The sequence below is a fragment of the Colossoma macropomum genome, unplaced genomic scaffold (assembly GCF_904425465.1).
Source record: "Colossoma macropomum unplaced genomic scaffold, Colossoma_macropomum, whole genome shotgun sequence".
NCBI classification, from domain to species: domain Eukaryota; kingdom Metazoa; phylum Chordata; class Actinopteri; order Characiformes; family Serrasalmidae; genus Colossoma; species Colossoma macropomum.
In genome coordinates this window covers 30146947-30214999 of record NW_023494799.1, presented here as the reverse complement: position 1 = coordinate 30214999, position 68053 = coordinate 30146947, and the positions used below count along the sequence as shown (strand labels likewise).

General features: G+C 39.0%; 1 protein-coding gene across 1 annotated transcript; it reads right to left on the bottom strand.

Moving 5' to 3' along the window:
* Window positions 1-9637: 9637 nt before the first annotated feature.
* lingo3a (leucine rich repeat and Ig domain containing 3a) lies at window positions 9638-43060 on the bottom strand. Its single transcript, XM_036586098.1, has 2 exons — window positions 42944-43060; window positions 9638-11815 (listed from the first exon to the last, which is right to left on the bottom strand). Exon 2 carries the CDS (start codon window positions 11769-11771, stop codon window positions 9954-9956), a length of 1818 nt encoding a protein of 605 aa, XP_036441991.1. The 5' UTR covers window positions 11772-11815; window positions 42944-43060; the 3' UTR covers window positions 9638-9953.
* Between the last annotated feature and the right edge of the window lie 24993 nt (window positions 43061-68053).

Here is a 68053-nt window from a genome sequence, read left to right as displayed (position 1 = left end):
GATATACACTGACATTTAAAGACCATTTTAAACCTGAACGGCATTCATTGGAATCAGATTACACTGTCTTGAATAGGGTTGTGTATTATTTCATGATTAATTTGAACACTTGCTTTAAAAGAAATCTGCAGGGATATTTTTCCACACCTCCAAAGTTCAGTCTTAGAAGTTGGTTGCATTTTCTGCTTCTGACAATCCAAGTAATCCCACTTACAAATTTAGACTCAACAGTCAGAGCGACAGTCTCAAAGATGGATGCTTTAAGTACCGTTTATCTGATTATGACAGTTCTGGTGGTCTACCAGGTCTTGCGTGGGTGCCAGGAGACTCATTTTCTCTGTTAATAATAATTGAATAATTTTTTAACACTAGTTTTGGAAACTCCTATATTTGCACTTATTTTCCTTTCTTTATGAAAGTGATTTATCAAAATCACCTATACATGATGAATAGCCTATACATAATTGCATTAAGACTGGAAATTAAATAAATGAAGAGTGGTCTCTGACTTTTGCACACACACACACACACACACACCACATGTATACAAATAAATAGAAATTGTACATTGAAATATGTCAGTAAAATTAATTACTCTTTCTCTTTGCAGACAATCATTAGACACCTATTATAACTGTTCACTCTGCCTCAGTTTTTGGTATGAAAGTGAAACTCCCAGAGAACTTCTCTTTTTCATAAGTATTCATAGACCACAAATGACATTAGTAGTAGCCTGATCTTTTCCCTGAACAACAATACACTCATGCATTCAGAACCCCAGCAGTTTGTCACAGTTCAAAACTTTAAAACTGAGTCTTTACCATGAGCAAAGTGTGTACCATAACATTAAACTGGAATTATTCTTCATTTGAATTCTCTGCTTCTAACAGTGAGAAACCTTTTGTGGCTCGTGGCAGAAAACATTCTACGACAAACAGCTCAGTTGGTTCTGCTTCAGTCCTCCTTTTTTCTCTTAATTTTCATGGTTCTTTCTTTGTTAACAAGGGTGATTTAAAGCTCAGGCTTAAGTAAGGGTCTCTTATTATTTTGTTTGTTTGTTTGCTTGCATGCATGCATCAATGTGTGTGTGTGTATGTATATATATATATATATATATATATATATATATATATATATATATATATATATATATATAAAATAAATCTCCAGATAGATGTTTGTGTGCGTTCTCATTCTCAGCACTGCAGTGACACTGACACAGTGGTGCCATGTTAGTGTGTGTTTTACTGGTATGAGTGGATCAGACACAGCAGTGCTGCTGGAGTTTTTGAGTTTTGAAACACCTCAGTGTCACTGCTGGACTGAGAATAGTCCACCAACCAAAAATATCCAGCCAAACAGCATCCTGTAGGCAGCGTCCTGTGACCACTGACAAAGGACTAGACCAACACAAACTGTGCTGAAACAGATGAGCTACAGGTAAAACAACAAGGTAAGGGTGTCTAATAGAGCGGACAGTGAGTGGACACAGTGTTTAAAATATCACTGCAGTGATGAGAATGATCCACCACCCAAAAAATACCTGCTCTGTGGAGGTCCTTTGGGGGTCCTGACTATGAAAGAAATCTCCCAATTTTGTTTGACAGCCCTGTTTAGACCTGCTGCTGTCTTCCTCAGCAACGTAGGTAGGTTGAGAGTGACTTTATGTCTTTCAACCAAGAAAAAGAGAAGAAAGAGGAAATGGTAAGTTACTTTTATATATCGTTCCACTGGAACACTTATGAAGTGTTTTAATCTGAAAAAAGAATAATTTTCTCCAATGTATTATGAGGTATTATGAGATGATCAAATAGATTATAGCTTGTTGTAGACCTGGGTAGTTTCAGTGTTAACTGTCTTAAAGAATAAACTCTACCGCAGACCAGTGGAGAAGAGTCGTCACAGAGCAGATTGGACAAACCGCAGATACTACACATAGGTAGCAACACAGGCTCAAGTTCAGGATATGTTTGCATTTTATATTCCAACTTGCTCAACTCACATAGTTCAACCGCCCTTAGAATTCATAAGTCATTCTGTTTTCAGCATAGTTATTTATGCCCATATTTGGAATTCTATTTAAGCTGCTTTTTACCAATGGAAAAAATGTATGTCATTTTCCAATTGCTGCTGTCATGCAAATGTTCCAACTACGGTATGTTTTGTCCTACGTACATTATCTCCACTGAGTACCACCATGTCAGCCAGTGTAGCCCAATTACAACTACAAAGAGAGTGATCTAATAGCTGGATTGCGGTGCATTGCTCATTACAAAAGCCAATGCATATCTGAGAGCTGTGAGAGTGGATCAAAAAATCTTATGCATTAGTCTACAGAGATGTGGAAAAAGTGTTATTGTCATATGAGTCATCCTTTACCAAATTCTCCGTAAGTGGGCGAGAGTTTGTGCGCACTATTGGTAATGGCATCAATGCTGACCCCTACAGTGATTGGGTATTGTGGCTCTGTTGTGGGGGCATTTTGCTGGTATGGTCTGGATCCACCTTTCCCCTTAGAGGGAAGGATCACTGCAAATAAGTACAATGTTATTCAGACTGATTACCTTTATCCTGTTATGATGGAAGTGGTCTCTTCCAGGATAACAATGCCCCCATCCACAGGGCACTAGGGGTCACTAAATGGTTTGATGAGTAAGAATATGACGTAAATCATCTGCTATGGCCACCAGATCGCAACCCAACTCAACACCTATGAGAGATTTTGGACCAACATGTTAGACAGCCACCATCCTCCACCACCATCATCAAAACACTATCTGAGGGAAAATCTTTTAGAAGAATGGTGTTCCATCCTTCCAGTACAAACACATTACTAAGACACTTTATCTTGCATTGATTGCAGTTTCAGTTTTCTTCATAATATCACTTTTACACTTCTTACAGCCTTTTATATGCTCTTGCCTATCATTCTACATTTGCTATGCATTGACTCAGTTGACACTTTATTAGATACACCTACCTTGTACTGGTAACTTTACAGGTGCTCCTAATGCATAGCTGCACTTTGAAGGTACAGTTACTGAATAGCCCATATGTGTACAATTTGTCAGCCACTCTCTACCTCCATCTACCACCATATGTCCAGATATCATTTGGGTGCACAACACACCTCTTTTGGTGTTTTTTTTTCTAAAAGTTCCTTCTTGGGAAAAAAGCTAGTGCTAGTGGAACTGCAGCTGAGCGACAGACAAATGACAACTAGGCCAGGCAGGCAGCTATTTCCTCTCATACCAGACCAGGCTCGTAACCTTTTGAATGGGGATACCTATAAAACCGAAACTAAAAGCCACATAAACAATTCAAAGCAAATTTGACAAACATAACCAAAACAGCATAAATCTTTCGTAGTGTTTGACTCAAATAACACACAAAAACGACTTGTTCTGGCTGCGCATGCGCATATCCATAACGTCGCGGCGCTTTTCCCGCTCGAAGCGTAAACTGCAAGTTGATTGGCTCTTTTTATTGAAGGGCGGGACTTTCCTCGTAAACAGACGCCATGTTGAAGGTCACAAGCTTTCACGTTCATATTTCAACCAGTGCCCTGCCTCGTCTCTTACACCGCCTCTGACTGGGTTCAGATAGGATACCCTACTAGCTAACATCTCTGAAGAGCATTAAATCTTGAGCTATGTCCGAAACCGTGCTCTATTTACTATATAGGGGTTCTGTTATTGTGTAGTGGTGTCCGAAAACAGTGCAGAAGATCCAATACATTCAAATAAGCTACCAATAAGTACTGCGCTGATATAGTTTAGTGGGTAGGGGATACCCATAATGCACTGCATTGTTTGGTTTGAAGATTTACCCGCAATTTTTCTGAGGAGGACTAACAAACCCAGCTATAATGGCAGCTTCTTCACAGACCTCTCTTCAGACCTGTTACAGATGTAAGCTCTTCTCATGTGTGCACACAATTCAGGGGTCATATTGGGCTGGTGGCAGGACGTTTATGGTGTTTGTGTGACAAAATCTGAGGTCATATAGTCTTGAGCAAACTTGTATGATGTCCCAAATTATTTACTACCATCACCAGTTATATTCCTTATGGTAGGGTTCTATATAGTTTTTCAAACTAGTTTCATTTTTATTTTTTGCAGTATTTTTGGAGTGTGAAAAATATTTACAACACCAGCTGACTGGGTGATGAATGTGCTAGGAAAACCATGTTTAGTGGGTGTGATGTATTTAGTTAAAGGGATGTTTTAGTGAAAAATTAAATTTATACAAATTTCTACTTATGCCAGATGTGGTTGTTCAGCCAAGACATGTTTGCTTCTTTAGTGCTGCAGCTATGAGGTCAACATTGCTGATAAACACTAGAAGTCAATAGTCACCCAAATCTTTTCCATAAACACATCCTCAAAACCGCATCCAGGTCTTCATTAACGTTGCACAGACTTGTCAAAGTGGTTTAGAGCACAGTATGTGAAACAAACTTCATTGTGTAGTTTAACACTGGGGACAGCCTCTTTAGACAACACATGTTGTACCAACAAAAATATGTTGGATTGGATGAAATGGACTGTTGGAAATCTGTTCAACTGTTGAATTTCTATGGCAACAGAAATCATGAACATGATCTATCATCCATATATCTGCATGATGTCTGTGCACGTTAAGGAGAGTCGGGGGGAGTCAGGATTCAGCACAACAGCTGTTGTCTAAAATGCATCATTTGATTGGGCATTTTGATGGGAAATCTTTTTAGACAAATTCAGTGAAGAATCAATTGGGCAAGATAAGGTTAAGACTAGTAAGGGTCATGAACTTGATGAAAACCTAATTCCACTTATACCACAGACAGCTTGGACACTGTAAGATACATTGCTCCAAACTATTTTTTCACAGTTGAAAATCACAAGTTGCAACATTCAGACATGCAACAGATAAAATTAGTAAACCTTGGCTTGGTTAATCCCTCATTGATCACTGGGATTGAAAATTCTTCACATTTCTATAGATAATAAACAAAAGACAGCAGAGACATTTTAGGATACATGCTTTTATAAACAGTCATTATTTGTACAAGATAAGAATAACACTTCTGACAGTGAAAGAATAAAACCATCTACAGTGTTCATTCCCTTTCATTCAATCTATGACATGAAAGTGATTACTCTTTAAAAATATATAGAAAACATGTTTTGTATTTTTTATCTAGTTATGGCAGTTTTCAAATATCGTGTACTGTCTGTAAATATATTCATAGTTGTTTTGAAGGTCCGAATAGAATGTGCGGTTTTGAAGGCCACCATCTGTACAGGAAAAAACATTTGGCTCCCTAAATGGTTTCTAGGGGCTCTTTACAAAGCCTTGTCTAGAGATCTAGTTACGACAATAACATGTCAGGAATTGCAGAACTTGTGCTCTGATGTACAAATAAAGTGCCTCATATTTATACCTATAAAATGAGCTCATGATCCACTGAAAATGGTTTCAATACAAGGACCAGCTAAATAGCCCTATGGACCGTATGGACTGGGGGCTATAAATATATCTGAAATCGAACATTTAATGACCAACAGCAACAGAATGCACTCACTCTCACTCACTGTGAAATACAATGGGAGTCAAAGGTTATATGTGGACAGACATTCTACTAAATTTGGATGAAAAAAATATTAGAAGGGCTCATTTAAGTTTATGTTGTGCTAGTAAATACTTTGTGCCAGCTGAGGGCAGCAGAGTAGCTTAGTTTAATAATCTCAGAGAGCAGAGGTGGACATATGTGCTACATTTTGAGACCATTCTGTCTGCCATGTGACATAATGAACAAACCAGTCATAAACACAATATGGTGTGTATTACTGAATGTCGCAAGCAAAAAAAAAAGTGTTTGTAAATGTTGGTTACATCCGGCATTATCTGTTTAGAACGCTTCATGTAGAATAAATGTTTTGTACTAAAAGCAGGCATTTAAAAGTTATCAAAACATGACAACAAAACTGGGCACAGAAAGTACTACACACAAAACAGCCATATATACAGTAAAGATACAAATATCCAAACATCTTTACACAATAAAAATACCACACTGCTGTTAATGACACATATCTAACAAAGGCTTTCTCTGAAATATGAAAAAAGGTTCGTGTGTGCTTTGTGCGGATCGTCGGTCTCACTGCTTGTGTTCAGGATGCCAAATTGACCACAATTAGAACGAAGTGAGATGAGAAGGCGGTCGTAGGTCCACATTAAAAGGCAAAAATAGTTTCTTCTGCCATTGGGTGAGAATGATGTGTGATGTTTTATTTTCCCCCCAACAGCTGTCTGTGTCACCATTTTATCGAGGGTTGGCAGTTGCAAACTGAACATACTGTTGCTATTTACTTAAAAGTCTGCAAAGGAGCTTTGCAATCAGGACGAAATACAAAATCCACATCTTTTTATATTATCCAAATCTCTGAGTATCACTGTATAAAGTTTTGGCATTTCCTTGGCAATCAGAAAACATCCTTTCAAAAAGCATCCAGAGCATTATCGGAATATGCACAAACATGGGCTCCAACTTGGTTTAAACAACAAGGGGTAGGGAAAAAATATATTTTTGAACTAGGCCAACAAAAGGCATTTCACTGTAGAAGTGATGTGGACATATGAGAAGGAATCGTGGGCAAATATTAAAATTATTACAAATTTATTTTGTTTACGTTACCGTGCACTTCATATAATTACACTGAGTTATATGGACCATTCTGTCCAATTAGGTCAAACTGCAGTAAAAAAAAACAATTAAGTATCCAGACTTATTTATAAGGGTTATATTATGATCTATTTGAACCCAATGCATTAATTGAAATATATTTTAAACTAAATATATACAAAATCATCATTTATAGTGTATTTTTTACTGGAAGGTGGCTGAATTTTAACTTAAAATATTAGATTTTTTAAAGATCTTTTTGGTTTCTTTTAAAAAATTTGGATTTAGTCTTCATTTTTAGTCTGTAGACTTTTTTGTGTTTTAATGAAAAATATTATGATTATGTGTGTACAACTGTTCAAAGCTGTGTATGTTAGTCATGAACTGGCTAGCGTTTTTGAGTTGTGCTATAATTGTCACTGGGGAAACAGTCACTACAGAAACATTTGGTAAGGTTTCGGTGCTGTTGTGATTTTTTTGTTTGTGATAAAGTACAATATTCTACCATTTGTATTAATGAAATAAACATAATTAAGGTATAATGTTATTCAAAACAAAAGGAGTCAGTTAAAAGTCTGAAATGGGTTTTAAACTCTTTGAACCAGTTCGGTGGAACGATCCATATAGTTGCGGTGCCTCTCGGCCCCCCATTGGATAAGAGGCCACACATTAAACTTGCCGCATGTCAGTTCGAGTACAGCTTTGGCAGGTAGCCTGATTTCTCCGATCTGTTTGCTATGCACCTTTACTTTAATAAATAGCATAATTTTAGTTCGGCTGCAGTTTCGTTCTCTTATTATTCTCCATAATGGCTACCAAGATGACTTTAATTTTCAACAGCACTTAGTGAAGGCTACAGCGACCAGAAAAAACAGTAACTCTACTATAAGGCAGTCAGTGCTGGGTCTACCTAATAAGCGACATAAGCACCTTCTTATGGCCCAGGTTGCTGCCAGGGGCCTCCTAACAACTTCTGGGCTTTTATTGTGCCATTATGTACAAGCATAGATGCTCAAGTGAGGGAAAAAATGCACCTGGTTAATCATGTCTCAAAAAAGAACATATGCACCTGGTAGAAACATCTTAAAGAAAAAGGTATGTTTAGGGTATTTTTGCTGTTCACATTATGCCCATTATTTTGTCTTGTAGGTGGACACAAGAAGTAGTTGATCAGAGGTCTGTTTAACAAAGCAAGGTTTCTGACTTTTCGTGAGTTTCAGCTTCACAAAACCTTACAAACACAGCTGTGGTTAACTCGGTTTATAGTAGCAGTTAACAATCTTTGTTAATCCAGGTTTAGATACTCAGGCTGTGATTAATCCTTGTGCATGTGCACATGAAAGCGTCACATTTAACATGAGGAGGAGTTGTGAATGCAGGAAAATGAAGTCATACTTCCTAAATATGCAGAAAGTAAAACATTTATAGTGGTAAAAAGGCAATGATGTAGCCACTGTTGCCAATATTAAATCCAACCCTAAAGAAGCATCCTATCAATTAGCAACATTATTAATCATAATGTATAAATGTATGTCATGTGAACAGCTTGTGGTGGTCACTGTTATATTTAGGTTCTAATTTGACAGTACATCAGCTAGCAGGATGGGGCCCCCCAAAAAATCCTGTATGGCCCCCAAAAGGCTAGAGGCAGCCCTGAGGGCAATATTTATAAGGATGCATGATATGCTTAAGCCCGTCAAGACAAATTATATAGATCTATATAAACATTTATAAAGGCTTATTCCAATAGGCACCATTTGTCATAGTGGTTGCATTTACCAAATTTGATGTCAAATTTGATATAGCACCTATGTCATGTAATATACATTTTTTATTACATTTAGTTGTGTCATTACACTTTTTGGGTAAAATTACTTAGCACTTTAAAACAACTGACTGTGGCATAATGTATATCAGAGTGATTCAATACTGATGATGTGAAATAGCTTAAATGTAATAAATGGTAAAATGAAAATGAGCTTTTCCAAAAAAAATGCCACAGGAAAATGCTTGGTTTCATTAAACTAACCTGGTGTGGCAAACTGTCATTTTTTCAGCATTATGTCATGGAGACATTTATTGATCCACGTCATTTCACCTCGGAAAGTGACACAACACAACCCAATGCCTGAAAAAAAGGTAACCCGATATAAATGTTATGTCATCTTGACATAAAAGTTGGCAAATACAGCCTTCATGACAAATGATGACTATTGGAATAAGTGTTTATAATGTCAGTTGCCGTGGAGGGCTTATGTCATATAATCTCATCAACACCACCCTACAAAATTCCTTATCGCAGCAGGAATCAAAACTCCACCAGCATGAGTGATTCAAAGTAAACTTCAGTCAACTTTGATTACTTTCTGTAATTTACTAATAGAGTGCTTATAAATTACCAGAAAAACTAAGAGATAACAAAATGAATAATGTGACTGCTTTGCACTACTGTAATATGAGCAGATCGTAAAGGGGAAAGGCCAGATTAAATTAGGCATTAGGGGAAGGCCAGATTAAATTAGGCATGTTTCTTTGACACATATGCTTTGATAATTAATTTGCAATGTAAAATGAAAAAAAAAACACAAAATTAAGTCACCTCATCCTGTACTGGTGCTTTCACATTCCAAAAGACAAAACATGTCCAGCTATGGCTGAACAAAGGAAAGAACTACTGTGTGTGGAAAACAGCAGTTTTTCTGGTTGCTGTAGCAGCCCTTTATGCTTAAAATCAATACTGTTTTTTTCCAAATGTTAAATGCAATTTCACAATCGCTTTTCACACTGTTCTTTGCGGTTTTACACCCATGGCTCAAGCTTTGTGCCAGGACTGGGGGGGGCATTTCCTGTCCAACTTCAGTTTTGGGGGGCACAATGGCCCTCCGCAGTTGGTGCCTGTGAGCGCGAATGATCTACAGACTACAGAACAGACAATTTGCTCTCTTTGTATGTGTAATAATACTTTTAATTATTACATAATAACACCCTATGTTGTTATACAATTATTAATTAAACTTAATAATGTTTTTGTGTCACACTGTAATACAAAGAGTAATTCCAGTGTGCAAGTTGCTGAAGCAAAGTATCAGTAAACCATTGCAGTACTGATGGTTTAATCATGGCTTATTTCTCTATTTCTTGAAAAAATATGATATTGTGACACGCGATGACATGTAAAAATCTGTCCAGTAAAAGAAAGGGGACATACATACACCAGGTTCTTTTGTGCAGTACTTATTTACCCTGTCATCACATTTAAGGTACACAGGTCCTCTATTTATGCCCCTTATATCATTTTCATATTAAATTTTCTAGCCCCTCCTTGGCCCCCGCTGGTTGTGGGGCCATCCACCTTTCGGAAGGAGTACTCTACTGAGAAGTTGTTTTTGTGTTGCCCACGTCCACGACTCCACACGAATAAAAGCAAGAAGCAGAAAAGAACTACACCCAAAAATGTGATACAGCCCATGGCTGTGGAGACCAGAATGGTCTTAAGGTCTAATGTGAACTTCAGGAAGACACGTGTGTCATTCAGATTAGTGTCATTGAGGTCACCCACATAGTAGGTGCGATTTGCTGCAACAGCTGCATCTAGTGGCAGCCCACTAACCGTTAGTGTTGCAAAATAAGTGTCATTGCCACCAGCATTGCTGGCAATGCAGATGTAGGTCCCACTGTCTGTTATCTGGGCATAGCGGATTTCTAGCGTGCCTTCTGGTAGCACAATGATACGGCCGGTGCTCTTAGTGGTGATGCGACGGCGTTGAGGTGAAATCCAAAATATGACCGGAGTCGGCTCTCCTTCTGCACGACAGAAAAAGGACACCACCTGACCCTCGCGTGCGGTCAGCTGTTGCAGTTTTCTGTTGCGGATCTTTGGCCGTTGGCAGGTGAAGTGGTCGAAAAGCGCAGAGTCGGAGAAGGAGTTGAGAGCCTTGTCCTGCACCTCAACAGGCGCAGCACAAACTGGTGACTTGCCATCAAAGTTGAGGGTCTTCCGTCGCTGCAGGATCCAAAGCAGGCGGCAGTCACAAGAAAGTGGGTTACCATCAACGCGTAGTGTTTCCAACGTGTTTACTGAGTGGAAAGAGCCCTCCTCTAGCGTCACCAACCTGTTGTTGGACAGATTGAGCAGACGGAGCTGCTGCAGGCCTCCAAAACCGTAAGTTTGCACTGATACCATGTTGGTGCCAACAAGGTGCAGCTCCTTTAAACGGACCAGGTCCCGCAAGGCCCAAGATTCCAGCACAGAGATGGGGTTGTAAGAAAGGTTCAGGCTGGCTAAATGGATCAGGCTCCGAAGGGCACCAGTAGGAACCGTGGTAATGTTGGTGTTGGTTATTGACAGCCAGGACAAATTGAGTCCCTGAAAACTGTGTGGGGAAATGTACTGTAGGAATGGCCAGTGGTCAATCTCTAGACCCCGCAATCCACCCAGCTTACGGAAGTTCTGCTCCTCTAATGAGGCAATGCTGAGGTAGCGTAGTCGCAGCGTGACCAAACCACGGAGGTAGGAAAGAGACTGGCCTGAGATAGATGTCAAGTTGCACCTCTCGATTGTGAGCTCACGTAGTCCAACCAAGCCCAGGAATGCCTTGTTTGAGATGTACACCAAGTCGTTATCTCCCACCTCCAAGTTTCTTAGGCTACGCAGATCCTGGAAAGTGAAGTCTAACAAGATAACCAGTTTATTCCCACTCAAGTCCAAAGTAGTGAGATTGGCAAGATGCGAGAAGGCACCCATTGGCACCAGCTTCAACTGGTTGGCGCGCAGGCGTAACACACGTAGATTCAATAAGCTGGAAAACGCATTAGGCTCTAGCACACTGATGAGATTCTCACTAAGATCTAATTCTTCCAAATGTACAAAGGCTGCCAGATCGCCATGTTCCACCCAACGCAAACTGTTGCCACTGAGGTCTAGCAGCCGTGTGTCAATTGGAATTCCATTTGGAACAGAACTGAGACGTTTGTTCTGGCAATTCACAGCCTTACTCTGGGGCACACAGTCACAGCGCTGTGGACAGCCTTGGCCTTGGGATGTGGGTGCTGTGATCAGTAGCAGAAGAAGGCCCAGCAAGCTCAGGACTGGACAGACCGCCATGCCCCTACTCTGTCTTACTGGGGCTGGATCAGTGCACCAGACACCTAGACACACAGAAGACAAAACAGACAGTGTTAATTCATTTCATCTTAATTTTCTATAATAAATTGATCTAGTAATCACAGTACTGTGTAAAAGTCAGAGACTGCTCTTTCATTTGTTTAGTTATAGTTATTCACTTTTCAGTGTGAGAAAAAAAGCAGGAAACACATATTTAACAGAAAACTAGTATAATATCAAATCTATCAGTTTTTAATGTCAACTCTTTACTTTTACAAACTCACTTTAAATCTCCTTTTCTTCCCATCTTAAAAGCACTGACTTTCAGCTGTGTCCTCCCAACAAAAGCTGCTCCCAAAAGAATTTCTGACATTATGTTCCCCTTCAAAGAGACACACATTCACACAAGCAACTGCTCAACACACCTTAGCTACCTCGCACATTTCTTTCTCATGTTCATCTAAATTGGCTAAAAGAGATATTTCTGAGGAGATTAGATGTAAGATAATACACTTGCAAAAGAAAGGGGAAAGTCAAAGGAAAATGAGTGAAAAAAAAGTTCAAAAGAGTTCAAAAATGAGGTATTGGGAAAGATATAGAGAAAATGGGACCCCTAAAAAGCTGGTAGACTATCATATATACAGTGCTTAAATCTTAAAACTATGGGTCTGAACAGGTCTGAATGGATGTGTAGTTGTCAAGAAGCAGTGTATATATATATATATATATATATATATATATACTAGTATAAGTATGTATGTGTGTGTGCGCATATATATATATATATATATATATATATATATATATATATATATATATATACACACACACACACACACACATACATACTTACACCAATCAGGCATAACATTATGACCAGACCACCTCCTTGTTTCTACACTCATTGTCCATTTTATCAGCTCCACTTACTATACTTTGTAGTTCTACAATTACAGACTGTAGTCCGTCTGTTTCTCTGCATACTTTGTTAGCCCCCTTTTACCCTGTTCTTCAGTGGTCAGAAATGTTTGATGACATTTCAGTTGATACATCAGTTGATACATAAAATGTATTTTATAAGTTAACCCTTGTGAAACCAAAGTGACCCCCTTTTCACTAAATTATTATTAATTTTATCTCTTTCATGGACACTTTTAAAACAAAAGTCTAACCTAATGAACTTTTTTTTTTAAAAAAATAAGCATTTAATCTAGTTTGGCAACCTAGTGAATCATAACTAATTTCAACGCTTAAGTTATGGTATGATATGCTGAGTTCTGATTACTGTCCATAATAGTTTGTTAGAATAATCAGTTAAAGTATTATCTTTCTAGTATATAAGGAGAGATTATGCTATTATGGACTATTTCTTAGGCATATTCCACAAAGAGGACTCTAGATTTGTTGTAACCTAAGCTCAGAGACATGATGAGGCTTTATGTCTCACTTCTGGTTCATAGGTTCAACAGTGTATTTCTCAAATACCAAGCTGTTATTGAAAAGTGGCCTTTTAAGGACCTCAAGAGACCCCCTCTTTAAACCCTACCCCATCATCTCTGGTTACCCAAACACATGACCAGCCTCTCGTTCATCCCTGTATCAGATGGCGCTCAGAAGTCCTCCAGTCAGCACTGACCTCCATAACAAATGACAGGTGGAGTACAGGAATTGTTACAGGACATTAGTTACACAAATGGGCAAGACTCAAAATAGGAGCTCTATGCATCATTCTTAGGCACTGCTGAGAACATTACTGCCAAAAGCAGTAATTTATACTCTGCCACCTTTCTTTAACCTCCACATTAACAGAATATACAGTTGTATGCAAAGGTTTGGGCATCGCTGACCAAATTAGATATTGTGTTGAAAAGAAAAGAAGTAAACACAACCTCTGCAGCAAACTATTTGAAAATAAACCAGAAAAAATTGTGCTGTCTTGCATACACAACCATGTTTAAGATCTACCCACAAATTTTTAATGATGTTCAAGATTTTGAGGTATGTTTTGGCTCATTGTCCTGTCCTGTAGAAGCCAGCCTCTTTTCAGTTTCTCTTCTGTGTTAAATTTGCTTTCAGAATTTTCTGATATTTAGTGGCCATCCTTTTATCTACCTATGCAGTATTCCCGGTACCACTGGCTGTGGCACAAACCCAAAGCACAATAGATCCACCTTCATGCTTAACAGTTAACACAAAACGCAAAATGTTCCTCCACATGTTGCATTACACATTTCCACCAGAGAGGTCTCCAAATCTCACATAGTGTAGCTTTAAACAGGGATGTTTTTAACAATATCACGGGGTTTCCAAACATACTTGACCAGAACTCAAGTTTAGCTCATTGCAACAGCCAAAAATAAATGTTAAAAATAAATTAATTTCTTATTTTATTGAAATTCTGATGAATTACGTCAAAATAATATCGTATGTTCTCAAAATAATTGCTTACTCATTATATACTTTCATTTTTTTTTCCATTTAGTCCTACATTTGGTCTAAGTCAAAATTTAGAGAAAATAAGTAATTTTTCTCTACGTACTGAGTGAATTTACATGCACATCATAATCCAACAACTACAGAAAATCAGATTTTGTCAGTATGAGTCAGGTAATAATCATATTTTTGCTTTGTAACCCACCAATAAACTCACAGAATAAGACGTGACGTAAACATAATGTAACCTCAAACATTATGTTGCAGCCTTTTTTTAAAACATCATCACTTTAGCAGAACATATGAATGTACATGAATATACTTAATTTTGTCAAGCGTGTAGATGGATTTAGCATCGCAACAAAGTGTATTGTTGCTATCTCACAGGTGCTGTGTTAAAAACTGCTTGCTGTTTCTGTTACAGCAGCCTGTTTCCGCACATGCGCAAGCTGAGAGAAATGAAAGAGCAAGGGTGTACATGCACTGAAAATCCCGATTACTGAGCTAAAATCCGGCTCTGTTTATCAGACTTCTTGATCAGATTTCTAGGCCTTAATCCAATGTAAGAAATCGGAGTATGTTGTTTACATGAATAATCCATTTTAATAAACAGATAACTCTTGAAATCTGAGTATGATTGGATTATTAAGTGCATGTAAATGCACACAATGACTCACAGGTTTAACTGAAACAGAAAGAGAAAAAACTTTTTTCTACTACATTGCCTAAATGGACTTTCATAAAAATAAAAAAAGCACAGGAGCCAAAGACGTGGTTATAATTCGCTGGTCATATATTAGTTAGGAAGTGTGTTCATTTGCATGGAAATTGGCCAACCCCACAGGTAGACTGTCAATATTTAGCACCTCTGTTAGTTATCTTAAGAATTAACGTAACACATAATGAGGAAACAGTGATGAATAACAGCCCGTCCACACTGCCCCCTAACCTACATTTGGCACTAAGGCTTCATTTTTTTTATTTTATCTTTCAATCTATAACCAACACCTGATATGAATTTCAGTTTCTGCTTCACAGTTGGAGACTGTAAGACTGGCCTCTGAGCTGAGGTTAATATGGGAGAAATTAATAATGTATGAAATCATTGTATTCACAGGGGGCACAGGGCCAGAAGCCATCCCATCTCCCAGTCCCTAACAGGAGCTGAAGCACACTATCCAAGGGCACGAACACACAACTAGAGGACTTGATCCATGCCATAGTAGTCTCATCAGCCCAGGCATAGGTGGGTATCAAATTTCATGGCAAACTGCTGTAACAAGAGAAAGATTAGATACGAAGTACAGCAGAGGCCGTGCTAGGCTCGGGGGGTGGAGGTGAGGGTGGGGTGAGACATGGCATCTCAAAGTATTGCGTTCTTCCTTGGCCAGGTGGTCCGTGCCCACGTGAGGTTTGCATAACAGCTGTTAGTGAAAGCAAAGCACAAATTAAGCAAATGTGTGGATTTGAGTTTAGAGATTAGGGGAAGTGTTTATGACACGGTGCTGTACAAACAGCTGCCGAGGACTGTCAAGTGTGAAACATCCGCATGTTAGACTATCAGAGATATTAAAAGCGGATCAGGGAAAGGGCACCACTGAAGTGTTTCCTAATCGAGCCAGCTACTTGCAGTGTTTCAGCTGGTTTGCCTGGAGATGAATGAATTTTATGTAATCATGGAGACAAGGGCCTCTGTAAGGCCTGCAAAATTATGAGAGGCCAGGCTTCAAAAAAGCAGCTATTACTTCTGAAAAGGTCCTGCAGTCAAGACCTTTGGGCTCCCCGTAGGCTCTGCATGCTGTGTGATAAGTGCTTCTGCAACAGCTCACAAGGAGTATGAAAAAAAGCAACAATACATGCCTTAAGGCAAAAGTAGTAGATCAGCCAAGACATATTTGGTGGCTGAAATGTGTCTTTAGTTTTGTACTAGTACTATGAGGCTAATGTAGTTAACATGTGGTGGCCAGATCAACCAGCACTGTACGAACCGCACGCTTTTACATTTACGCTTATCTAAAGTGGCTTACAATTTTATCATGTAGCATTAAGAGTCTTGCTCAAGTACCCTTATTGGTGGGGTGCTGTGTGCTTGCCCAGGTGGGGAATCACACCCCAGCCTGCCAAGTAGAGGGCAGCAGTATTACCCACTTCTCCAGTGGTTCTCATAATATGCAGCACATTGTTAAAGGAATAATAAATAATATATTTACTGTACTAAGACATAAAATTATGTCATCAGAGATTAAGGAAGCATGCTCAGTTGACATACTGCCAGTATGCCCTCCTTTAAAATTTTTGTTCTGGAGTGAAAGGCTGTTTGTGTTTTGGCCTGTGATCCCACCCACTGCCCTTTTCCTGTGGTCCATGTGCAGCTGTGTTATCAAGGCAGACAAGGCTGATGTTAACTTCATATTCGCAAAATTTTGTTCAGATTTTTCCAGTCCACCTTATATGTTGCAGCAGTTGCATACTGGCAACTCAAGTAACTACTGCAACATTTAAAGTAGAACAGAAAAATTTGATCAAGAAGCTGGCGAATAGGCTGAGGCAACAAAATGTAACTGCTGCACCTTTTAAGATGAAACGGTCAAATTCAAATAAGAAGCTGGTGAATAACAAGTTGACTTCAGCTTCTATAAGGCAGTGAGTATTTTCACAGCAGTGGGCTTTTGTTTTCGGGATAACAGGCTTAGCTTTGGTTTTTTATTTTAAAAATGTACCAAATATTATTAAATATTCATTGCAGCTCTAGATAAATTGAGATTGCTTCAATTCCCAAGTTAAGTTTGTATGAAAAAAAAAAACAAGAAATACAATAAACCATGGCTTTAAAAGCCTTTATTAGACCTATTTTAGAACTGTCTGGGCGTGGCTAAATATTTTAATGAGCACGTGTGATTAGCAGCCCTCAGTCCACCACTCCTAGCGTGCTATGCCACTGAAGCAGAACTTAACAACAGCATGAGAGAAGGAGAAATGGGTAAACAGGCTTTACATGTTGTGAACATATGGACTACTAAGATTACTATTTGCTAGCTTGTTAGCATTTGCTCCAGCTTGAACACAGAAGCCGTGAGGGAACACAGTTTTGTTAAAGCTGTGTGGGTGGGACGACCCATATCAGCCATGTGATTGGTGAAGATACAGCGTACACAGACCACCCAGTTTACATGAAAGAGAATTTGGGTGATATACATCGGCCATTTAGTGGATGCTGGAAAGTTATATAAAGGACATACATTGCACATGTATATTGTGTGAATACAAGAACGAGATTAACCTGCTTAGAAAGAAAACACAGATTTAGGTTTTCTCAGGCTTTAACTCGACACAGCTTGAAGCAACTGTGCGATGATTTAAGTGGGCAGTTTTGACAATGCTAATTAATGTGCATAAGCGTCCATTAGTTGTTTGCTACTTTAGGCTTGCAGCTCAAGTGCAAAACTAAAGAAACTTCCAAGATCAAACATGTCTTTGGGATTTAACTGTGTAAATTAGATTGTCTGCTGAACCATGGCTTTAAGTTGAACCGCAGCAATCTACAAAGTATATACTAGGCATATACACCGATCTGTGTCCACTCACTGTCCACTCTATTAGACACTCCTATCTTGTCAGTCCACTTTGTAAATGTAAAATCAGAGACGATAGCTCATCTGCTGCTGCACAGTTTGTGTTGGTCATCCTCTAGTCCTTCATCAGTGGTCACAGGACGCTGCCCACAGGACGCTGTTGGCTGGATATTTTTGTTTGGTGGACTATTCCCAAATAGTACCTGCTCTGTGAGGGTCCATGGGGGTCCTGACCACTGAAGAACAGGGTAAAAGGGGGCTAACAAAGTATGCAGAGAAACAGATGGACTACACTCTGTAATTGTAGAACTACAAAGTGCACCTATGTAGTAAGTGGAGCTGATAAAATGGACAGTGAACATAGAAACAAGAAGGACGTCATGATGTTATGCCTGATCGGTGTACATACGTACTGCATACTGGTAAAGGTCTGCTAAACACGCACATGCTGTAAATGCTATGTACATTTCTGAGAAAAGCTGACTGACAGAAGAAACAGATGGAAATCGGGGGACACAGTGAGAATGTAAATTGAGTAAGAATAGCACACAAACGGCTCGCTCCAGGGCAGGATCAGGCATCGCTGAAGCACACGGGGGCCGTCAGCATGGCTGCAGGGTAGTGTGAGGTGTGTGGGGGTGTCAGCGCTGTACTCCAAACCACCCATCACCACTTGAGCTGCACCGTTTTAGAGCAGCTGATGGCCCTCTTCAGCTCGCATCGATTTCAGTTCCTCACTGCCCACACAACACTTCACATATCCATACATAAGCTTTCTGCTCAGACGCACATCGTCTCAGGTGGCCCATCCATCACAGGCAGCAGGAGGGAAGCGCAGTGGCCCTGCAGGGCAGCGAGAAGACAAGCTAAGAGGACGATGGATACTGTGCGTGAGCGCCTGTTCCCTGGAGGTCCAATCTCAAAGTCTTGTGGTACAGGACGACAGCAGGGCCTGCCCCGGCCAAACAAAGCGGACAAGGACGGCAGCCGCTGCTGAAACACAGCAGGCCGCTAGGGTCTGTTCTCAGACTCAGCGGACTACGAGGTCAGGAGAATGACAAACGAAGAGCGAATTCTCTAAATAGCTCATATTATGTGCCTCAATAACATTGCAGTCACTGTGTATGAGGGATGATGTTCTCATGTACTGCTTACAAACAGAGACAGTTTTGGGCTGCTAAGCTTTAACTACCTTCACCTGTCAATAAAGTCACCACAGTCACAGAGGGCCAAAAGATGTTAAAGCCCATTTCTGCCAGGTAGAGGAGAAACAATTGCCTACATTTTTTTCCTACATTGCTTACAGTGTCTGAAAATTCTGATTTAGTATATAAAAATAATACATATTTTCTCAAAATATTGACTTACTGTGTTAAAAAAAATGACTTAGTATCTCATAACAATGGCATTATTGCTAAATAATTGCTAAAGTTCTTTTTCTAAATGTAGTAACTCATTATATGATACAGTATCTCAAAATCTCTAGAAAATAAGCAATACTAAAACTACCAAGATCCTAAAATTAGTTATTTTGAGATATTAAGTCAATATTTTGAGAAAATAAGTTGTTTTGAGATATTGTCAAATCTGAGAAAACAAATCATTCCTTCAAGATATTAAGTCAAATTTTTTTAGAAAGTAATTATTTTGAGATATTCAATTAACATTGAGAAAGCAAGTCATTGTGTCAAGATATTAAGTCCAATTTTTAAAAAAGTAAGTCGTTGTTCAAAATATTAGGTCCAAATTCTGAGAAAATGTCATTATTTTGAGATATTAAATCAAAACTTTAAGAAAATAAGTCACTGTCTTAACATATTACATCAATATGATGTACATCAGTATGAGAAAGTAAGTTAGATACTAAGTCAATATTTTAATATTTTAAGAAAATGTGTCATTATTTTGAAATATTAGGTCAATATCTTGACATAGTTCTCCCAGAAAGAGAAAAGCAGATAAAAACACAGGCAATTTTATCTTCTCTACTTTGCAGGAATGAGCTTTCATTAGAAGACTCTTCTCTTCTAAAAGATTCTTTTTTTTTTTTGTCCCAAAGATAAGCTTGTGCGTGCCAGGAAGCTAAAACTAACAGGCTATGGTGGTGGCACAACAACTCTGAACAACTCAGAAAAACTTATGCATCACGTGACTCTTCAAAGAATTAAATGTCAAGTCCATTTCGGGGAAGACAAATGCGCTGCACAAAGCAGGGAACATGACTTGTCCAACATGTATATTTGATAGGTGAAAGACAAGAAACTGCGCTCCACGCTACGCACCAAAGGGTTTGCACAGCTAGCTGATGAGCATGAATTATTGAGATCTGCATGGTCTATGGACATGACCCACTGACAGAGAAACTGACCTCCATCTCTCATCTAGAGGGATATCTTCATGGAGGCCAGTATAGGACAGGATAGGCACGAATAGTCCAACTTCAGTAGCAATTACTGACAAATCTTGATGACTGCTGCACAGAAAGTATCTCTAGACAGAATGTCATTGCTCATGAGTACTTGTTTCATTCCTGCAATAGTTGCAGGGATGGGTGCTCATGGCTTTGATCTCTAATCTTATGGCTTTTGTCTTTTATCTCTGTCCTTGAGAGCCCAGCAGTAGAAGCAATGTGCACAGAAAGAGTTTGGGGTGATCACAATCAGTGATGTCCTTGTGAGCAAGAAATGATGTATTATATTCATTATTATTTTAATTACATGCCCCATACTTATCTCACCTTTACAGCCTGGCTTTGGATGCTAGTGAAAATCTAGTTAACCAGCTAAGATGTATCTCTGTTCAGTTTTTGGAAAAGTTTCAACATACCAGAGCTGATAGTGAGTGAACTATGATTGCTTTGATTGATTGCTTTGATAAAATTCTGATTACGTATCTAACTATACAATTAGTGACCACAAAGACCAAATGGACAGATCTTTATAGCATCAACCTATCAGTCTCCCAATATCCATTTGTTAAGTGGAAAGAACAAACCAAGTGTTCTCTGCTTCTAAGTCTCCTTATCCTATGTGGAAACCAGACATCACTATAAATGGTAAGTTACGGAAGCTATATAAAAAAAAAATCATAGGTTAAAAAAAAGAAAAAAAAATGTTATGACTCTTAACAGCATGTTCTCAACTTTTAACTGAACTAAACCAAAGTGTGGAAGGAGGTTCAGAATATGCTATTAAGTGCTAGAAACATGGAGAGCTGCCCAAGACGGGAGTTTAAAAGATACAGATAAAATGGGACTGCTAACAACCGTGACAAACCTACTAGACCACCAAAACTGTCACCATCAGATAAACAGTACTTAAAGCTTTCATGATTGGGAGGAAATCATGCGCCACTCTTGCTTCAGATCTGTAAAAAATCTACAGGTGTTCTGGTCTATCCTTCCACTGTGAGAAGACAACTCAGTGCGCTGGGTCTGAAAGGATGTGTAGCTGTCAAGAAGTCATTACTGAGAAAGGAAACTGAATTAAAGAAAGAATGTGTTGGTGTTTCTAGATCAATCTACTGCACTAGAACTCAACAAGACATCTGAGACATGGTGCGATGTTATGAACTGATGAGTCTAAATTTTAATTGGATCTCGAGAAGCAGAAAATACAACCAACTTCTAAGACTGAACTGCACAGTTTGTGTTGGTCATCCTCTAGTCCTTCATCAGTGGTCACAGGATGCTGCCCACAGGACGCTGTTGGCTGGATATTTTTGTTTGGTGGACTATTCTGAGTCCAGCAGTGACACTGAGGTGTTTAAAAACTCCAGCAGCACTGCTGTGTCTGATCCACTCACACCAGCGCAACACACACGAACAAACCACCACCACGTCAGTGTTACTGCAGTGCTGAGAATGATCCACCACCCAAATAATACCTGCTCTGTGAGGGTCCATGGGGGTCCTGACCACTGAAGAACCGAGTAAAAGGGGGCTAACAAAGTATGCAGAGAAACAGATGGACTACAGTCTGTAATTGTAGAACTACAAAGTGCTCCTATATAGTAAGTGGAGCTGATAAAATGGACAATGAGTGTAGAAACAAGGAGGTGGTCATAATGTTATGCCTGATCGGTGTATAAAAATTGTTATTTATCTGATGTTGATAAATAATGTGTTCTTGATGGTTCGTTTGACTGGAAATTAAATGCATAAAAGTTTGGTCTCTGACTTCTATAATGTGCTGTACGGTATACTCAGGGGGGACCTGGAGGATTGGGGGCCCTGAGTGACTGTTTATACTGCTTATAGCAAGAAACAGCTCTGGAAACATGCCAGGAGATCTTTATAGGTGAAAATCAATGGATTCTATTTTCTTTATTTTTCCATTAAAGTGCTCAAAGGCATCGCGGTCTGATAAGAAGATAATATCAGAAAATGAACATCATAAATGTCCCTGCACAGACAGCACACCCTGGGTCAGAACAACACTTCTCGACTACCAAAACACATTTAGCTCAAGGGTATCTTTTTTGTTGCTCCTTTTCTTCTAAGAGTATCCTGAATATGTAACTGTTCAATTGAAGGGGTGCTCCAAGGTCATGGTTCATAATGCAAAAGATTCTCACAACAGTGAATATCTAGCATACTATCATGCATTTCCTGATATAAACTCAATATACTGTTATGCAAGGTTGGTCAAGTATGCTACATCTGGTTGAGAAATTGCACCAAAAACGAAGCACAGTGTCACTGTCTGTTAAAATATGATCTACAAGATTAACACGTTGTAAACTGTTCTCCTGATTGCAAGGCCTTTCGATACTCGAGCATTTAATTTCCTTGTCACTGTGAAATTATTCCATTTCCCTCAAACCCTGTCTAATTTATATGATACCTGAATAACCAAATTCTCATTAGCAAAATTCCAAACTGCTACTATCGTCCATTTACTAGACTGAATGGCATTTAAAAGTAGTTTACTATTCTATTGGCTTGTCCAAGATCAGTGTCAAATGGTGCTTACACAGGATTGCACAGGGCAGCTAGGGTTCTGGCATCAACGTTGTCAGTATACATAAGGACGGGGTCCAAAAGTAGGCCAGCCATGTGCAGCACCCCTGGCATTTGGGCGCAGGCGGCAGCACACTGAAATGAACATCCTCTCTAAAGACCTACAAGACTGCTAGTTGGCGAGAGAGGAATGCCTTCATCACGGTTCTGAGAGACTATGCAACAAAGAGATGGGATGGCAGCGTGCTGTTTAGCGCACTTGTCATTTCTGCAATTACTTTCAAGCAATTACTGGATATTAACTGTAATCATACAGTTACACTTGTGTAGGCCTAGTCTCGCAAGACGTAATAAGAACATCTATGGACAAGCATGAGAAATCTGGGGCTAAATGTGGATAGGAATGTAGACTCATTAGGGTGGAAACAAACTGAGTGTGAAATTTCTAAACCAATCCAATGCTTCAAAGTATGGGATGGTTGAGTGCTTGTCAACATTGTCTGATGGACAATGAGCCTGACATTAGTCCATGGATATAAGATAAGTTACCCTAACTGAAAAGTCCCCCCGAAAAAGTACAATTAAGCATGTAGATACACCGATCAGGCATAACATTATGACCACCTCCTTGTTTCTACGCTCACTGTCTATTCCATCAGTTCCACTTACTATATAGGTGCACTTTGTAGTTCTACAAAGTGGACCCTCACAGAGCAGCACAACACACACTAACACTTCACCACCATGTCGGTGTTACTGCAGTGCTGAGAATGATCCACCACCCAAATAGTACCTGCTCTGTGAGGGTCCATGGGGGTCCTGACCACTGAAGAACAGGGTAAAAGGGGGCTAACAAAGTATGCAGAGAAACAGATGGACTACAGTCTGTAACAGTAGAACTACAAAGTGCACCTATATAGGAAGTGGATCTGATAAAATGGACAATGAGCATAGAAACAAGGAGGTGGTCATAATGTTATGCCTGATCAGTGTATGTGTCACGTGTAGAGAACACATTGTAGCATTTTGCTAGCAAGCTTGTTTTGCTTTTATAATCAGTTGTAATCTGGACATTAAATTGGAGGAGCAGATTTTAGAGGGGGCTTAACTTTGTGCGCTCATCAACACTGACCAATGGACAACAAGCATATTGTTTTTTGTTTGTGTTATCGACTGTACTCTGGACATTAAAACAGCATGGACTATAGGAATTTGGGGTGGGTTTTAGAGGGGGCGTGCCCTTGTTTGTGGTGGATTTTGCCCTGATCCAGCAATAACAGTTTAACAAATTGTCCCCAACACGCGTTCTTGTTACAAGATTACATCTGGCCCTACAAGACTAGTACACAAGCTATTTCCTTCCTAATTAAACTGGAGCTCAGCGTAGCCTGGGAATCAGTTAAAATGGTAATTTAATTTAATGTCACGGTTACAGTACTGCATTGTAATGAGTGCTTTTTATCCAGTAAAAAACAATGGTGTAGTCATCTAAACAGTCTGCAACTGAATTGGTTTTACACATAAACCAATTCAGGCCCTTGACAGACTGACCCATCGAAATCTACACAGCACATTTCTAACACCAAAAGCAGTTCAATTACAGCACCCCTTTCAACCATTGCATAAGCATTAAAGACATGCAATGCTTAACTGTGACAAGTCCTATCAAGGTTGTCTCAAGATGCCTCTTATCCTCCTTCCTAATTCATTATGGAGTTTGACTCTTGGGGCCAATTACATGTAAACACAGAATGACTGAGTTACATAACCGATTCAGTCAGAATTAGCGGGATAGCTTGTAATTACTGGGATAAGGAGGAAAACAGTAGGAGACAAGCTAGAGGACATACATGGTAGGAAAAACACCTTCCAGCAAAGAGCACAGCATGGCTTGGACAGGCAGTGTAGACAGGATGGCTTCCTCAGTCTGGGTTCCGAGGCTTGGCATGCACCCTTCATTGGCTGGCGTTCTAAGTCTGTCAAGAAGCATCACTTCAAAACACCTGGGCACTGTCGAGTAGGGAGGATGGTGTTCCGTTAGACTGGGCATGTGTGCTGGGTGCGAGGTCATGCTCAGTCACTCACAAGTAGTCTGACTTTCCATCCCATGCATAGGCAATGCATATAGATTGAGACATGTTCAAGTAGACTCGATATTACAATTAAACTGTAATTCTGTTTTTAATGATTTTGAATCCAATTTTCCATCAATAATGATTTATTTTTGGTTGGTGGACTATATATTCATACCAATTGCTACAGTCAGTTCTTATACAGCACATTAAACTCAGATTACCTGGGGGGCACTAGCCAGGTGTTCTTCTCCAGAGGGGGTGGTTGAAAAATGTAGGGAAAAAGTGTCGCTTTTTTTCCTAACTAGATAACATATACACTTACACCAATCAGGCATAACATTATGACCACCTCCTTGTATGCTCATTGTCCATTTTATCAGCTCTACTTACTATATAGGTGCACTTCGTAGTTCTACAATTACAGACTGTAGCCCATCTGTTTCTCTGCATACTTTGTTAGCCCCCTTTTTCCCTGTTCTTCAGTGGTCAGAACCCCCATAGACCCTCACAGAGCAGTCTGTAACTGTAGAACTACAAAGTGCACCTATATGGTAAGCAGAACTGATAAAATGGACAATGAGCATAGAAACAAGGAGGTGGTCATAATGTTATGCCTGATTGGTGTATTTAAGTGCATCTTTGTCAATGTTTGTTAGCAATTCTTCTGTCACCACACACCAATACTGCCACTACTACTGCGACTGCTACTGCTAACAATAATAATAATAATTATTACTAACAGTAGTAGTCACATAAATACAAAGTGTATTTAGTAAACACTTTATTGTTGAATTAAATAAAGTACATACATTTAATAGTAGAATTAATGGGACCCTTATTATAACAGCACTGGCATTCCCTGCTGAACATAAGTGAAGTTATTGCCAGTGAAGTTTTTGAATGAGAATGTGTTTGTCCCCAAGCAAGGACAAAATGAATGGGTTAAAATGGGGCATTTGAACAAAATCATAGTTTGTAAATGCTTGAACATTTTTAATATAGAACAATGCATCGCACGTTTATGACGTCAGTGAGCGCAAACCGCTCAATTCAGCCAACAAGCTGCTTCGCTTGCCAACCAATCAGCAATTAGTAGCAGTACTGCTAGCGTCCTTCTGCCCAAAATTCCTTTGCTGTAGAAAAACAGAAATATACAGGTACGTTTTCTTGCCTTTTTTTAGTAACATACGACTTTCCAAAATTAAACAAAGGTTCTGGACAAATAGTTAAAACCTATTTTAACTTTATCTTTCAACTTGCTTGTGGGCACCTTCTGGCATTTTGCAGTCATGTTTTTGATATAGCAGGAGAAATATTAAGTGGCCAGGCTTCTCTTAAACTGGCTTTGATATGGATCATTCTACCAGATGCAGTCTCAGTTTCACTTCCTGTTAAAAAATACAGGGGTGTGGCTTAAATAAGGATTTGCCTATGGACAAACTTTGAAAACGTAGAACAGCATTCTTTGAATAATGTTTTTTTTTAATTAAAAAAAAAGAGTCATTATTAATCTAAATATTTCAACTTCCTTTTAAAAGGAATCAAAAAGATCTTTTTAAAAGCAAAAATAAAAAATACAAAGTATTATTTTCACAATTTAAAATTTAGGGGTTAGGGTTTGGGACATACAACTCCAGACAGAAAATACCCTATAAATGGTAATTTTTGTATATATTTAACTTATTACTATCTCTCTGAATTCCTAGGGTTTAAATAGATCATAACATAATTCTTGTAAATATCTAAGGTATTCTACTTAATTCTACTTAATTGTGTTTTTTAAACTGTGGGACAGTTTGCTAATTTGGTAGAATGGTCCATATAGCTTATGCTGGCTAACCAGCCAAAGTGTCTTGTGAGTAAAACAAATCTACTAAATAATGTTTTTGAGGATAAAGGAATTTTTGACGATAAATTTTGAGGATAAACTGTAAATATTTAAAGGACCATATGAAGCTGGCTGATAGTTCGAGACCCCATTCTAAAGCTTCTTGCCATTTGCTACACATTAGTCCTGCCTCATTTGGTGCACTTTATTCGCAAATGCCTACGAGGACCACAAAACCGTAAGGCGCACCATTTTTCATTTTGGTACTTTGAGGGATGCTCTAAAGCCCCCTCTGGGAGCCCTTATTGTGGCCTTCATTGAGGACTGCATCGCAGCAGAGAACAAGATATTCTGATGTGAATTAAAATGCATTTGTTTATCAATTTAACTTGTAATTGACCTACATTATGCTTGTAATCTGAATTGTGCCACTGTAGATAAGTAAATTAGCTCGTTAAAAAAATAAATCTGTTCCAAACACATGCTTTAAAACCTAGAGCAATTGAAGACTCCTGCCCTCTACATCCACACGTTGATCATGTCACCTACATGCAGTCTTAAAGGAGAACTGCATGGCTTAGTCTGCCATTTGAGGAAGAGCTTTACACAGTGGTGGACATACAATCAGCAGACAATCTTAATCTAATGAGATTTTGTGATGTATTGAATCATAATGCGTATTGTGATTAAGTTTGGTATTGTGAGCTAATCTGCACTACTCAGCCCTATAATCATGAAAATCAGAGTCTTCCTTTCTCTGGATTAATGATCCACACATAGCCTGCTTTACAACAGTTGAGCAACAAAGGCTCAATGCACTCCCCAGTGAAACCGCTTTGAGATCTGCTCCGTCTCTGAATGCAGCAACAGCTACGCTCACAGCTCCAGCTCTTGGTATCTCACTCGGTGCCTTCGTTGAGTATCTTTCAGTCCTTTTAATCAGGGCTCATGCTGCTTACAGATCAGCAAGAGCAATTAAACACTATTAACTAGAGTCATCAAGCAGCCATGAGAGCCCGAGCCGAGTTGTTCCCTGCTGACTGGATTCTAATACTCTTATCTTCTTCCTTATTTTCCCCTTTTTCTCAATTGCCAATTATCCACTCACGGAAGTTTAATTCTCATTGCATGGCACATCATAGTTAAGCCTGCTTTGCTGGTGAAAACCAGACACCTCTGATTGCAGCTGGAGATGACAAATCTACTGTGATTGTGTTCATTTTAGTGAATGTGTGTCACTCAAGGATGAGCACGAATGTCGATCTAAGATCCGTAAGGACATCTATCTGAACTGCGGTCACACTGTGGAGACCTCATTGGCTAACTTTTGCTCACTGATATATTGGAAACATGGATTGATGAAACTTGAGTGCATGCTATGCAGTGAGGAACATGACTGTGAGGTCAGAGCCGCTAACAACATTTGATCCTCTGTCCACTAAATCCAAGATAAGACTGTCAGTGGTGAGACAAACTGTGAGTAACCCAAGAGACTGGAGTAGAACTTCTTAAGTGACCAGGAGCCTCTGTTATTTAATACATCTATTAGGGTTGCTAATGAAGACTTGTGTCCTTGAAGATTGAAAGTTATCCTCAGTCTCCTTAGTTTGTCTTCCATGAACACGGGTTTGTACACTAAAAACGGCAATTATGTGACAACTAGTGTTTAAAGATGTGGTTACTTTAGGCCAATTGTGGATGGTTGGGTGGGTCACTGTGCCCATGGAGTACACCTAAGAATATTTTAGAGAATTTATCAACAGAAAAGTTTTTCAAAAGTATATAATAAAGGATGTGCATTCTGACTAATTCTAATATTTGAATATCTGTATGAGGGTGGCATGGAGGCACAGTAGGTCTGGGTTCGATTCCCCGGCCGGATGACTCTCCTCTCTGTGTGGAGTTTGTATGTTCTCCCCATGTCTGTGTAGGTTTCCTCCCACAGTCCAAAGACTTGCATTCAGGTGGATTGGAGATGCTAAATTGGCCCTGTGTATGTCTGTGTGTCTGCCCTGTGATGGACTGGCCACCTGTCCAGGGTGTTTCCTGCCTTCTGCCCAATGAGCGCCGGGATAGGCTCCAGCACCCCCTGCCACCAAGGATAAACTGCTTAGAAAACGTGTGTGTGTGTATCTGTATGAGTTAATGATTGGATTTTCTTCCAAAAGGAAGAAAAATGTCTATTTTTGGCTTGACATTAATGTTTCATAATCCACAAACACTGCAAACTGGTGTTATCTTTTTCAAAATCAGCCAAATGAAATCTTTAGGCCACTGTGTTTGACAGCCTTGATGAGCTAGTGAGCTAACACTAGAGATAACCAGTGCAGTACGTGGTGATATACTAGGTTGCCGCCTCTGGAAATGCAGGTCTGAGCCACCCCAGAGTCCCCACTCACTCTCCAAGCTGCTGCCACACATCCTGCTTTAGCACCATTGTTGTGGACAAAGCCAGCATGTGCCAATGAAGGACAGAGAGATCCAGCCATGCACGACTGGCAGTCACTGATAGGCCACAGCTGAACACCAGCAGACGGAGGCATAAAATGGCGCACCAATGCTCACTTGGGTGAGTAGCTCAGAGACTGACCATAATGATGCATCTTCTCTTTCTTTTCTGAGATGGATACAGACTGACTGCCACCCAAACCCGAGCCAAGCCACTGTCTTTCCTCTAGCCTCCGTCTCCCGGCATCAAAGTCTCCAGCTGTTCTGAGGCTACATATCATTTTTTCTTTTTTTTTATTTCCCACCTCTTCTCCCCCTCACTCCTAAATAAAATCACCTGTTCTCAGTCAAATTTTGGTCTCTGAGTGCGTCTTCAGGCCCCTCATGTGATTCTGTTTACAAGTTGTAGATGGTTATGATTTTTGATGATTTGTTCTACAGTAAGTTGTTCTCTTCAGAGAATGAAATGCTAAAACGTTTGTTGAGGTAAACAATGAAATATCTTTTAATTGTTTTTAACTGTTTTCGAGCCTCGTTGTGGAAATATGCACAAGCACAGTAGCCAGAAAAAGCTGAAAAACACATTTTTTGCGTTATTTGAGCTGAACACTATAAAATATTTATGTGATTTTTGTCAGACTTTGCCTGTGATTTCAAATATGTCTTTGAAATGTTAATGTGGCTCTACACTGTAAAAAATCTGAGGCAACATCAATCAAAAAAGTCATTAAAAAATAAGTCAGCATTCTGCAATCAGTTTTTTAAGAAAGCAGAACTTCTTTTTCACAGACTTACAAGTGTAAGTGAAGTGCACCAAACTCATTTAAATGTGTTGCAGCAAATAACATTTACTGTCCTTAATACTTGTTAATTTAGGTTGACGACTTACTGTTACAAGTTGTATAAACTCAGAGCCCAATTTAGAATTCAAGTGCACCAAACGGATAGATGTTCTGCTCCTCTTTTCTTAACAGTCTTTTTAAACAATTTGGTCAAATTCCAAAAATTTGAAATTCGAATTTGAATATCTTGTATTTTCATGTAATTTTTTCACATCATGTTCAGTGTTGACTTTTATGGTGAAAACAAATTTTGATGCAGAAAACAGCTATATTCATTGTTTAAGTGCTGAGACAATGAACTCGGCATGTAATTTTAGTTAACTAACAGTTAGTAGTACTAGCTTAGCCTACCATGGAAAACATTCATGATTGAACCGAGTTAGCAGCATCTTATTCGGCACTGACAAACAGATCAACATAATCAACAGAACAAATAATCGGTGTGAGCAGCATTACCTTAAATCATACAGCAAATGCTGAAGAGCAAAGTTAGCTAAATTAGTTAACCTAGCTAGGACAGCTAAGCTAACACCTTATAACACAACTATTAACTCAGCTCCGTGAGGCTAATCGCTTTTTTCCTCTCACTCATTTGTTGGCTTCAACTTTTAAACATTTTATGGACTAGTTACTTTCTTTAGTTTTGAGCCAAGTTGAAATTTCAAGCCAAGGCAAACAAAACACCTGCATCCTTTTTGCGTTCTGGCCGAACCCCTTGCGGTGCATACGCAGTACAAACACAGAGCTTGATCTTTAGCAGCAAACTTACTGACTTAATTTTTCTTAATACAATGTTTCAAGTTTTGCTTATTTTTATTTATTTGTTTATTTACTTATTTTATTTGTTTCAGGTATAAACAGCTAATTCTACGTTTAATTTTTTTACAGTGTAGGTTGACAGGTCACTTCTCACTCAAAATTATAGGAGCCTGGTCTTTTATCCCTGGAAATAACTGCTGGGTGGCGTTGGCAATATGGACAGACTTTCCTATAAGAGCCTTGATTTAGCCTAGTTACAGCCACACTACCACTGCTGTCTCGATTATCCTTGCCCATGCGTTCACTCTAAGGCACTCAGTTTCATTGTGGCAATGTATAATATACTTAATATATCTTAAATACTTCAACTGTAAGCCTTAACCGCCCTGAACAAAGTTAATCTTTTCTGAATTGTTGGTCTACACATTTTCTCTATGAAGTTCCATGATACAGAACAAATGCAGAACAAATATCTCAATAGTGATTTCAGTATTCAAATGCTTGCGCTTTAGCCAAGTAGTCAAGTTCCCATGCACATCCATGTATGACTTGCTCTGATGTAGGAACTGTTCCAGTTTGTGTAGAGCAGGCCTGAAGTACCTGGTTTTTTACCCCTAGCATCTTTTACCCAGGGAGCAAAGTGTGACCCACACACATATTTCTCTAGGGAATCATCACAAAAACTCTCTGAACTGAATAGAAGTTTTTAAAATAAATTTCTCCTTGGCAACTGTTTTTGTCCTTCCCAGAGTGCACCACCTGGAAAAAGAACCCTCCAACCTCACAAACTATAGCAACCAAAGCTTTTCTGATCAAGTTACAACAAAGGATTTACCATATATATATACATATGAACATATAGGTCAGCTTCAGTATATATTTGACAACAGAGTAACAGCTACTTATCACCAAGTCACAGCTGACCTCCCTCTAACAGGTGTGTCAGATTGCTGACCCTGTTAAATTGGGTTTGGGTGGCGTGAGTCAAAGAGGGCCCCTCGCCTCAGGCTGAAAAATTAGACCCTGAAGACCCTATACACCCAAGCTTGGGTTACAGGAAAAACACAGGGCACCCTACACATCATGCTAGCAGATATGTCCCTCATGAGACCACAGAGTAACTAAATGGTTGCTCTAAATTGTAGTTCAGACTGAGAAGATAGAGGTAGATCTTTTTAAAGCTAACAGAATGCCAGTAAGGAGATAAATAGCTCTCCAATCTGATTGCTTAAACTGGCTACCATGCAGAAGGCCGCATCTGCTAATTTCACTGCCGTACTCACCAGCCATGAACCATTGGCACAGTACCATGTAATGCATCTGCAGCCTTCAAAAATTAGAAGCAATTTTGCTCTCATTGCATGATAATAAAAGGGAGAGCTGAGATACACTGTAATCACATTTTTAAGAAGAGGAAAATGAAGGACTACATGCATTTCCTTCCATCCGTAGTGTCAGTCAGCAATCTGCATTTCCAGTCAGTGAAATGACACACGTGACTGTGTAAAAGAAATGGATTAACATATGACACTGGCCACGTTCTGTGACATCAGCATCCCTATTTCAGAGCTGGATGTGGGGCCTGGCCTAGTTCAGAGGGGTCTCCTAATCCTGTGGCACATTGCCAGCTTCTACTCCTACCTACAACCAGCGATAATCTGTACACAGACAAGACAACAGAAGGCCATTGGGGACAACTGGCACATCATCACAGTGTCTCCAAAAAAATGGGTCTGAACTGCAGCTGGCTAAACAGTAACACAAAACGTTAAATAAAAGCCAGTGGCGGATACCGTACACAAATCCTGTACTGGAGTCAAAGCAGAAATACTATGGGAAAAACATTACTCAAATAAAAGTAGAGGTCCTATATTTATATTCCTATTAGCGTTAATATAGTTTTAAAATTTAAATGTACTTAAATATCAAATGAAAAAAGTACAGTAAATTATTATAGTTGTATGTATTATTATGTTAATGAGCAATTTCTATTAAGGAAGGCTGTGCATGGGCAGACATTAAAAAAATGAATATACACAATTTTCCATTGACTCTGTATTTTCTTATTTGTAAAGCACGTTAAATGACAGCAGTCTATGAAAGGTCCTATTTAATTTAACTTGCCTTGTCTTGCCATATCCCAGATGTAGTTGATCAGCCAAGACATGTTTGGTGCTGAAATGCTGCTTCTGTAGTTTTAAGCTGGTCCTGCAATGCTAAAGATGCTAACAAACACCAGAGGTCAATAGTCACCCAAACCTTTTCCATGACTACAATCCCCCAAAACTCCTCTCAAACTACATCCAGGTCTTCATTAAGGTTGCATGGGTGTTGTGCCGAAAAGTCTAAAGATCTAGATGTGGTTTGAGTGGGCTGAGAGAATTTTTGAGGACAAATTTATAAAAAGGATTTGGGTGACTATTGACTTCTAGTGTTTGTTAGCATCGTTAGTAGCTCCAGCGCTAATCTAAAGAAGCTAAATTTGGGCACCCACATATCTTGGGCGATCATCTACGTCTGGGCTAAGTGGAAAGTTGTGTAAACTCAATTTTCTGCCAAATCACTCCTTTGCAAATAGGCAAACGTTCCTTATTACACAAATGGCATTAAATAAGTCAGCACTGCTTCTAATGAATGATCTCCTTCCCAGCAAACAAGTCAAACACAGCAGAAAAACAGGCACAGCAATGATGTATGTGTTGCATAAATAAAAACAGTTTTCTCTCCCTTCACAGTAACAAGTACCACCCCAAGCTAAAGAAAGTAGTAGAGTGAAAAGTAGGATATTTTACTTAAAGACATGGAAATATTTAAAGGGCTCATATCCTATATTTTGTATTTTTTCCCCATGAGTTTAACTAATAATGTTTGTTTGGGTTTATGTTTTTTACATTTTTACTGTAATGGAAACTTTTACCATTTTCCAACCTATTTATTAAATAGAATTAAACATGTTGTTTTTGTATTACTGTGATATATGCAAATAACCTCTGTGGAGACTGGCTGCCTTATAGTGTGCTTTGTTCAAAAAGCTGTTCAGGCCTAAACACTCCTTACAACTTCAACATAAGTGGGCGTGGCCAAACTTCTGTAGACTAAATAGACAGATTTTTCATGACATCACTGAAACTATGAATTTAAAATGTGCAGTATAGCAGTATAGTTTCTGTTTATGGTCTGGGGAGTGACCATCACACTTTCAAACTTTATTTATTTATTACATTAAACTCTTATTCAATAAAAAGTGAGGACAAATAGTTTTTCCATGATATAGGACTTATAAGAAAGCAGAGACAGTTGAAAGTGTAAATAGAGAAACAAATTTCATGTGCTTCATTGTTGTTCACCATCTTTAGAAACTCAGATCTTAATTTTATGTATTTATTTATTTTTTAAAGGCTGCTGTATAACAGGGTTTGGGCTTTGAGAGAATTACTTTAAAGCTACTGTTTAATCCCCTGCCTCCCAAAACAACTCTAGGGCTCTCAAACACAGAACCGCACATCATGAGATGCCTTATGCTGTTCACAAACTGGAATAGATGTCCTTATGGTTTGGACTAAGATGACCCTACACAGCAAAACACAACTGTTTTCTCCCCTTTGGCTGTTCTGTCAGAAAATATATCAGTCCTAAAGTCTTTAATCTGAACAACGTTCAATTCTAAGGCCTTAAAAATGTGTTATACTTTATTATTGAGCGAGGGACAGAATGAGAGAAGAAGAGTGCAAAATGTTTTAGGATTGTAGGAAAGACAGTGCGAGACAGAAGAGGATTTGCTGAATCCAAGGCCTCTTGGATGAAGGCGGCATGATTGGATGAGAGTTTGACAGGTGCTCTCGTTTCCCTCTTTGCTAGGACCTGTTTTTGGGCTGTCAAGGTAGAAATCCAATTGCGGACAGACTGGGGACGAAGCCTAAGAATCTGAGGGGACTTAGCACTGAGCCCCCACAAATGACTGACAATCCTAAGGCCTCTGTGAGACAGGCTTAAGAGCAGACAGAGGGAGGGCTGAGGAGAGAGAAAGGAAGAGAGCAGGAAGAAAACAAAGAGAGAGGGATAAGAAAGGAGTAGAGGAAATATTGAGTGCTCAGCGCTTTTTCACTAAGTCCTATGACTTCCAACAGCCCTTCTTGACCCTGTGTGCTGGCTGCAAAATTCAAGAATCATCAAGTGAAAGGCTTCTGACCCCATGTCAGAGATGAACATTGAATGCGTCACTCTCTCGATACACCTCCACAGCATTTCGTAAGGTCTGTGGCTGCAAAGTGGCTCACAGAAACTGAAATCCAAGCTCCGAGTAGCAGAGGTTTGGCATAATTGGCATTACACAACAAAAAAAGACTCTGTCCCTGGCATCACTGTACTTACTGGAGCTTACGTAATGCATTGTGCTGAATATATTCATAAACATCCCCTGATCAAGCCCAAACCATGAACAACAATGCAATGAATACCCCTACTTGACAAAGAGCAGACAAAGCAAAGCCAGGATGCCTCGCTGCCTCGGCTGGAACGTTTGGTTCAGGACGACAGAGCATTCCTCAGAGGGTGACGGAGTCAAGGTGAACTAGCGTGACAGGCTGAGAGGAGACAGAAACAGTGGGAGAGACAACACAAGGGGGGATAGAAAGGTCGAATTTAGATGAACGTTGATCATCTGCAGCTATAAAACTGCCTCATTCAGTGGTTCTGGGACCACCACAAGAATTTCTTTCTTGGGGAAAGTGAATAATTTAGTCACGCAGGGGTGACAGCCTGGAGATGACCGAGCATGCTGCATGTCTGTTTTGATGTGCATGAGAAATTCATGGCACATCCCAAATAGCCATGGTTCTGTCAGGGCAGTCCATGCGTCCTCAGCCTCCCGAGATGGATATATTGTCATTGAGGTAATGATATGGCCTTTGGGGTGGCCCTGCAGGACAAGGAGCATCGAGTGTGGCTTAGTTCCTTGCCTAGCAAAGTATGGTGGCTTTTCAACCCCTCCAGAACATAAAGCACTTCCACTGCTGTCTATCACAGCACATTTAAATTTTTTGTATCTCTTGGTTTGGCAAAACTGTTTTTGAAGGCAACCCACAATACTGTAAGTGCAGGAAAACACCCTTCATTTATTTAATTTCTAGCCAAAATGGTCAGACAAAACCAGAACACATGCAGTACTGTGCAAATGTTACAGGCACCTGGGAAAGCTACAAGAAAAAGTAAGCATTTATTTGCTCATAAACACTAATATTAGAATAAATACAAATAATTTTTATACAAAAAGTACTGTTTTATGTACGTCAATGTGTTCGCTTAAGCATTAACCTCTCCTCATGGTAGCCCAGTATCATTTGTAGTTATCTTCCTATATCTATCTGGTTTGGCCAATTAATCCTTCATTAAGCTTAATTAAGTGTGCTGGAGATGGAATTAAACAAACCCATGCGATGGCTGGGGGTGTTAAGGAGACATCTGGAACCAAACTTTGTTCTTCTAAGTAGCTCACAAGATAACTACTTTTCTCAAAATAAGAAATTCTTGTTTACTGTATTTATGCTTATTTGCATCTATTCTAATGACACTGTATATAGTGTCCCTATTGCACAGAACTGTATATTTAACAGAAAATTACTCAGAGGCCTCAGCAACTAAACATAACAAATATATTTAGTGTGTCCACTTTTGGTTTTTTACAGCTTCCATTCTCTTCAGGAGACTTACTTTCAGTTTTTCTAAGAAATCTGCAGGGGTCTTTTATCCCTACCTCCTCAGTTCAGTCTTGGAAGCTTGTTAAATATTCTGCTTCCTGTGATGTAAGGGATCTCAAACACATTCAGCGATGCTGTGGTCTGGACTCTGGAGTGGTTAGTCCATTGTCCTGAGAATAGCAGCAGTTTCTTTGTTTGATTTGCGAATATTCCTCTTTTTTATTTATTTTTATGGTTTCTTGAACAGCCACACATCCTTTCAGACTCATAGTGCTGAGTTGACTTCTCACAGTGGAAGGATGGACAGAAAGATCTGGATTTGTTCAGATCTGAAGCAAGAGTGAAGCTTGAGTTTCTCAGATCTCTCAAAGAGCTCCAATGTTGTTTATCTAATGGTGAGAGTTTTGGTCTAATCTGCTCAGAAATATCTCCTGAAAAATGAATAATGTGTACTTAATGGCTGTTTTGGCTGGTCTCTGACTTTTGTACAGCACTGAACATAAGGGCTTCATAATACAAGCAAAAGCATCCAAACACATATTTATAATTAATATAATTATTATGAACAGCTTATTCCACTAATTGCAAGACAACAAAAGATGTTGTAAGGTGTAAATGACACTGCATTTGGCATTTGTTCAATTCATACCACGTCCTAAAGCATCATTCTCAAGTAACAAATATATGTATGATTTTATGCACAGCGCTGCTGCTATACGATTGGCCGATTAGATAACTGCATGAATGAGCAGGTGTACAGGTGGTCCTAAAAAAGTGCAGATCTTGAACCTTTGTTCTTCTGAGAAAATGACTTGTGCCGGTTTTTCTTTCAACAAGAACCACAGTCTTTTTAGGACTACTGTAGGAATTATAAAAGGGAAATTATGCACTGTCAAGTGTATTTCAACCTTTGGCAAGCATATGGAGAGTGTTTCTCCAAAATACCCTGTTTTCTTTTTGGGTCTTTAGGCTTCTGAATCTTGTAACCTGTCATCTTCTTTCTTGTTTACCTTAAATTCTTCCAAGAATGATGGTCTTTTCCCTTTGAATTTCCAAAAGATGTGTCCCAAAAGGTGCTCTCGAAAGTCTTTGCCAACACCAAAGTTCAATCACTATTTTTCCTCTTTTGCTTGTTTATGGTTTACCTTTCAAATAAAGAACTACTGAAGCTTTTTCGTCCTTGCTCTGCTGAGTGCTAATCTGTTTTGTATCTGACTTAAATGCCTGGATCCTTATGTTTCACATTCTGTATCAAAAAATGTATAATATTGTGATGCAAAAACAACAATACATAATGTATAGTGCAATATGTGTATCGCTACACCCCTAGTGCCCATATAGGTAGCCTTACCTTTGGTTTTTCCATCCCCACATTTCTCACTGCAACACAGACAAAGCAAAACCCCTTCAAACTTACTTGGCTTATTCTACGATTGTCAGATTCCAATATACAACAGATCCTGTGTCATTTTTCTAGATGTGACCTCAATCTTGGATCCATCAACATAAGCATCTTGACACATAGTAGCAAGTCTCTCCCTTGCGATTCCACCGTGGTTGGAAGCCGAGCATCATTACTAAGTCCATCTGATTAAATGATCTAGGCCTTTTTGACAGATACCTCAGGGGAGAGGATGCAGGAAGGAGTCTGTTTAGATTGATCTCACGCACCATCTGTCGCCATATTGTAGAGTAAGGCACGGCAGAGGCATATTAACAATTAAATTCGTCCGTGGGGAGCAGGCAGTGTTTTCATGACTAACATCGCACTCAGTCACTTTAACTATTGCGGAAGATGTTAAAATCAGTCAGTTTCAAATCTAGGACACAGACTCCTGAACCAAATTAGATTAAAGAACTTTCTGGAATATTTCTATTGCTACTTGCTAGACAATTGACTGCATCAGGCTTGGCTAATGAGGGGAAAAACACAACTCTTTCCATCGTTAGCTCAATGTACTGCCCTCCCATGAGGAGAGATGAATTATTAATTTACGTGACACCCGGCTAAATTGCCTTGTCTGCTTTTTTTCTGCCCGTAGATCGGCCTTGTAAAAAGAGTCAATGAGATGAGTCATGACTTTGTAATGCAGAAAAGAGGCAAGATAGAGGCCTTTTAAATTGGTATTAGGGCACACAGTGTGGGGAGAGAATGAATGTATGGGAGACATGGCTCTATCATTCATTTTCCATCACAGTTTTCACAGCCCAGTCATTGCACTTTGACAGACTACCTCTATCAGCCCTTGATGATAGGTCTGATGATATGGCGCCTTGATAGGTCAGGGCTCGTCTTGAGAGCAACTCAGCGTCCAGACCTTGACTGCCTCGGCCAGATTTCCAATCTGTTATGAGCAGCTGTGTAAAGACCATGGCATCATGATTAATCGACACAATGCCAACATCTCAATCAGATAGGACTGAGCAATCAATTACGTCTTACGCAAGATATCCAGCCCTTGTGTAACCTGGAGGGAGCCAAGAGGTGAATTTCCAGTGCTGAGGGGCTATTTTGAACATGCATTTAAAAAATTAATGAATCACCACCTGCTGACAATTAATGGGAGGGAAAAGGCAGGAATAGGTAATCAAATACCTATCCCATCAAATCAATCACATAACGGCAGAGGAGGACAAATGGCTTTGGGCTGGTTTGATGAGTATGTTGTTAATCCAATTACATAAATTAAAGAGCTGGGAAAGACATGCAACCTGAGCCTCTGCAGAGGCATTAGGAAAGTACTGTGGCCAAGGATGGCAAATTCGAGTCTGCAAGAGACAGCTAGAGAAGCAAAAATGCAGTCAGCTCCACAATTATTGGCATCCTTGGCACAAAAAGTTGGGTAAAAATGATCATAAAAAATGTCTTTTTAGTTAATTAGCTCAATATCTTATGAACAAAACGTAACTGAAGCATGTTCCCACTTATTTTTCACTTTTTAAACACTAGGAAGGCCAAAACGGTCATTTAGTATGTTTAAAATTTGGCTGATATATAACCATAGGTACTGACAAGGTGTGAAATACAGGGATCCTGAGGGCAGGGCCCCTAATTAACCTCTTCAACGTACTGACGTTATGCTGTCCATTAGGGAAAAATAGATACTCAAACACAAATTCAGTGGAAAAACTCACCTACAATCACTGAACTTCTGTCTTTAATATTCTTAACTAACTATAGATCTGCCTCAGGGTGGCACTGTAGAAAACTGGTTCCCTCTAGGTCCTTCTTAGCCTAGCGGCTGTAGCTATGGTCGGAGTACCTGTGAAAAACATTACGATACGCTACATTATATTTGTAACTCTGAAAATTGCCCAATTTCCCAAGAGATTGGTGGGAAGAGTGAACTGTTGCTCATTTCTCAAACCAAAGACGTGTGTAGGAGATGTGTAAAGTCCTAGTTAAAGTGTGGAAGAGCACATTTCCAAACTAGAAAAGGGCCTTTCTAAAAGAACATTCATTGAACCAAACATTATGGTGCCATGGAAGCTAGCACCAGCACCGCTAAGGTGACTGTTAACAGCCGGCCAACACTAGAGTAGCCAACCAACTTGAGACTCCACAAATACCAGGGAAGATTTCACACACTGGGTACTGTTCTCTGACTTAGACATTATGAGATCAATATTACAAAGAACAAAAAAGTATTTCTACCTCATACAGCCATTAGTGGTCATTTTGAGTGTGTACATTAGATTGTGTTTCGTTTCCATGAGCCATCTCTTTTTTTTTCGCTATTCCAGCGAGTCAGCTGTTGTTTTAGCAATGGGTATCAAGCAGCCAACTTGCCTCATCTGTATACTTCTACCATGAAAGTCCCTAGTGATCATTTTGACTGTATACATTAGACTGTGTTTTGTCAGTGTGGGCTCTTTTTCCTACTATTACAGAGAGTTGTAATTCCAGAGATGATGTTTTTTAGCAGCAGTTCTTCAGTACTTACATGATCTAATTTACCTTAAACGATATCTGAAAACAACTGATAAATAGTTTACAAAGCACAAAAAAGAACAGTTTAACACAGGCGGTAGCATAAAAACCCAATGTTACAAACTTTTGGTTTGCTGCAAATATGTGGTAAACACAAAGCTATATTTTGAAGATGTTTGCTTTTACACACATGAAAGAGAGATAAAAGTGTGATGACCTTTATAAATCAAGCAATGGCTATAAAAAAAAAACAACATGCCTGAAAATGTCCATGTCAATTGTAAGGTCAATAATTAAGAAATTTAGAACAACCAGAGTGAAGCTGTGAAGCTGTTTGAAAGAGGTCAAGTGTATTTTCCCCCACGCACAGTGAGGAGGACAGTTAGAGAGGAAGATAACAAGAATCCAAAACATGCATCCAAAAATGGCTCAATAACCACATTAAAAACCTATGAGTTGAAAGAGGACTGAGGACCCCTAGCTCACTCTCTAATCTCCACAACCACTGTTGGTTCACAATTTAGAAGTCTGGGGAACCCATCAAACATGAGAAGGAGAAATTGATAAGAGCATAAACACTCACAGTCACGTTTATCTACAGCGTGCTAGAGCAGTGGCGGGCAGGCAGACTGAAAGAGCCCCCTGCTCAGAGAATTACAGCAGTCCCACTTTTCCACCCTGTCCGAGTGAATTAGGATCATTCGGCTGGTGTCCACGAGGACTGAAAGACCACTGCGAGAGCAGGGCTCAATGGTGAGCTCACACTGTTTAGGGATGTGGATTTGATTTCAGCACAAAGACTGTTTACATGAATTTCTGAAGATGACATCCAGTGTGCAGTAATCAGCATCTTAGGGACTGTTCTGACTGCTCACATAAGCCATGCTATATTAGTTAATATGTAATATCCTACAAAACATAAGTAGGTGCAAAAGAAAATGATGTGAAACCATGTTTGTTAGAGCTGTAGAAATGCAAAATATAAGCTATTTTCTCCAAGAACTGCTTCCTCATTTTACCCCTCTCGTCTTTTGAAGATTCATGCTTTTTCAGCTCAGAGCTTCTTGATTCTTTTAATGATACAGCAGGGTCACAGGCTAACATCATTACCTTTGAGCACAGCATAGTGCAACTAAAAAGAGAATATGTGAACCTGAGTAAGTGCATTAGAAGGAAAAAAAAGTAGGCATTCAGTGAAACCTTCAAGGCATTCATCTGATGCAGGCCAATATGAGTGATTGTACCATCTATGTGTCGCCAGAAGCAAAGGTCCAGACAGTAATTTCCCCTACAAGATGATTTATGGAGCATACAACTGTTCTCCTTTCACTCTAAAATTACAGTCAATAAAGCCACTTCAACTTGCACTTTGTAGAATCTCACAGAGATTGAAAAAGCAGACTGAAAAGCGCAGCACTGATTCATGCCTTATACACTTCTTAACCCTGTTTGCACCTAGGTACCTCCGAAAATCGCATACCTCATCATCTTACAAGCATCTTCTGCTCACTGTAACACAATCCTAGAGTTCAAACGGCACTGTGACCTTCCGGCAATAAACAGGACACCCAACCCTAGCCTAAGTGCCTGTTCTTCAACTCTCCAGAGGTGACACATGTCCCTAAAGCTTCTGTAGGCATCTCAAGGCCTTCTTTAACAAGCCCCATGAAAACAATGGCACGCTGTGGCACCATAACTGATCTTATGAAGAGACATCTCGTCACTTACGGTGCTGTGGACAGTTTAACATTCACCCTTGAAAATTCCCTCCAGACCAATGAAGCGCCTAAATGTGATTCACACATATTGTGGTGCCATTACTATCGGCGATCCCACTGAGTGATGACGAGCTTGCCGCCGCTGGCTGTAGAGATGCAGGCGATTATCAGTTGAGTGTAAGGTGATGAGGCTGTGATGTCCAGCGATATGTGAGTGTATACAGTGAAAGGAGATACACGGACAATGGCGCTAACCCACATAATGCCCAGGCAGGAGCTTTAGCAGGCATGGAGATGCGCATATAACTAAGAAAAGAAGTGGACGCTGTAACATTGTTACAAGAACAAGGACACTATGTGAGGTAGTACGGATGTGAGTTGTGGGCAACATTGCTGCACATCATTAGCTTTCTTTGATGCTGCCTCTTCTGAATTCAACCCAGTTTCAAACTGTTGAAGAAGCCTGTGCTTTCTACTATGAGCCAATAAGGCAAATCAATAGCCCTACATGAAGGACTAAAGCCTGAATTGTGTGCTGTTGAATCTGTGAAGCATTGTTGCACGTTATTAGTTTTCTTCGATGCTGCCTCTTCTGAAGTCAACTGTTGAAGAAGCCTGTGTTTTCTATCACGGGCCAATATGAGGGAAATAACTAGTTCTACAAGAAGGAATAAAGCCTGAGTACCTTGTGTACCATTGAATCTTTGCAGCGCTGAACAGTTGTGCAGTTGTATAAACTGTTTAAGCTGTTTAGGAAGGCTGGATGTTGTACCATGAGCCAATACGAGACACTGAGGAAAGTTCATTCATTCATGCAATTTATAAGGTAAATGGAGCATGCAAGATCCTTCTTTTTACTGCCCCTGCCCCGTAAAATATTGGTGTTGGGTTGCAGTGTAAGAGTACTCACCCAGGACTGGAACTTGACAAGCGATGCATCCACATCAGCAAACCTTGACAGCTCGTGAACATGCATGTGGACGGCTGTCTCGAGTCCAACTGTGTCCTTCCTCAGGACTTCCACTGGAATCTTCCAACGAGGCTTGCAGATGCAGCAATATCTGTCTGTGCTATCAGACATGGAGCCCCCCTTTTCTTCAGAACAATCAGCTTTCTCTCTCTTTCTCAGTCATAGTCTGAGCCAGAGCTCAGGGAGAAAGCAATGCACGGCCAGCCTGCTGTTCCTCCTGCTTCTTTTGTTTCTCACTGCTGGCTCCCAGTAGGCATCGGTCAGAGCGCCTCACGCTACCCCACTGACAGGAGAGCTGGTGGGGGGTGGGAGCCTAAGCACTGGCTGGAAAAGTGTGTGGGAGAAAAGATTGTTATACGTCAGGGAGAGTCCTATGTCCTATTTCTGCCTCTCTTCCCTAAAGCTGCCGTGTATGTGTGCATGGGGGGGGAGCTACTGCCTCTCTCTCTCCCTCTCTCACTCCCTCTCTCTGTCCCCCTCTCTCTCTCCCTCTCTCCACCACTACGGCTGCACGGCATCTAAACTCACTCTGCCAGCTAATAGTCAGACTTAGGGATCATCTAAAAAGTCTGTGCAGCAGAGGGAAACGTACAGGGGTAACCTTCTGGGCAGAGATCCATCTGGAACCACCACATTGACATCTGAAGGAGGGAACGGCACTGGCTCATGAATTACATTACACAGACTTGACAGCTTTTCGAGAAGCCAACAGTGTCTTCACAATCCAGAGCTCAGTTACTAACTTCGCCACACATTCCCTAACCAGCTGGCAACCAGCTCCATTGAGGATTGGATTTTACTCCACAGGAAAACAGACAGCTGCAGTCTTACTGTTGTAGTGCACACATGACCTCAGCTTATCTTAATCAAACTTTGTGCTTGGGATAAAAAAAAAAACAAAAAGGATTTTCTGCTTCTTTTTTCATTTTGCTTGTTTATTTGTTTATTTTTTTCACCAAAATATGATTCACATATCACACGACTGGTAAATGTGTCATATTTGTAATGAGGCAAGAAGAAAAAAATCACCTTCTCAGAGCAGCGTTCCATCATCTACTGCATCCTTTTACAGGTTAATTTAACACGACCATTTCCTGAAATTCTGTATCCTTGTCTGTACATACCGCCATTTATAGAGAACATAAGCAACAGGACACACTTTGTGTGCCAGCAAGACTTCTTATAGAAATGCTGTGATTCCTATATAAGGTGCAAAAGTCAGAGACCACCCCTCATTTGTTTAATTTCCAAAGTACAAGTTATTCATTTTTCAGGGTCAGGAAAAAAAGCCAAAAACACATTTTTAACAGAAGCCTTTTTCAGCATTTAACGTGTCCACTGCTTGCCTTTATAACAACTTCCATTCTTTTTGGGAGGCCAAAGAAATCTGCAGGGATATTTTTCCACACCTTAAGAGTCCAGTCTTAGAAGTTGGCTGTATTTTCTGCTTCTTATGATCCAAATAATTCCAATAACACATTTAGACTAATTTCTTTTTCTTAATAACAGCTTCCTTATAGTGGATAGACAGAAACATCTGTGGATTTTTTCAGATCAGAAACAAAAGTAGAGCTTGATTTTCTCCTCTCTCTCAAAGAAGAAAGCTTTAAGTGCTGTTAATCTGATGGGAACAGTTTTGGTGGGCTGAGAGGCCTTGCACGGTTGTTAGGAGTCCCATTTTCTCTGTATCTTTTAAAATTTCTCTCCAGAAACAATTGTTTTTCCACTTTTCATTTGCACGTTCGCTTCCATTATGCAAGTGGATTATGTCATAGTTAATCTCCTCAGAAATATCTAAAATGAATAATGTGTAATTAATGGTATAGCACTGTGTCAGTATGCTGTCTCAGCTACATAGTTCACTTTCTAGCAACTCAAATATTTTTATGCTTTATTTCTTGTGTGATTGGGTCTAACCAATTAACTAAAATCTGGAATGGAATAATTGCAAAAACTATATGCCAAACTGTAAACCTATTATTCTAACTGTGAATTTTTTAAGAGAAGTTCAACCAATTTTTCAAGAATATCTGCTTAATCCAATTATATAAAGAAAGCCATTCAGAGTGGTTTGGTGTAAAATTGTTCACCGTGGAGAAACTTGCTGATTTCTTTACAGTGGCGGTAAAAGGAACCAGGGGTCACAATGTCTACAACACAAATACGTCCATTTCACTGACTATCCAAAACAACCAAAGAACCTTCAGGTGCTTATACCCTCTGAGTGCTTATATGTGATGTCATGATGATAAAAAAGTGGATCTCAAAACTATCATAAATCAACATCTCAGACATCAGGCAGTGTATCCATAACCATTTTGAATAATCATTTCTATGAGGCAGCATTTAGAGGCATGAAATCCTTCAGACGTCTGTTTCCTATCACCACCACTGTGAACAATTCTGACTTCTTCTTTAGAATGAAGTTCTTTAGAATGAAGCATTTCACATTAAATGACTCTGGAAGACACTGTTTATGATTGAATTATGTGGAATTTTTGTCGAAAAGCTGGTGGAATTCCCCTTCAAGGGTGCTAATTTTGTTAAGGGTGCTAATTAGTCTGGATGCTAATTATTCTTAAACCGGCAATTACCAGCTTGACTGAACATCTTACTGTTGTCAGCAGCCAGGATGGAAAAAAGGATATTCTCGTCCAGGATATTACCACAACACTCACTGCTCAACTGCAATGAGGTTAACAGACACATCACTGTCAGCAGCAACCGACTTAATAAGAAAACAATCCTCAAAAAAACACACACCTACACACTGGAGCAATAATGGTGCTCCTAATGGCCTCAGCCAAACTGAGATGCATGAGGTTTCTGACAGACACCCCCACGTCACACACACATTCCAGCCGAAACACAATTACAATGTCCAAGAGATGGGGGCAGTCTGAGGTGGAGAACTGGACAGAATAATGTGGAGACGGGGGGATTGTGAAGAAACAGGAATGAGATGTTTGTTTTTTTTTTAACCCAAAAGAGACTGTCTGACCTTTCTGAGACAGTGCAAGTGCATCATACACACATTCACAGCAGTGCACCCTGGTGGAGGCCTGTAAAGGGCATCTACTGCATGTACTTATAGACTTTATATTTTACTATTTTTCATGTATTTATTAACATTTAACAACCCCTTATAACATTTCTGAGGGTTTATTTACAATCCTGTTTCCAAAACAGGTAGGACGCTGTGCAAAATGAAAACAGAATGCAATAATGTGCAAATCATTTAAACCCTATATTTATTTGAAAATAGCACAAAGACAACATATCAAATTTTGAAATTGAGAAATTTTATTGTTTTTTGAAACATATATGCCCATTTTGAATCTGATTGCAGCAACACATTTCCAAATGTTGGAACAGGGGCAACAAAAGACTGGTAAAGTTGTGTAATGCAAAAAAACACCTGATGGCACATCTCACAACTAATTAGGTTAATTGGAAACAGGGTTGTACCCAAAGTACTCTAATTATGTTTTACATCTTAATCCCTGAGAATTAAATGAGCAGTTATTGTTACTGTGCTTTTAAGACTGATATGTAAATGACCTCTATTCTGATTCGCCGCCCTGTATTGTGCCTTACCAGTTCAGGTTGAAATGTACAGTACAGTGCAAAAGTCAAGAGACTACACTTTACTTATTTAATGTCCAGTCAAAGCAGCTATTAAATACAAATTATTCATCAGACGTTCTGAGAATCAGCTCAAAGCTATGAAAATATGCGTAGCTGTCAAGAAGCTGCTCAAAACAATGGACTGACCACCCAGGAATCCAGAAATCAAAACATCACTGAGTGTGTTTGGGATTACTTGAATGGTGAGAAGCAGAAAATGTAACCAACTTCTAAGACTGAACTTTGGAGGCGTGGAAAAATATCCCTGCAGATTTCAGACGAACTAAAAACACGTCTCCTGAAAAGAATGGAAGCTGTAATAAACGCAAAGAGTGGACACCATGAATACTGAAAAAATGTAAATTATATTTAGTTTCTGTGTAGATTTCTGTTATGTTTTCTGCTTTTTTCCTGTGCAAAAAAAAAAATTAATAACTCAGTCGTTTTGTGTGGAAATCAAATAAATAAAAGGGTGGTCTCTGAGTTTTGCACAGTGCTGCACACATCAAACTGACACATTTAGACTGAAATCCTCATGGACATCAGGAAACTAAAGTTTGGTCTTTTCTTTTTGGACATGAAGACAACATACACAACAAATATGTTAAACAGTTAATCATGTTCTCCATATCGTCAACTCCAGTAACTCTGCCCGCAGTAACAACACTCCACACCACTTCAGTGTGAATGAGCGATCATATGTAAATTTGAATTAAAGTAGCTATTTTTGTTCTGACAACACAACCATTACTTTTTTTTAATGGTCTTTTTTGCAGGAATTTCCATATATAAACTGTATGGACTGGGGAGTTTTTGAATAATGGGGAATTTTGAAGCTTGTACCAAACATAGTGCATCCCAATTTTTTAAATGAGCAATGAAAATTCAGATTTCTATGGCCTGTCTCTTCTAACAGTACTGTCAGTGAATTGCAAATAGCCATGAAGTGTGACAGAGACCAGACATTTTGGCTGCAGGGGGCCTTTGTACTTGAAAGAGGTCACTTGGAGTATGTATGCATAAGACAGAATATAAGTGTTGGTGCATGTATGACATAACATACATTTTCTGTGTCCAAGTCCATCCCCCTCCAAACTATGTAATAAAAACACAACATATATCAAATTATTCAACATAACCTCTTTTATGTGTAATAATTTTTATTACATCCATGTAAAATCCATTTTAGTATCGTTTTGCCTCCAAAGTCTAAACATGTATGTGATGGAACTGTCCAGCCATATATGTTGATTATTGAAACTATCAAAAAACTTCATCATATACAATTCTGAATAAAAAAGTTTAGCATGATTTTACGTTTGAACACTTTAAAATAAAGACCATGTTGCAAAGTAAAGCAACTTAAAAAAGTACTCAACTCAATGAAAAACTTTTGTCCGCAAGTTCTTACCTCCTCAAATGTCAGGTGGCACAACCAAAAACAAAGGAGTTTTATTCTGACATGCTTTTACGAAAGAGGGGCCAGGGTATTGCATCATAAACAAGACCCCAAATGACCTTCATAGTGCAATGTCAAGTTCAGTAGCCCTTTCACAAATTTTGGAAAAAGTGTCATTTTGAGTCATGGTTATTATGGTTCAGTTTACCATGTCAGGTGGGTAATTATTTTAATGTTTATTTATTTGAGAAAATGTAAGTATAAACTCAGGTTCAAGGACAAAGGTTTCGATGGGTATCTAAGCAGATGCCTGTTTAACTTAAACTTAGTCTGAAAAGTCAGGTGGCACAACCAGGAATGTCAAATGGAGCAACCAGACCAGCACAGTTTTGATAACTGTATGTATAATAGGCAATTAAAAAGCTTTGAAAACACTAACTATATTTAAGATCTAAAATGCACATAGATATCAATCCAAATATATATGCAGACATAAAAGTGCCCTCTTTAATTAGTTATTTTTTTAATTACCTTGTTTGTCATTGACCCATGTATGTGTCTATGTGTGCGACCCATAGGGACCTCCAGAGCAGCTCCAGAGATGATGATGTAGTCACAGCAGGGAAGGCGCTTGAATAATAATGCCAATAGTCCCTGCCCAACTGTGGATGATGATATAAAGTGTCATGTGGCCGCTAGCGTATGGTGGCCTGAGATTGCACTGGGTAAACGAACAGCGGCTGGGGAAGATGATGTGTTAATTAGCACACTAATTAAGTGCTTTCAATGTAATACTGGATGTGAGCTATCTATTAGTTCAATGTGGTGACGCAAGAAGCAGCCTGCCACAGCTCATCATCGCTGACGTAAGAAAACCTTATATACAAGTACGAAAAAACTTCCTTATGCTGTTAAAGGGGAATTACACCAGTTTTTCAAAATTTCTGTATGATTTGAAATGTGGTGATGCACCCTGGTGGAGGCCTGTAAAGGGCTCTTACTGCTTGGACTTATAGACCTCATATTTTGCAATTTTCCATGTTTTTTAACATTTAACGACCAATCATAACATTTGTGTGGGTACCAAAAATAGTTTAATAACTTTTTACATTTTAGTTTCTCTCTGTTTATCCCTTAGAGCTAAGCTAGCTAGCGTTGTTACTGTGCCTTAAATTTCCAGTCAAAATAGCCATTAAATAAAAATTATTCATTTTTTGTGATCAAATGTTTTTATTTTTAAGATGAAGACCAAAAATATTACTATTAAATACAATAGGCAAAGTACAAATAGTACAATGGAGCACCCAGCCCACCACCCCCACCCCCACGGCACACATTAATTTAACACTGGTCAAGGAACAGAGAGAGAAAAAAATTGGTAGCACTTTATTTGGAGTGGTCCTCTGTAGATTAACAGATCATCAGTAACACATCAACAACATATCGGTGAAGTAGCAGTAGTGAAGCATCTAAATACACTGAAGTAAATATCTTGTATATGTTCTGTTGATGCATTACTTACATTATGTAGATGTATTGTTAATATGTTACATTATGCAAACCTAATCTTAATCCTAACCTCAACCCAGAACCTAATCCTAACCCTCATATGTTTTTGACATGTTACTGGGAGTATGTTGAGTGTTTGTTTCATCTAAACAGGACCACTCAAAATAAAGTGTCACCAAAAATGTATTCATTTTTCAAGACTTATGAGAAGCCAGCTCAGCGCTATGGGTCTGAAAGGATGTGTAGCTCTCAAGAAGCTGTTGGTGTTCTCAGAACAATAGACTGACCACCCCAGAGTCCAGACCTCAACATCACTAAATGTGTAAGGAATTACTTCAATCTTGAGAAGTAGAAAACACATGATTAAAAAAAAAAAACTTTCATGTAATGTTAAAGGGGAATTCCACCAATTTTTCAAAATTTCTGCATAATTTTAAGTGTTTCAATGTGAAAAGCTAACCAAGTCAGAATTGTTCACAGTGGTGACAGAGACCAGGTATATAAAGCATTTAATATCTAAAATCTACATCACAAACAGATATTACACAGAATGGAAAAATATATTGCACGAGGCCTGAGACATTACCTCAATATATTTACATCTTAATGAATTAATTATGCAGAAACTTTGAAAAATCCATTTTAATATTTTATGATTTTATTCCAAGTAATATTGGATTATTTATATTGGGCCCTTCATAATGCAACGGTCACACCATGCAAAAGGCAGCAGTTTTAAAATACTGTAAAAAGATAAACTGATTAAATGGAGTCCTGTGGCTTTAATAGAGATATGATGCTATGTTGTGAAATATGTGTTATTTAGTTTTGCTGTATCCACAGCTGCTCTGTAATGTACATTTTCAAAAGCTGCATAAGGCTTTGAGGAGTGCATTACTAAAACATAAGTTTACCATGAATCCTAGGCACTAGTGTGCTGGGTGCTGGGAGTCCACAGTATGGCCGATGAGATAAAGTGCTACAGCCTGGCAGAAGAGCAAAGCATGGTGATCCAAGGTGACATGCGAGTGTGAAATCAGCATGAGGCTGGGAGGCAGGAATGACTCAAACATTCAGTGTCATTCAGACCTCAGCTGAACCAAGCTGGACTAAATATGTGTTCCTGTTTCTGACATTGTCAAAAAATACAGACCGAACATCAGCCTAAGATGTGTGCGCATGTGTGTGTAGGTATGTGTGTGTGTGTGTGTGCATGGGTGCTCTGTGACTCCAGGGGCAGGCGTGTGAGTTGAGTCACCCAGAGAGGAGCTGAGATGAAATCCCAAGGGGTCAGAGAGAGAGAGAGAGAGAGAGAGAGAGAGAGACCAGAAGGCATCCCAGAAGAGCAACAGTAATGTTTACAGGAATAAATACAGAACCCATTTGAGACTGTTTGAGTGTGTGTATGTGTGTCTCCCTCTGATGGTAATGTTCGAAATAAATAGTGTATTACAGAATAACTGGGGTTTTATTCTACATTCGCTCCCCTTAAATGTTAAAAATATACACCGAACTTCAGCCAAACACTGCAATTGATTTGCAAAATAATGACTGACAGGTCTCTCAGCCAATCATACACATCTCTAAGTGCTACTTCATCTGTCAACAGAATGTAAACTCCTCAGAACAAACCTGCAGTGAGAACGGCAGTGGCAGAATTAGTCAGAAATAGTAGACTAACACAGTGTCTGTGTGAAGCAACCATTTTAATGTAGCATTTCATTGTATCAAAAAGCCTTGAGGATGTCTACACTGGAAATGTGAAGCACACAAGACAAGTCAAAATGTAAACAAACCACTGACCATTTAAACGGGAATTCCACTGATTTCTTAGCAGAGGTTTTATGAGTAATGTTGATGATGGTAAAACAGCAGTAAATCTAAAAGAAGTGTTTCCTTTGGGCACAATTTTGTTTGGCAAGGCCCTGCATGAATACGCCAAGAATGGGTTTTAAAAATACATCTCTGGCGCCACCTTCTCAAAACTATTGTAAAACAATGTTCTATGTATTAACGTGATGTAATCATTTCTTTGAGGGAGCATTTTGAGGCATTAAATTCTTCAGATGTCTGGTTCCTATCACCACCAATGTGTACAATTATGAATCATTACGTTTCTCTAGAACAGAGCATTTCACATCAAACCCCCCTGACTTTACCCTTTTACATTTTATCCATTATGCAAATTTTTTGAATAATCAGTGGGATTCCCCTTTAATAGTGTGTACAATGAGTTATGTTTTGTCCATATTCTAAATAACAGTAAAAATCGCATTATACCGATCTGGTGTTGGGCAGCTCAGTTGCATCTGCTAACTCGTATCTAAGTCCAAGAGCCCTGGATTTCTCCACCCCATGGTTGAGTTTCTCCCTGTCGATTTTGAGGTGGAATAGCAGCTGGTGTAGACAGCTTCATTGATTATAATGGGAGAGTTTTGGTTTGGTTGTTGCTTGCTAGCATTGCTTGCTGTTACGACAAGGTGTTAGAAATGTGAAAGGTGTTACTGGTCATTGTTTAACTCATAAACACACTGTCCTGATTATCAGGAGGGCGGTGCTGAAACAGTCTTGGATTACACTATATGAAAGGCCACATTCACAGCTCAGACTTATACTGGCTCTAAGGTAAGCTACACTTTACCTGGCTTACTGTATTTGCTAACCCCTTTAATATGATGTCTAACAATAACTAACATTACAGAATAATGTTAAGATGAGTTTTTGCTTTATCATCACTCAAACGTCCTCCTTATTAAACATGAAGACCTACCACTTTAACATGCAGTAGCTGAAAGATTTCCTTTTGATTAATGTAAACATGGTTTCCAGAATTCCTTTTGTGCTTTAAATAGGTGTGTGTCAGTTCACATGCAGGTATGTCTACACTGACCATCTTGTAAGTACTGATAGAAAGAAATTGCAAAGTACTGATAGAAGAAATTGGAAGTTTTTCCAAACTAATCGTCTGACAACTTATTTTCTTCACATCTAAGCTTTAAGATAGCAGGCTAAACAGACTAAAAGACAGCTAACTGGCTAAACTGCTCCATTAATCTTCAGTGTCAGCTTTGAATTTACTGAATTTAGTATTTACTGAGTATTGACTGTAAAACTGCAAAATAAAAAGTAAAGAATATTTTGTGTGAATGTCATACAACTTTCAAATGTTTGAGTTTAGCTCGGTGCCATTACTGAAAGGTTACTACGTTATCGACTGTTTTTATCATAGCCTGCATCTTCTACAATGTCTAGACAAGTTTTAGGTGGGGAAAACCTCATAACACAGACCTTCAGAACTGCCTGTAGATGAGTTAGATGCAACCACACATTCATGTACTGTCTACATGATATCATAACCACAACTAACCAGCAGATCTTCACAGCCAAGAAAAATAAGGCTGAATTTATGGAAAATAATCACAATTTAAATCACAATCACAATATTGAAGAAAAATTGCAATTAGAAATTTTATCCAAATTGTTCAGCCCTACTTAATGCTAAGATAACACCAGGAACAGGAACTTGCACAAAGAAACAGCATTATGGTTGTGGTAATTTGACAAGAAAAAAATACTTTGAAGGCTTTGGCATTAATGTTAACCATGCATGGTTTTGTCTTGAAAACTGATTTGCCACCCCAAAATTTCTGCCATATCATTGGCTACCATCTCGCTGTGGAGCGGGTGCTTGTGTCTTTAAGAGGAGAGTTGTTTCGCCTTCAGTGATCGGCGGAACACCTGTCCAACCTCAATCCAACCCCTCTTATCCCCCACCACCACCACCCAATCCACACCCCCCAACCCCTCCCTGACTCGCACATTCAATGCTTGCACATTCGAGTCACGCTTGCACACTCACATTGCCACTCTGCCAAAACTCCCTGCCACCCTTGGTAAAACTGAAAAGTATTTAGAAGCATAAGAAATGACTGCTACAATGGGCAGCTGACAGTTCTTGCTTGGCATGAAAGTTGGGGCAGTTGTGGGCTGGAGGTTAGGGAATCAGCCCTGTGACCAGAAGGTTGCCAGTTCAATCCCCTCAGCTGACAGTCCATGACTGAAGTGCCCTTGAGCAAGGTACCTAACCCCCAATTGCTACCCGGGCGCTGTGGATAGGGCTGCCCACTGCTCCAGGCAAGTGTGCTCACTGCCCTCTAGTGTGCGTGTTCACTAGTGTGCATGTATGTGGGTGTTTCACTGCACGGATGGGTTAAATGCGGAGGTCTAATTCCACAGTGTGCAAACGCTGATGGTTCTGAATTCATTCATTCATTTGAAGTTCTTGCTTGGCAGCAATAGCGCACTCTAAAAGAACTATTTTTTTGGGATTCAGTTGCAGAACACTTTATAGACCACTTTTAAGAATTTCCTTTATTTTTATTTGATGTACGTTGTGAGAGGGCTTTACATACACTAGAAATACGAATGCCATATTATGATCAATACGACCTTTATTAGAGGAATAAAATGTGTTTTCCATTATACATCAGCTGTTACTCTCTCCAATAACTTAGTATAACCAAAAAAGTTACAAATGGATGTACAGCATTTTGAAATGAAACTCAATTATTTATTGTAATTATTACTATTTATAATAACTGTTAATAAAAATAATCATATTTGGTGCTGCTTTATGATGGTAAGGCTATGTTGGTTATGTTTTAGACTACATTTCACATTTACCTGTGATAAAATCACAGTAACTCATGGCCTCCTTAAGCATGTGGATTTGCACTGTTACATTCCATCGTTCTTGTCGTTCCATTACTATGCCTGGTTTTCTTCCACATTTTCTGAGAGCACAAGAACAGGCTTGGTTTGCATTTTGGCTGACTGTCCTGAGTCTGATTAGAGGGGTCAACTGTGCCCAATATGCAAAGCCATATGTAAATGACAGTGTCCTTCATATCCGTTAACTGTGTCTAAATAAGGCTGGAGTGTGTTCATTTACCACTAACAAGAAAGTCACACAAGCATTTCTGCTGAAAACAGAGGAAACTATGCTACGCACTAATGCAAATCAGTTGATTTATGAATATACTAATGGGAAGAAATAGCATTTATCATTCTGAGGAGCACTTGGAACTCTCTGTAACTGACTCTTTCAAGCTTGAGCTCATGAATTGCATGAGTAGGGAACGGAGCTCTGGCTGCCCATTAAAACCTGGAATGATTTGTGCCTGACCAGCAGAAGATTAAAGACTGCTTTAGAAGGTCGCAAGCGGTGTTCTGAGGTTTCAGCGTTCATTTGCAGGCATGTCCTACATTGAGGGCATGAACAGGAACGAGACAACATACATAACTCATGGCAGCACACACACACACAGAGTACAGTAAATGATGTGATGTAGAAGGTTGCTGACACAGCAGATGGAGCCGGCGGTGTGAACCTGTCATGTACGCCTGCTCCGATATTGCTGAAGCATGCAGGAACGAGAGGCGATGGAGGTGCTCGGAGAGTTACTGTAGCAAAATACACAAACAGATGACGTGATTAAATTGAATAATGGCAACTCTGGCATCTCCCTGGAGGTTTGGAGCAGAGCTGAGCAAGTATCCAAGTCTTCGCATTAGGAACAGTTATAGACACACTCTATTTTGCTGACCAGCCAAATTAGGGCTTTGCAATATGAAGATATGTTATTGATATTATGTTCAATTATGTTACAATATGATTTTCTGAGTAAATCAATCTACACTCTTAGCAAAAAGGGTCCTGTATAGGGCTGAGAAAAGGTTTCTTTTGATTCATAACAATAGAGGAACCTTTTTTGGTGCTAAATAGAAACATTTTTAAAAATTGTTCTATAATAGAACAATTGCCTTCACTACCCTTGAAGAACCATTTTAAGGCTGTAGATCACTGAACCAGCACATGTATCATAGCAAAAGAAAGATTTAGTCTAGGGATGTCTCTTATGGTGGTGCAGTGGGTAGCGCTGTCACCTCACAACCTTTGCATGGGTTCAGTTCCCTGGCTGGGCGACCAGCGACCTTTCTGTGTGGAGTTGGCACGTTCTCTCTGTGTCTGCATGGGTTTCCTTCCACAGTCCAAAGACATGCAGTCAGGCCAATTGGACACTAAAATTGCCCCTAGGTGTGAATGTATGTCTGTGTGTCTGCCCTGCGATGGACTGGTGACCAGGGTCCAAGGTGTATCCTGCCTTCCGCCCAATGACCGCTGGGATAGGCTCTAGCACCCCCCGCGACCCAGAAGGATAAGTGATTTAGAAAATGTGTGTGTTTCTAACTCGCAGCCCACATAACTGACCACAACAGCTGTTACTAACCATCTGTTCAGGATGGATAAATTCCATACGAACAAAAAAGAGAAATGTTTTACCTTGACTTGCACTTAAATTGTAAACATAGTTACACTTCTAAAAATGATGGTTCATCACAGGTGCTTTAGTAAAGAAAATGTTTCTATATAGAACCATGAACACTCAAAGAACGCTTTGCATGATTAAAGGTTTCTTTGCATTGTGAAAGAGTTCTTCAGATTGATGGAAAATGTGCTGCAGATGGTTCTATATAGAACCTTTTTGAAAAGTGTTCTATATATCACCAAAAAGTGTTTTCCTATTGTTACGATATCAAGCTTGTTACAATAGAAGAACCCTTTTTGGTGCTGTATAGAACCATTTTCAAAAAGATTCTATATAGGACCCTATACAGCACGTTTTCTATCAGTCTGAAGAACACTTTCACGATGCAAAGAACCTGTTAATCATGCAAGGGGTTGTTGGAGTGTTCATGGTTCTATTTTCTTTACTAAAGAACCCCTGAAGAGCCTTTTTTTTACAAAGCTAATGAGAGAGGTTTAACTAAATATGATGTGCTATTGTTGCAAATAATTAGTCATATTTAAAATATTATAACGAGAGACCACTTTTCGAGAGGACGGTAGCAGAAGAGTTCCACATCTACAGCAAACATCAGCAGACAACAAAGACAGACAACTATTTTGTCTAAGTACTTAGAGAAAAAGTGTGAGGAAATCAAACAAGAGAAGGACGTTGGTGGATGGCAACACCATTGACACCTACTGAGTTTGAGCCAAAGTCAGCTCCTGTGTTAGCATTTATGTTTGTTTTAACTTGGGCTAGTAAAGAGTGATGTATAGAACTATAGAACTTAAAAATATATATCTTTCAGCAGCCCACTGTACATTTCAGTCACTTTATCAACTTTACATTTACATTTGCAGTATACAGCAGACAGTCTTATCCAGATTGGCTTATAAAAGGGCTCTGTTGTCCACTCAGAGAATGCATCCCTGCTAGTCTAAAGGTTAGAGTTCAAATTAGTCTTGAGCTAAAACACTGCGAGAAACAAAAGTCAGCGCTTATAGCTAGAAAGAAAGACAAGGCATTAAGAAATAGCATAAGTGCAATACAATGCATTTCAATACGTACTTAATAAGAACAACTTTTTAGTATTTGGTCATACATTCATTAAAATATTACACTATATGGACAAAAGTATTGGGACACCTACACATCACACCCACAGGAGCTTTCATAACATCCCATTCTAAATCCATAGGCATTAATATGGAGTTGGTCTATTCTTTGCAGCTATAACAGCTTCCACTCTTCTGGGAAGCTTTCTACAAGATTTTGGAGTGTGCCTGTGGGAATTTTTGCCCATTCATCCTAAAGAGGTCAGACACTGATGTTGGATGAGAGGTCCTGGCTCACAATCTCTTTTCTAGTTCATCCACAGGTGTCTGATGGGGTTAAAGATAGAGAAGTATGATTTGTCACTTCACAGAATGCATTTCCGCTGCTCCAGAGTCCAGTGGCAGCGTGCTTTACACAAAACTGACTTGTGGCAGAGGTGGCATCCTATGACATGCCTATACTGTCTATCGAGACTACAAGGCTATGTGCCTAATTTTATCCACCTAATAGTAATGGGTGTGGCTCAAACACCTGAACTCAGTAATTAGGAGATGTGTCCCAGTGCTTTACCATATGTGCTAATAAGCATGCCTATATGAAGTACTTTACAAATGTTCCAAATGTAGTTCAGCCAATCAGCTTTTAGATCTGGAAGTTTGTATTTTATAACTGATGTTTTGACAGGTTGCGTCTTTGATTTTAGGCTTGTCAGTTAACAGTAATAACAGACTAATGACAGTCAGCAGTTTATCAGTCAAAAGATTAGCCAAAACTATATAATCAATATTAGACAACCTGTAAACAACAACAATGATGCATAATTGCATAAACTGCACAGAAACAAGTCGCTGATTGTATTTTGAATCTTATTTTATTAAATATTGTTACAAGGAGTGGGCAATATGACAAAATATTATCATTATTATGATAAATTAATTTTTTTATTAGGCATGTTATGAATATTGTCACTGCTTAAAGAAGAACTGCATATTTCATTTAATTAGGCCTGTTTAATTGGATTTAGTGCAGTGCAGTATGTGAAATGTGAAAACACTGTATTCCTATGAGTATCTTGTTCAAATATGCTATGATTTTACCCACGCTTACAGTAAATCAGCCCTCAAACCAAGCTTCTTGCCTCACGTTTTGTATCTCAGCAGCAGCTTCGAACAGACATGGGGGTCATCTATATTCATTAGGCAGTAATCTGTACTGTACGTGCTTGGAGTATTAGTTGCCCCCTTTTGTTCCATACGTATCCAAAAATAGCCTAATATGGCTTTAGTGGTCTTTCACTGTATACATTCCACAGGGAAGAGAAATCTTCGAAATGCCATTCGTAGCCTAAATACCTAAACTATAACGGCACAGAGAATTTATAAATGACTAAATGCATACAGCTGAGTCACATGTTAATCACACTGTCTTTATCTATTTTGAGACCTTTCACTAGCTGTGCTAACTGTACTGAAGTTATGATATTTGAAAAATCATTATGCAACACTTTGAGATTATATACCAGCCTAAAGCAAAGCTCACTTTGCATACTGAGTAAACACAAATAATGCCGGCCAGCTTTTGAGCCTAAACTGAACAAATTAAAAAGAACCCTTCACAAGCTGCTCCAGCAGCCCGACATTCAATGCAAATCAGTCACCCCTAGCTGACAACATCGCAGCACATGTAGGACGAAATGATTATTTGGCCCCATAGAGGCTTGAAATCTCATAGTCATTAAAGCAAACACGCTTGACATTCAGCATGATGCCTGGCTCCGGCATTTCCCTGCTTCATTAAAGGCTTATGCATGCTGCGGTGGGTGAGCGGGCTGGAGCGCAGGGCTTGCTGCAGTCGATATGAATTAATATCCACTTAGACCAACATTCAAAACGCAGCACTGTCACCCAAACCTTTTATTTTTATACAATTTTATTTATTCAGCTGACTTTGTTAAGTATGCCTCATATGCCCAAGTCTTACGATATCTACTCACTCCTCTGTGGGCATGTTTACAGTTTGAGATATGGTAATGTGATGTGGCACATATTATAATGGTGGAACAATAGAAATGAGCCCCTTGAGTTCTTTCGGGTTTACTGAAGACCTACCTAAAAGAATGCATTAAAGAAATAAGTCATGAGACACCATACGTTACCATGGTTAAAGGGTGCTGTTAGGAATGACCCAGCTCAGAGTGCCTGAGACCCCCTTTACTATGGTAAAGACACACAGCCTCAAGCTACTTATTGCTCTCATAAAACTGTGATAACAAAGTCCAATATGATTGCACAGCTAATAACTTAATAAATAACTTATTATTAATTATAATAGATAGAGAGATATAACTTTATTGTCATTGCATAGTGCAGGTACTAGGCAACAAACTGTAGGTTACCTTCTACCACAAGTGCAAATAGTAGTATAGTGCAAAGGTGAACTAAGTAAAAAAAAAAGTGCAGGTGATACATGTATGCTGCAAAGAACGCCTTTGACCAGTCGAGTGGTCATTGCTAGGCAAAATGAACCCGCTTTTAATTGATTGGTCATGTATTCTCCAATCCAAAGCTTAACAGGTTTAGTTGCTAATATAAATGTTAATATAGTTGAGACATGAATTTTAAATCCTTTTAAAATGTTGTCTTGTTGGTTTTACCAGTCTACTGTATGTATTTTCAGTATTCTCATTGTTTTTACCTTTCAGCTACATAGCTAAAGATCCATATATTGGGAAGTCATTTCCCATCATCTTATTTTGGAGAGTTTATGTATTTAGTGGTATTTGTTGAATGCAACACTGACTTTGTTTTTGAACAGGCTAGTGGTGAAAGGTTGGTGCTGTTTATCTCTAGATTAATGTGCTGGATGCTGATATGTGGTTTATATAGGGCTGTCGAACAATTAAAGATAATTTTTTCCATTTAAAAAGCAGTGGATTTTGTTGTGAGTGGACATAAGCTTTATCAGAATGTATTTCAATGATGAATGACTTTCAATGATTCAATAACAGTAATTTTATTTTCTGAACCTGAACTATAAATTTGAACACGAAAATCATGCTATGAGATTTCCATAGAGTTAATTCAGTTTCTAATTTTCATCATTGACACCTAGTGAGAGCAACAGTGGCTGCATGTTCCAACCAATGAGTGTATAAATCATAAATATCATATAGACAGTCAATGGTTCCAACACGTCCGCAAATGTAAACTCTTCCTCTCATAATGCTGTTACCCCTGGTTGGTTTTATCCATCTAGAAACACTGTCCAGCATAGTCTCCAGAAGGTGTCCTCCAGTATCTCCATAAATGATTCTGGGTCATTTTACAGAAATGTCCACTTTTGGAATGGAAAAATGTCTTTTTCTAACATTTAAACTTAGATCATATTATTGCATAACTCATTTGCTGTATGCTGTTAATGTTTTTTTCACATTTTTTGTAAAAGATTGCATGTACCGTCAGTCTATAAAAATGAAAATATTAGAAAAAACAGTTGTAAACAAGTAATGATGCAATCCTTTAAATCTCAATACTTGAGTGTAGCAAAATTCAATGAATATAAAATTGTCATATTAAATATGACACATTTTATTGAGTGTGACAGAAAAAACAAAGGTACACCAGTGACAATGAAACACCAGTGACATACGTAGGAGCAAAGATCCCTATCTCTCAACTCTAATTAATTACTAATGATGAAGAAAGTTAAAATCATAAAACGTGTGCTATTATATGCAAAAGAACTTAATGAAAAGCTTTGAATAAAGTTTGTCCACACACAGGAGTCACTGGTGTTACTGATCTTCACTAGGGTTGCCCATAAGGAAGCTAACACCAGAGACAGTAACACCAGTTACAATTTTCATGAAAAACACATTTTACAAAATGTCCAATACAGGGCCTTAAATCACATGTTGTCAGTCGATATATCCACTAAATGATGTAATTTGATCCATTTGTATTCTATTTTTTTTAACAATTCCTTAAGAATAAAGTAGGTCACACCAGTGAGTTCAACTAAAAACTTTGTATGAAATCATGAGATAAACGAGAAAATTTCTGAAAACTGAAAAGAGACAGTGGATTTACCATGTGTCTATCTTCATAGATCTTCAGGGAATAGATAAAAGGAATTCAAATGATATCAGTGTGAATTTTATTTCAAAATAAAAGAATTTTTGCTACATGGTAACACCAGTGACACAACCAGTGACACGACTAATTTCCTAATATGTTTTATAATTTTGATTTGGCATTTTGTTTTTTTTATGTCATTTATATCATATATTATATAGTTATGTATACCTTACTACAGTTTAAATGGTAGAAAAACATGTTTTTGACCTCAAAATATGGCACTCAACCTCTATACATGACTGTGGGGAGGAGCACTTCTGTGGTGCTTGGAATTGTATATAATTGATTTTAAAAACTGATGGCTCAACAAGGTGTAACTATACAAATGGTACTTGCAATTTAAAAGCTATATTTGAATGAGAGCCAGAGGGATCATAGCAACAGCATGTAAGCAGCTGGGCTTCACCTTGGAACTATGGAACGAAGGTCAAACTAAGAAAATGTGTTAATGACATTAAAAAATGAGTGACATTAATCATTTATCTTTCATTTGTTTCTTACTAATAAATATGGTTTAAAACATATAAGAGAATCATAGAAATATTAAATGAGTATAACAGCACATAACAGTATGAACAGTAGTACACTAAAAGTCTGTGTCTATAAATTGCAATAAATTTTAGTTATAAGTTGTCAATTGCATAATCGCAATAAACAATTCTTCCTCCAAGTAAATTAGTGTGTTAACCATAGGCAATGTTTGCCAAGCAATACAATAGTCAAAGATTATTCCATAAGCAGTCCAATGGTTTTTAATAACTTGGAACATTAATGCAGAATTCAGATGAAGTGTGTGGTTGTATGTGTGTATATCCAGTAACGGCTTTGAATATATTTTAGCCTAGGGGCATTGCCACAGGTACCCAATAAAATGGGGATGCATTTTTTAAGAAAATGAAATTTAATTTGTTTCTATGAGTGCTGTCACTGTATTATGGCCAATTGAATCATTATTTTCTCAGCCCTGCCTAGCAGCCCTTGCTATCTGCTATTGCCTCAAGCCTTCAGCACATAATCAGTATGACAGTGTTTAAATCTAAAGCTCCAATTGCAGTCAAAAATGTACCTGTGGACCCTGTAAAAGTTAGATTCTATCCCTGATAGTGAAGATTACATCTTATCCAACCCAAACTAAGTATTTTGTCATCAGTCTACTGTGAATTTGGTACTTACAATGCTCTTTACTACAAAAGCTAAAATGGGCTGTGTCAAAAGTCAAAGCAAACGTCTACTTCAGTGAATCAAGTGATCAAAGGTGAATAATAAACATCTTTCATGCCCATCATGGCAGTATAGGCTTAAGCCTAAGTTTAGAGTTTTAAGTTAGCTGTGTTGTTTTCCTCATCTTTGTGTACCCAGCTATCCGATTTTAACTCAAAAGCTGTGCCTGTCATAAGCAGAAACATGCTGCAGTGCTGCTTGTGTTTATGTGAATCCAATATTCTGAATAATTGCTATTGTTTTATATAACTACAGAGCTTTAGCAATGGAATAGGGTGATGACTGCACTGTTTTTTAGGTATAGGCAATAGCCTGATGTTATGACATTGCAGGACACATCACATTTGGAAATTGTATTGGCTGAGTTGGCCGACCCACTTTTTCATAGGCCTACCAAAAAAATCATTTCTGCCTGCTACAGACATTGAATTATTAACTCAGTAACCACATAACAAATACATACAGTTACTAGTTAAACATACACAGTATTGTGTATATGTTGTGTTCAGAAGGGAGAAGCTTCCATTAAATGCAGTCCACACCGACAGACTGACATGTGCTCTAAGAATACAACCCATTAAAATCGCATTATTTTCCAGCGTCTGCGGCTAAAGATAGCATTCTCACTGCAGGTACAGTGTGAGCACGCTGGGGTAGGGAATTCCCTGCCATGGGCCACGTCTGTCTTTGTTTGTCTCTGCGAGTTGGCTTGCAGTATGTATGCCTTTGGGAGTGTAATGAGCAATACAAAACACGGCCAAGCATTTTGCCTGCAGACACATGCCAGGGTAATGCCGGGATCACGGCCAGCAAACCCAGAAACTGTCACTGCCGCTCTGGAGGCCGGGCATCAGCAGGAGCGTGCCATGGGCCACGTGCAGCCATGTGTTTGCACACACACCGTCTGTGTGATTTATGACCAGCTCAAACACATCAATCCTTTTAGCTCCTCCTGTTCAACAGCGATACTTCAAAATCCATGAGTCTCAGAAAACAATTCATTAATATGAGTGAGCTGTGGACTGCAGAGCTCTGCAGAAAATATAACAATATGCACAATGCAACCCAGAAGTGCTTTGGATGCTTTGGATTTCACCAGCTCTGTGCTTTCTTTCTCATGCTGTCTGGAGAGACGTTCTAACAAGGAGACAGATCTCTTAATAACATTCCCAGTGGTGCTGCTAGTTTTGTCATCTCAGGCCAAAGGAAGACACACAGTTTCAGATTTGTAGTGTTGCTGCATGTCTTTTTATGGAAGCCTGTTTAAAAAGACATGCAGTAAGTCATACTAATGAGTTTTTCATAAATATGACTGTATCTCATAATAATAGTAAGAGTATGTCTCATAATTATGACTTAACATCTCAAAATGATGAGACACTAATTCCGTATGACTTACGGTCTTATTATGACGTAATTATGTCGCAATAGTTAAAATGTTTCTCATAATTATGACTTAATATCTCAAGTAGATATCTGTAGATACTATTTCATTGTAATAACTATCTCAAGTTCATATTATGTCTCACAATGATTTAGTACCTCATAATGATGACATTATGTCCTAATGATAAGAAACTGTCTCATAATTACAACTTAAAGGGCAACTCCACTGATTTTTCAACTATTCTAGATAATTAAATGGTTGAGATATACACAAAATCATTCAGAGTGGTTTAGTGTTAAATGCTCAATTCTAGAGAAACACGCCAAGTCAGAATTGTTCACAGTGGTGGTGATAGGAACCAGACGTCTGAAGAGTTTAATGCCTCTAAAAGCTCCCTCACGCAAAGTTATTCCATGAAATGGTGGGGAATATGCTGCCTGATGTCTGACACATTGTCTTTTGATAGTTTTGTGAAACAGTTTTTCCTCAAAAAATATTTGAATCCTTTTATTTTAATCCATTTGATGGTGGAGGGGTACATGAAGGGTGTTGTAAGGCAAAATAGTCCCCAAGGAAAATGTATTTTTTCAGATTGTCCACAATTTCACCATCATCAACATTTCATACAAAAACTCAGAAGGCACATGTAGCTTCACTGGTGGTTTTTGATATTAAATAAAATGGCTATGTTTGTGTTGATCCCTGGTTCTTATCACCACCACTGTAGAGCAATCTGAGTCTGTAAGTTTCTGTACAATGATCTATTTCACATCAAAGCATTCTAAATGGCTTTGTTTACATCTCAAGGACCAAAAGAGTCAGAAATTTTGAAAAATTGGCGGAATTACCCTTTGATATCTCAAAATGACTTTATATCTTATGCTGATGACATCTCTCACATTAATATAAATGTTTCTCATAATTATGGCTTCTTATCTCAAAATTAAGAGATACTATCTATTTATGTGCCCGGCTTCCATATCTTTTAGTGCAAAGTGAAGACGGAGCAGGCAGGCAAAAGCATGGTAAAGCACTCTACATGGATGAGGGCAAAAGCTACCATTTTTAATTCGTTTTGTTGATTTTCATAGGTGTGACTCAGAGCAGCTGCCATGGCGATTAGTTCTCCTTACTTCTTCTGCACTTCCGAGTTCACATGCGAGAACGCATTTCCGAGAGAATCGGCGAGGAAAGTAGGATCGCATGTAATTTGACACACTAAAGAGCCTGATCTCAAAAAGAGGAAAAACGCAGCGCCAACATCAGCGTGGAGCCGGCCTAAAGCTGGAGGAGCGCGCATTGTGGTCATGGACCCCAATTTCCAAGTTGTCACAAGTGAATAAAGGCTCAGTGGAAAGAGGATAAGAACAGAGAGCAGATTTCTGAAAAAAGAAACTCAAGCAAACGACATGAAACTATCGGAGGAGAACCACGTAGACTAACAAATTCAAAGAAAAACACAAAGCGAGCAGTCTTTACCAAAAAAAAGAAGCTTGAATGAGATACCACACAAAAAGCAAGGACACAAAAGAATCCATTATAAATGAAGCAACATCCCTGAGTGGGAGATTACTTGATAGGTCATTAGCTGTGAGCGGAAAAGTCCCTGAGATGGAGCTTAGTGAACGTGGGGCTTTATGGCTTTATGATTGTCAGCAATTTTGTGTGATGTGGAAGAAGGAAGAATCCTGATCCAAGCTGTTTACTTACTGCAGTGTCAGATCAGGAATGTCTCGCTCAGACATAGAAAGAGAGAGAGAGAGAGAGAGAGTAGGAACAGTGCGGGCAAACAATTGCCAGAGGACGCTGTAATATCAGCTTATAAAGAATGGAACAGGCTGCCCAAGAATAGCAATACTTTCATTGTTCTCCACATATTTAGACATAAAACAGCATTAACCTCCGGCAATATCCTTCTCATAGCTTGCAGACAATAAAGCACATTGTTCGGAACTGGATTGCTTTGTCTGGGAAAATTACCCATTCCAGAATCCAATTTGCAATTGGAGAGGAAAGCAAAATGTTGTCTGTGCACACAAAGATAAAATATTAAAGCGAAGCAAATTGAGATGGAGGAATTGATCTGGTGGCCACTCATTCGATTCAGATGACAGTTCAGTGGAGAACAGGCCTTCGTTTACCAGCTGTGGAGCAAATCGATTTCCATTCAAATACATACGCAGATAACTCACAGTTACATAAACACAATTAACAATAGACTTACTCTTCAGTCATTTCCATTTCCGTCCTGGTTTGAGATCACATGGACATACATAAATGCTGCACATCCACAAGCTTTGATTAAAATTGCTCCTCTGCAGGGAAAGCGTGTGTGTGTGTATGAGAACAGGGCAGCTGTGAATCTAATGTCATAATGCCATACAATAACCACCCACACAGTATTCAGATTCAGACAAAGAAGAGGCTTGTGTGGGTGGCTTAATGGCATCTATGAATATAACAGTTCACATTCTCGGGGATAGTTGTATGAGTAAGTACATGACCATTTTAGAGTAGGAGTCTAACTGACCATTTCAGAAAAGGGACTATGCATTGTGCAGTACTGTCTAAAAGTCAGAGAGCAGCCATCATTTATTAAATTTACAGTCAAATGGCCTTTATGTACAAGGTATTGAGAAATAATACATTTGCATAAGGAAGGAGAGAAATTATTTAAAAAAATATTACGCTACAGAGAAAATGGGACTACTAACAACCATGCAAGACCTTGTTTTTGATTCGTGCGGCATCTACTGCACACTGTACAAAAAGTAAAGAGACACTGTAGAGAACTGTAGAAGTGTGGGTGTGCCTACTGGCTAGAGCTCAAAGACAGTATGGAATAGGAAAGCAGCGGTAGTCCAATCTCTGCATATTTAGCCTGCGGCAGACTGCGCGAGTTTAATGGGCGCCTGTCACTCTCACTAGATTGTATGAAACGCACAAAGGAAGAGTCATTTTACATTTCAAGGACTCTCCTGTCCAAAATGTCAGGAAAGAATCAGCACAACAATTCACTGTCATAGGAAAGTTCATTTCTGAGGCATGTTAGTTGTACGAGGACCTATTTTCTGATTTATTTACCGAGAATATTAAAAGTACAGCTTATTTTATAATTTGTATTTACTTTTATTTTGAAAGTTACTTAAGAGACTGAGCAGTAAAATGGACTTAAAGGGCTTATATCCTATATTTTTCATTGTACTTTATTTTTTTTTTAGGTCCACTTATAACATTTGTGTTTTTTATGTCTGAAACACAGTCATAATTCATTTTTACATGACCATTTTTCATCCTCTTTGTATCTCTTAGAATGAAACAGACTGTTATTGTTACTGTGCCTTTAAGACTGCTGTATGTAAACGAGCTCCGTTCTGATTGGCTGCCCTGTATTGTGCTTAGTTTCCATGTATTAGATCACATGTATCAGGCTCCAGTCTTAGTGGGCCAACACTGCAGACCTTAGCATCATGCCTCATTAAATACACCTGATTCAGCTCATCAGCTAATTAGCAAGGCCTTCATGAACTGATTTCAGAGCGTTAGACGAAGGTAAACCCTAATCTCTGCAGCCCTTTTGCCCAAAGCATCCCCAGTTTGACATGCCTGTATTAGATTATATGAACTGGGAAGTGAATGATTGTAAAACTTTAACAATGTTTAAACAATTTTTTTATTAAAAAAAAAAAAAGAAAAAATATTTCTTCATGATATTGACTCTTTAACTGAACAGTAAGAAACTATGCAGTCCAAAATACTTTATTGGAAAAAGATAAACAAGAAAGGCTTTAAAACACTAATATAAAATCTAAAAACATGTCAAAAATGTGTAAACAGGTGCAAGAAGCTCCGTTTCTTATTGTGAGAGAGCAGTAGGAGAATTTGGAATATACATCATCATGCAAATCAGCAACAAATCATCAAAAATGGTCAATAATAAATGATTTTTAAAATGAAGTACTCAATTAACTGCTTAATTGTTTGACTGAGAGAGCCCTAGCTGTAATAGTATAAAATCAAGTGCTGAAAAAGAGACGCTACAAACATTAAGAGTGCAGTGTGAAGAGGAATATAGTCATAAAAATAACCTGGGTCAGAGTGCTGTTCTTCCGCTGCCTACGCAGTTTGTTTCATGCGTTCGGTTGGATGGTATTTTACCTCGGGTCAGTGTGCTGTGTGAGTGTGCGGTTCTGCAGCTGACGAGGCTGTTGGGAACCCCAGTCTGAGCCTCCACTCCGCTTCTGCTAGGCTGCAGCCCACGCCTCTTACATAAGGAGCTGCTGTGGGCTGGAGCAGGCACAGAACAGCCACTCCACTCAGCCACTGGGACACTGTTTGACACCTCAGCACAGGAATATATTATAC

Bases quoted from the DNA above. Each gene is read 5' to 3' on its own strand.
- lingo3a (XM_036586098.1), bottom strand. From the start codon at position 11,771: ATGGCGGTCTGTCCAGTCCTGAGCTTGCTGGGCCTTCTTCTGCTACTG.